We start from the raw sequence: 72,089 nt of genomic DNA, 5'->3' as shown, positions 1-72,089 counted from the left end.
CCTATTTTTAAACTCCATCTTAATTTTAGCCCACTCTCTAGCTATATTTTCAAAAGAAATTTATATCTTCTCGAATACCTCCTGAATAATCTCCACTACCCATTCCTTAAATTCCTCTCTATTCAGCAGATAGGTAAGAAAGCACCAGTGTCTCATTTGTATTTCATTACCTTGTGTTTTCATTTTAGTTATTATTAGTGCATGATATGAAATAGTTATTCAGTGTGTATCAAGACCTTCAATTAAATGCATGTTCCTGTGAAATGTAAATTCTGTCTAATGCAGCCCAGTTTTTATATCTTTGGGGAGTAATATCTAAATTTACTCCAAACTCCTATTATTGAATTCACATCTTCTATGCCAAATATTTTCATAAATTTCTTTAAAAATCTACCCTCCTTTGTCATACTTTCCCATCTGCCCCCCTGACACACATCTTCACTGCTGCAAATCAAATTCCAGTCCCCACCTATAAGTAATATTCCTTGCTGGAAACTGATTATTTCTCTCAGAATTTTCTTAAGCTCCATTATAGTAGTTTTAGGTGAAATATAAATACATGCCAGTGTAATCTTCCACCCTTGCCAGTAGCCCATTAGCACTGCAAATCTGTCATTATCTTTTTTTATCCTTGTCCATCACTATTGGAGCTCCTCTTGCAATTAATATGAGTAGTCCTATTTTCCTTTGTCTCAGGTATTCCGCTGAATAACCATTCTGAAAACCTTTTTTTATGAAATTCATATGTTCACTTCTTTCCAAGTGTGTCTCCTTTAACATAGCTATTTGCACTCTACAGTTTTTAATATATTTCACTACTTTTTATTTTTTGGATTTATCTGTGAGAATATTGACATTTAAATACATTACAGAAAGCATTATTGTATTAAAAATGTAATGTTCCCACCTTTTATGTATAACACCTTTTTGTTAAATGCCTAGTTCCAGCTTGTATGTTACCTGCATACACTGTTTGGAAGGTTGAACTTTTATACAGTTGTTTCTTGTCATATCTATTTGAGCCAATGTCACATCTTACAGAACCTTTTGTTTTATTGAAAGCCCTCAAAAAGAAAAAACAACCCCAATACCCCTAAAACCTATTAACTTAATACTAACACACAAAACTATGTGCATCTTCAAATATTGAAAATTTACCTTCCTAATAGGTTCATAGGTTCATAGGTTCATACTAGGCTATCTGCCCGAGGGCATTTACAAGCCTAGCCCATAGTTTTGTGGCTTACGCCACCCCTTTAGTATGGGGAACTATACCCATTATTTTGCTGTGCCTCTGTTGAGCAGTGACACTGAGGTAATCCCTGGGGTATATCTGCGATCTCCCATCCATTGGTCAAGATTTCTCTTGAACAAGGCCAGCGAGGTGCTCTGCCTCACATATACCGGGATTTTATTCCACAAATGTCCCAAACTGATAGCCACACTCACAGACTTGAGTTAAACTAAAAGAAAGGTTATCCTTGCTAATATGCATTGTGCAACCTGTGCTTCAATTAAGTGCTAACTGGTTTTGTCTTATCTTTATAGCTGCCTCAGCTGGGGAAACACTGAATGCTTTCATAGAACATTATCTCCTATCTAGTTATTCTTTTCTCTTCCCCCCAGCCAATCACTCTCCATCAGAATGTAACCAATTTCTCTTTATCAGATTGTCTCCATGGAGACATGAGTACCAGACATCCAATTTCCCATTATCAGATTGTCTCTATGAAGACATGTGAACCAGTCAGTCAGTTTCTCTTTATCAGATTGTTTTCATGGAGACATGAGGGCCAGATACGGAATTGCTACTAAGCATACATTCATTTGCTAGTACAAAGCCTGATAATATTCTATATTCATATTCATTTGCTTGCATTCTGTTAAAATGTGTTACTAAATCAATCTAAGGTCCTTAATCCAGTCATTCTTCCATGCAAAAATGAGAAAATGCACATTTATTTTTCTTGTGTCATGCTCTTTTAACCTGACCTTTTTTTTACATTGCAGTACCTGCATTTCTTAAAACTGAACAAGAAGAAAGAAAGAAGGGAGAAAGAAAAGAAAAAAAAGAACAGCAGCACCTGTTTACAATATCCATTGTACTTAAAAATAACTGAGAAAATGTTACTTTATAGCATACAGTGAAATCCATACACCACAGAAATAGTACTAAGAATAAAAAATGTTGTTACTTGTACTTAACTTTCTCCCCTATCTTCCCCTCCTCAAAATATTTTTCCAAACATTAATGACTTGAAGTAGGACATATGCTTTAGAGTCTCCCACAAGTCCAACAAATTCTGAAAAATCCAATATTTCTTGATTTTCTTGTTCTGTCAATTTTTACAAATATAATTATTGCATTGCAATACCACATTAAGTTACTAGTTTCTTGTACTGTTCATCTCCATCTCTCAAATCCTATCTCTACTTCATTTCCAATGTACTCTCAATTCTTCGAGTCAACTGTTTCACAGCTCACTTTTTGTTGGACAAACTTTTGTGTTTCCTCCATATCACATACTTCATCAAAAAATGATTTTGTCCCTCCAGGAAAGAATACCTTGAAGACAACTGGGTACAGCAGTTTGAATCTCACACCTGCATCTCGACATTCCATGAATAGTGGAATAAATTTACTCCTCTTCTGCCTGGTGTACAATGAGTAATCATTCTCCACAAACACTGCTGTCTCCCACGTTTAGTATTTTGTATTTCTGACACAGTTTTGTCAGAATTAACTCATTCTGCTGGTAGGATTGCATCTTTACTATTAAAGGTGTAGGTTGCTTTCTCACAGCCAGGTTTGGTGCATACACATAATATGCCCTTTCAACTAACAACTCCTGCTGTGAAATACCAGTCCAGTTGCTTATTTATGCTTTCATAAAATTAACATACTCTGTTCCTTCTAGCTTCTCTGGTATAGTTGAAAATCTCAGTTTTTCCCTATGAGATCTGTCCTCTAATTCTATTATTTTTTGAAACATCTCTTCCTGAGCAGTCTCATATTCAGCCAACCTTTTTTCATTTCAACCCCTGATGTTTCCAGTTTTATTACTTCATCTAAATATTTGTTGAAACCTTCTTTCAGGTTTTCCAAACTTTTTTTGTTTGTGTTGATATAGTCCATCAGTGTTTCATTATTTTAATCAGGTCTTTGTGCAGTTGTCTTGTATCTTCCTGTAGATTACTGGAAGTCATACCTGGAGGTTGCATTGATTTTTGCTGAACAGCTGCAAAACTTTCCCCAGTCAGTGTTTCTTCCTCATTTTTTGTAGCTGTTTTTTTTCCACAGGTGCTCTGTATTGCTTTTTTCCTGGCATCCAGGCAGTATACTTACTAGCCAGTTACTGAATTTATCCATAAATATAAAAGTCTACTAGCCTTCTGTGCTGAGTTTCTGTTTTCACACTGGGCGAGTTAGAGTTAAGCTGGTACTCAATGTGCAGCCATCTTGGAATTTCCTTTTATATGCAATTAAACAAAATCTTTCAGATCTTTATCACTTTCTTCCCTTCTAACCTTCAAATTTCCATCTATATATCATATTTTCCTGGAGACTTCCCTGCCAATTGATTATATATCAATGTTGTTATTTCATTTTCTTCTATTCTAATATTAGTTGACAAGCCTCACCTTCCTTTAACTTTGGCATAATTAAGTATTTCATAAATATTTCTATTTGACTTCTTTCATTGTTTCTACATTTTTCTGATTTATACACATTTTCATAGAATTTTTGAAATATCTCTAATATTAGTAAAGGATTTCTGGTTAGTTTTCTTGTTATATATCTCTAATTTTGGTGATAGCCATTTCAACTATCTGCTGTCTAAATTTTTTTGCTAAAATGTTTTCTGCTCCGGAGTTATCTAAAAAATGTTGCTTAACAGTAATCTTTTAATCACATGAATATTATCCAAATATTTCCTTATTTTCTCTTTAACACTCTACAGTTGCTCCTCTGCCTGTTCTGTGAGATTCCTCTTATTCTGCAATACTTTAACATTTGTCAGCCTGTCAAAATATTTTTATTGCTTCTTAATCACACATATTTCTCTTTTATTTCTACCCTATTTTTCACCTACATTTTTATTTTATCCCACTCACTGTTAATCCTGTCTGAAAAAAATTATACTTGGTATATTAACTCTCAAATAATTTCTACTACCTACTCATTGCATTCTTCCCTTTATAATGGGAAGGTGAGTGCCAGTGTCTCAGTTTTACTTCATTACCCTGCATTTTGTGTCTTGTTTTATTGGTGCATGATCTGAAATTATTATTGAATGTATGTCAGTTTTCAATTATTTGCCATTCTCCTGTGAAATATAAATTCTATTCAGTCTAACTCACTTACTGTACCTTGCAGAATATGTAAATTCTGCCGGAGATCGTACTACTAAATTCACATCTTTCATATCTAATATTTTCATAAATTTCTTCAAAAATCTACCCTCTTTTATTATATTTCCTTTTAGGTCCCACTGATGCATCCTAAATACTGCAAATTAAGTTCCAGTCCCCACCTATAAGTAATATTCCCTAACAGCCGATTCTTTTCTTACAAAATTTTCTCTTAAACTCTATAATAGCAGTTTTTGGTGGAATATAAATTATAATCCAGAGTAATCCTCCTTCCTTTCCAATTGCACCTTACTACCACAAATCTACCATTATTGTCTTTTCCTCATTTATCAGTATTGGAGCAATTGGCAATCAGTATTACTACCACCTTTATCTTTGTCCCTGATATTCTGCTTAATATCTACCATGAAATCCTCTCTTTTCAAATTCACATATTCATTTTGTTCAAGCTGTGTCTCCTGCAGCATTGCTATTTGTACTCTGCATTTCATAATGTAATTCAACACTCTTTCTTTTTTGTCTGTAGCTGTAAGGCCATTCACGTTCCAAAATAGTATGGATAGAGTAGCCATTATATTAAAAAGCTATTGTTCCCACCAATAATACTTGACAGTTTTAAATATGTATTTCCAAATTTTGTCTTACATGCATGCATTGTTCAGCAGGCTGATCTTTTATACAGTTGTTTCATCTCATTTTCATTTGAACCCATGTCATATTTTTCAAGATTTTTGCTTTAATGAAAATCCTCAAACAAGAACAAATGAAATACATTTTAAGAACAATCTCATCTGCTATTGACTTAAAAGAAACACACCAAATTATGTACATCTTTAACAAGTGAAGTTTAACCCTCCAGATAGCAACAATTTACCCAAATCAACAGCTGCAATGACAGGTATTACCTAATCTAAAATTAAAGTTACCCACGCTATAGCACGTTAGTCCATACCTCTCAACCTGGAAACATCAAAAATCTGGACAAAGGCCCATGAAAAGTACGTACAACTGGCCAAAAATTTGGATGCTGATAACATAAAATTTGCATAAATAATCATGTAACCCTGCCCCTTCCAATGGAATTGTGGGATATCAACATGAAAATTGAAGTCACTAAATAATAATAGCAGGCATTTGAATTTTGGACTTCATATCCCTCAGAAAATGAATAATAATACAAAACCTGCTATTCTAATAACTATCTGAGTTTACAATATTTAAAATCTGTCTCTATTTTTGGACCTTTGCCCTACCATTATTTTTTTGGCTTGTCTAGATTTCTTGCTGTGAGAGCTTGAGAGGTATGAGTATAAATTGTATACTTCATAACATAAGACTATTGAAAAGTGGTATAAACTCATAAGTTGGTATTAAAACTTTGCAGATGCATTATGCTAAAATATAACAGAAGACATCCTCTTTCTACAGGTTTTATTCATCCTTCTCTTAAAACTTCTAATAAGCAGATCATTCTTTTTTTTTGAAGGATGTTCTCCCCAACCCTGAAAAAAGCACAACCAGGTACATTGTTAGTGTAACTACTGTTTGGACTGCCTTTGTGTAATGTTCCATACATTAAATAACCAAATAGTCCAGTTCTGACTTTTCTGACTGAAAATAAGGAAAATGGACTGGAATGCAGAGTAAGCCACAGGGCTGTAGGAAACTCAAAATATCTTCATAACAGAGCATACCCTATTGCTCTTCCTTCTGTAGTTCAACAATGAGGTAAGAGTCGGGACTTACAGAAAACAACTGACTGAGCTGCAATTCCTAATAAATACATATGCAATTATAAAGCTTGAACCCAGCTGGACAGGGCTGGCTGACAAAGTTGTCACTGCTGCCTTACTAGCTACGAAGCAGGGCAAGTATCCAGGCTCAGAGAATAATAGGAACTAGTTAGTGAATGAAAGGCAGTAAAGGAAGTGCAATGGGCTGCACTGGAGGCAGTCATGATACATCTGTCATGTGATCGAACATTTGCCTAATGTGTAATAGGTGACCCCAATCGAGAAATTATGGAAGTGATGATTTATGTGCCCGGTCAAATGTGTAACCAGGCATACTTGAGTGATTACATATTTTTTCAGCAGCTCTCAGTGAAGCTATGGGTTATACATAGCTCTCAACCTTTTAAGAGACCAATGCGGAACACAAACCCTAGCAATGTGTGACAATCAGTCAAAATGTAGTAGACCCTATTTTTGAACTGAGTGAAACACGCCATTGCCATGGGGTCTAGAATATTTGTAAAATTCAATACAGGACACATGATTCAGATATTAAAACTGTATTTTACAGGGTGCAATACCATTACCACACCATAAGTAGATAAACAGCATTTATGTACAAATCAAAAATAAAATCACATTGTCATTAATCCATTTGCTACATTTAAATACTCTAAATAGACCTGTTAGGATGCTGCTCTTGCACTACACATCATCATAAATTAGATACACCAGATACACACTTGTTGTATGCTGTTGTGGCTTTCCTAGCAGCAGCTAACAAATGTTTTGGTAGATTAAGATCACAGCAGTCCAGTTCTTCATTGATTTTCACTGCTAATAATGAGTTCAATGTTTTTACACTGACAGACTGTTGCAATTCAGTTTTCACCTTCCGTACCATGCTAAATGCTGTCTCAGCTTGTGCATTTGAATGTGCCAAGCAAAGTAGAGTCATCATAAGCTGCTTAAAGAGTGGCAGTTTCCCATCAATGCAAAGGTCCCTCAGAAGGTGTCCCCGGTACTTTGACACATATGAATGGGGCCCATCCACTAGACCTGTCAGATTGCCTGTGTCCTCAAGCTGATACTGGGTAAACTCATCAATTAATTGTTCAGCCTCAGCATCATTTTCACAGACACTCAGACAGAAACCATCATCCCTGACAAATCCTGAAGAAATATCCAACTTTTTGGCAGGGTTAATAAGGAATGCAGCATCTTTCATTAAGTGGTCCTCCATGAGACACTTTTTAAGCATTTCCTGCAGCACTGCAGCATAGAATGTGGTAACTTTTATATAAAAGTTAAATTCAATGACTGTGCCAGCAATATCCTCCTCATGGCTACTCATGTACTGTTTAACTTCATAGCCAATATGCAGCTCACTCTTTGGCAGAAAAGATGTAGTGTCAGTCAACACTGAGACATCACCTTGTTTGATTAGTCTGACAGCAGTTGCAGGTCCGAGGAGTCTGCCAGTGTACTGCTGCAGGAGTTTATGCACAGTGGCATGCAGTGTCAGAAGCTGAGTTTCTCAGCTTTGAAGCTGAATGTTGAATTCCAATAAAGGTTCCAGTGCATACTTAAGAAACATAAAAATTATATGCACTTCATGACTCTGTAGGTGTTTAGAGATCAAGTGAATCTTAGTAGAACCTGACTCCACAGACAAAAGATACGAATTCAGAGCTGGCCACATGGCCAAGGTTCTATTAATTACTTTCCCCAGACTCAGCCATCTAGTAAGTGCATGTCTAATAATCTTGAGGGAGTCAGTGTCTGTGAATAAAGCAAATTTGTGCAGTTTTTGTTCTCTTTCTGCACTGGAACTGAAATGACAGTGCACATCAGATATATGTTCTTCAACTGGTGACTGTAATGTTTTTACACCAGCCTTACTACATAGATCTACCAGGTGCACAGACACCTCACATTTACCATGGTAGGCTTCACCTCCTTTAAACGAGATAACACAGAATTGTGTTTTCCAATCATTGAGGCAGCACTGTCTGAAGAAAAGGCCACAATGTTGGAAACTGGAATGTTAAATTGTGTCAGAGTGGACATTAAAGCATCAAACAATGCTTGTCCAGTTCCTGGCACACATTCTGTCATATTAAGGAACCATATAACATTTTTGCCTGCCTTTTCATCAATGTAACCAACAAGGATCACCAACAGTTTTTTCATCACCCATGTCTGTTCTTTGGTCCATATACTCACAGAATGGTGATTTCTGGAAGGCAGCAGCGTCATTCTAGTAATGAGGCCGTAAAACATCCCATGCAATACAGCCTGCCTTCGTTGCTTCACATGTCATTTTCCTGAGAACATCTTGATCCTCTCCACATTTCTCCATAAATTTCAGAATGTGTTCTACTGCAAATGACAAGTTGTGTTTTGCAAGGAGCGACACAAAGCCAACCTCTGCTTCAACCACCTTTGTACTTGTTAAACACTGAAGTCCAAAGAAGTCTGCCATAGTCCTTCAAGCTGAATGCTTGCAATTCTGTCTATGTTTCTCACTGCTGGTATGTTGTTGCAGATCATGTCAACCACCATGATTGAATATGAAGTCTGTGTTGCAGATCCTGCAGAAAACATATTTCACTCTGCCCCTACTCACAGGAAGCCAGTCAAAGGCACTTGCCCAACTTGGGTGAAAAAATGTGTATCTCCTCGTTTTTGGAGTGCTATCTATAGCCATATCCCTGTCCTCATCATAATCTGGGCAGTCTGTACCTAGATTTTTAAAACAGTGGTAGGGTTACTGAACACAGAAAGAAATGGGGCTATACTGCAGAAAAAAAAAGAACCATCTCCTGAACATCTAAGATATGGGGCAACAGGCCCACAACCTACCCACATCACCGGAAATTTCTGGTCTTTGTACCTTCTCCTGGTCATCTCTGCTCCTTTTGCCAACTATAAAGGCCTGCAGGATCACTGTACTCACTCCCTTGCTTCGATGATGACACTTGCAGTCATCTGGTGTTCGCTTGCCCAGCTAACCAGCGTTAAAGAAGGGAGGGATTCATTGCAAAATAACATCTTCAGTATCAAAGCACTCTTGCTCTCACAATTCACGTTAAGGATAAACAAACCTAGCTTAGTCTACTTGCAAAACACTTCAAACTGTACCATGACATACATACACTACATCAAGACAACACTACCTGCAGTGCTACATCATGACAATACTACCTGTAACACTACATCAGGACAATACTACACTACCTGTAACACTACATTAGGACAATACTACCTGCAGCACTACATCAGGACAATACTACACTACCTGTAACACTACATCAGGACAATACTACCTGCAGCACTACATCAGGACAATACTAACTGTAACACTACATCATGTCAACACTACCTGCAGCACTACATCAGGACTATACTACCTGTAACACTACATCAGGACAATACTACACTACCTGTAACACTACATTAGGAAAATACTACCTGCAGCACTACATCAGGACAATACTAACTGTAACACTACATCATGTCAACACTACCTGCAGCACTACATCAGGACTATACTACCTGTAACACTACATCAGGACAATACTACACTACCTGTAACACTACATCAGGACAATACTACCTGCAGCACTACATCAGGACAATACTAACTGTAACACTACATCATGTCAACACTACCTGCAGCACTACATCAGGACTATACTACCTGTAACACTACATCAGGACAATACTACACTACCTGTAACACTACATTAGGAAAATACTACCTGCAGCACTACATCAGGACAATACTACACTACCTGTAACACTACATCAGGACAATACTACCTGCAGCACTACATCAGGACAATACTAACTGTAACACTACATCATGTCAACACTACCTGCAGCACTACATCAGGACTATACTACCTGTAACACTACATCAGGACAATACTACACTACCTGTAACACTACATTAGGAAAATACTACCTGCAGCACTACATCAGGACAATACTACACTACCTGTAACACTACATCAGGACAATACTACCTGCAGCACTACATCAGGACAATACTACACTACCTGTAACACTACATCATGACAACACTACCTACAGTGCTACATCATGACAATACTACCTGTAACACTACATCATGACAACACTACCTACAGCACTACATCAGGACAATACTACCTGTAACACTACATCAGGGCAATACTATACTACCTGTAACACTACATCAGGACAATACTACCTGCAGCACTACATCAGGACAATGCTACCTGCAGCACTATATCATGACAATAATACCTATAACACTACATCAGGACAATACTACCTGCAGTGCTACATCATGACAATACTACCTGCAGCACTACATCAGGACAATACTACCTGTAACACTACATCAGGGCAATACTATACTACCTGTAACACTACATCAGGACAATACTACCTGCAGCACTACATCAGGACAATGCTACCTGCAGCACTATATCATGACAATAATACCTATAACACTACATCAGGACAATACTACCTGCAGTGCTACATCATGACAATACTACCTGTAACACTACATCATGACAATACTACCTGTAACACTACATCAGGACAATACTACCTGCAGCACTACATCAGGACAATACTACACTACCTGTAACACTACATCATGACAACACTACCTACAGTGCTACATCATGACAATACTACCTGTAACACTACATCATGACAACACTACCTACAGCACTACATCAGGACAATACTACCTGTAACACTACATCAGGGCAATACTATACTACCTGTAACACTACATCAGGACAATACTACCTGCAGCACTACATCAGGACAATGCTACCTGCAGCACTATATCATGACAATAATACCTATAACACTACATCAGGACAATACTACCTGCAGTGCTACATCATGACAATACTACCTGCAGCACTACATCAGGACAATACTACTTGTAACACTACATCAGGACAATACTACCTGCAGCACTACATTAGGACAATATTACCTGTAACACTACATCAGGACAATACTATCTGCAGTGCTACATCATGACAATACTACCTGTAACACTACATCATGACAACACTACCTACAGCACTACATCAGGACAATACTACCTGTAACACTACATCAGGACAATACTACCTGCAGCAATATATCAGGACAATACTACCTGTAACACTACATCATGACAACACTACCTGCAGTGCTACATCATGACAATACTACCTGTAACACTACATCATGACAACACTACCTACAGCACTACATCAGGACAATACTACCTGTAACACTACATCAGGACAATACTACCTGCAGCAATATATCAGGACAATACTACCTGTAACACTACATCATGACAACACTACCTGCAGTGCTACATCATGACAATACTACCTGTAACACTACATCAGGACAATACTACCTGCAGCACTACATCAGGACAATACTACCTGTAACACTACATCATGACAACACTACCTGCAGTTCTACATCATGACAATACTACCTGCCACACTACACAATGACAGTACTACCTTTAACACTACATCACGGCAATACTACCTGTAACACTACATCATGACAACACTACCTACAGCACTACATCAGGACAATACTACCTGTAACACTACATCATGACAACACTACCTACAGCACTACATCAGGACAATACTACCTGTAACACTACATCATGACAACACTACCTACAGCACTACATCAGGACAATACTACCTGTAACACTACATCAGGATAATACTACCTGCAGCACTACATCAGGACAATACTACACTACCTGTAACACTACATCAGGACAATACTACCTGCAGCACTACATCAGGACAATACTACCTGCAGCACTACATCAGGACAATACTACACTACCTGTAACACTACATCATGACAACACTACCTGCAGTGCTACATCATGACAATACTACCTGTAACACTACATCATGACAACACTACCTACAGCACTACATCAGGACAATACTACCTGTAACACTACATCAGGACAATACTACCTGTAACACTACATCATGACAACACTACCTGCAGTGCTACATCATGACAATACTACCTGTAACACTACATCAGGACAATACTACCTGTAACACTACATCATGACAACACTACCTACAGCACTACATCACGACAATACTACCTGTAACACTACATCAGGACAATACTACACTACCTGTAACACTACATCATGACAACACTACCTGCAGTGCTACATCATGACAATACTACCTGTAACACAACATCAGGACAATACTACCTGTAACACTACATCATGACAACACTACCTGTAACACTACATCAGGACAATACTACCTGTAACACTACATCAGGACAATACTACCTGCAGCAATATATCAGGACAATACTACCTGTAACACTACATCATGACAACACTACCTGCAGTGCTACATCATGACAATACTACCTGTAACACTACATCAGGACAATACTACCTGTAACACTACATCATGACAATACTACCTGCAGCACTACATTAGGACAATACTACCTGTAACACTACATCAGGACAATACTACCTGTAACACTACATCATGACAACACTACCTGCAGTGCTACATCATGACAATACTACCTGTAACACAACATCAGGACAATACTACCTGTAACACTACATCATGACAACACTACCTGCACCCCTTCAGAAGTGTTCTAGCCCTGTCCTACACCGTGGTGTGTACCTGGCAAAGGTGCCTTGAAAGGTTGAAGTACAGCACTCAGTACGTAGAAGGATGTGACATTTCAAACATGCGTGAACAGTTATGTCCAAAGAACTTTAAGCTCTCACATCTGTAACCACCAAAAAACAAATCACAAATCCCAAACAGTTGTACATCAAGAAATCCTATTATTGTACTTAAAATCCAAATAGCACACTAACTGCAAAAGTTATATACAATGGCTACAGGAATACTGGCATGAATGTGCTACAATATATTGTTACCATTACCCTGAGGCAGTGACAGAATGTGCTTTAAACATTTTCTAAAGTAGAACTGCATAACTGTGAAGTGACATGCATGACATTTTCTCCAAAAGACACCAGTAAAGTTCTAAAAATAGGGACAAACCTAGGTACACAAAGTATTAGTGAAAACTGAGACATTAACAGAATAGACAATTTTAATTGTCTAGTGCAGAGCTAACAAAACAAATCCGGAAAGTCTTGCATAAAAATATTTCCAGCACAAGCAGTAATGCACTTCTAGCCTGCCAATATATCAAAACACTTCCAGCCTCCCAATATAGCAAACACTTTTATCCATAATAAGTGCTCAGGCTGTTCTTAGAACTATCTAAAGTAGTTTTGGTAGTCTGTCTTCAGCACTTAAAATGAAGGCATAGTAGCTGCCCTTTTCTAACATGTAAGCGACCATATTGCATTCCTAGGTGAGAGAACACAAGATACACTGTATTACTTTTAGTTATATTGCAAAACAAACCCAGTTTTGTAACACTCTTCATAAAAATTAGCATGCCTGTATAATAAAATAGATGTACTCTGAGTACAAGGCAATAGTAACCCAAACAACTATCAGGAGAATTGTTACATCAGTTGCTGTGCAAACATCTGACAAGACAAAAAAGCATAGGGTCTTAGGCCTTGCTATTATGAGCATGCACTGTAAAACCAGTACAACAAGGAAAATAAACCCTACCTCAACCTGTTAGGAAAATAAATCTGTACAAAGCTTTATACTTTGGGGACAAAGGTACAAAGAGGGACACAAATATTGCTCTTATAAACCTGGAAAGCTGTTACAACAGGAAGTGTGTCTATGCATTTTCTAAAGGAAAGCTGAAACTCAAAGGCCTCTTAATATAGTGACTTTAAACTAGGCATCATAATTTCCCAGGCAAACAAAACTGTTATGAGCAGCAAACTAAAAATATAGAGCAAAAACCTGGCTAATAGGGATACATGTTAAGTATTGCTCTTAAACCTGGAAAGCTGTTAGATCAGGACTTTTTTACGTTTAAAGAATATGAAATCTGAAACCAAAATTCTTCTTAACATACAGTGATGTTAAACGAACACAGCATAATTACCCAGACAAACACATTTTATGAGCAACAAACCAAAAAATAGAGCAGAGACCTAGCTAACATGGATACATATTAAATATTACTCTTATAAACAGAACAGTGTGCTCATTAGGGGCTGAATGCAGCATGTTCTGCATAATCCAGAGCACTTGGCTGCCCAGGGTTTATAGGCATTAACAAGATCTACAGATGCCTAAGTTAGTGCATACAACAAAGATCTTGATTGCTTACCAAATACACCTACTAATTTGAAAATAACCTTTTTGATTATAGTAGGGGGTACCATTCAAAAAGATCCATTATTTCTTCCTAAGTGGAATGCCTTTGGATATGGGGGCTGACTGAGTGAAAAATGAAATTTTCTGGCTGCACTCCTGATTCGGTCAATACTTTTGGAACAACCTATCCATTTTCAACACTAGCCAAATAAAACAATAAAACAACTCCCCTATGATTTGCGATGGTGTTCGTAAAATAAAAGTAACAGTTTTTACAATAAACTCGCTAGACATCCCTGATGACTCCAGATTGAAGTGTCGGCACCCATAATTTTGAGTACACACACTGTTCACAAGTCGAAAACCCAGAGAAAGAGTGAATCACAAAGATCATTCTTCTCCTTTAAACTTACTCTTTTTTTTTTTTCAGGGGTGGCAGACACATCTAGGATCATGATTGTGTTTTATGTACTATGAACTATTCTTTCCTTGAGAATTTAGACCCACAAATCACCTATGTTGGTCTGGTTATATTTCCATAGTTGGCACAAGGATTTTTGATTGCGAAAGTCACTCTTCTGTATAAATACATAAACATTTTTACTTCTGATGTAATGCTAGTTCTATGAATAATAGTGTCACTGAACTTACCACAGCTGAATCGCTGTACGGATTATGGGATGGTGTAGTACTTACTGGTGTGGCTGACTTTAACAAGATTCTACGAGCTAAGCCTATGACATTGGTTCATTTACATATTGTTCATCATAGGTTAACATACTTTCTTAGCTACGATTTGAAAATGTTATTACTTTGTGTTGAAGTTAAATTTTTGTCACCTAAAAAATTATTTAACTGTACGTTGCTGTTATAATTCACTGCTTTATTGTTAATAATTTCTTGTTGCCATTGTGGCCTAGGCCATATTAACAAATGGCAAATCAGGTAACAAAATAAGTAAATGAATTGTCCCTGAAAATGAGAGAGATGGAGGGAGGGAAAGAGATGAGATATATGTTTTTTTCAACATCTTTATTAAAATTTCCACATATGACAAAGGCAATCTTACATTTACATAAATTAAAAACATACAAAATTATACCACTTTAGTTGCAAACAGTTTACATCACAGACACCATTGAAACAACCATAGTTGTAAACATTATAAATAAGTTATAAACCTTCTAGTCATTGTCAGTTAAGCATTATATAGCTCATTCAAATCCTGCCTTTTAAACCTCGTTCCTGCTGTGCATATACTGTTCCCACAATTCCCATTTTTATGTAGTTTGCTCCTTCCCTTTTCTAAAGATCCCAATTCCAATTGTTTTATCTCTGTTACTATATTCACTACTTCTAGTAAAATTGGTCTAGACTTTGATTTCCATTTTCTAGTAATTGCTTTTTTGGCAGCCACCATAATTAGACTCAGCAAGGCTTTGCTATGTCTAGGTAATTACGATTCTGTAGCATAACTCAAAAAATCATCTCCCCAGTTAGTCCAATCTGCTCACCCAGCATCTCTGACAGAGCAGTCCGCAGGGAATCCCAAAAGTCTACCACCTCATCACACCTCCACACCTCTTTCTTGCCTGTCACACCTCCAACATTTGCTATCCACCTGAGGAAAAAATTCTTTGGAGTCTACTTGGGGTATAAAAATACCTATGTAAATATTTCCAGGCAAAGATCATAAAGCTTCTATACTTTGTTGCATATTTGGGAGCTATACATATATCCCCCCATTGTCTCTTTGTAAACTGCTTATCTAATCTTTTTTCCCAATCCTTTCAAAGCTCCTCTGATTGATTCTTATAATTATCATGCAGTATTTTATATGCTTTACTAACTATTCCTTTTTTAATGGCAGCCTCTGTTCTAGATTATATTAAAAACTCTACCAGTGCTGGTCTTTCATTTAGGAGACCCCTATTTATTTTTCTTTGTCTATACTCTGATATCAATCCTTGATAGGGAAGGCAATCTCTAACCTGCAGTCCAAATACATTTTTGACCTCTTCCCAGTCTGTTACCTTTCCCCTTTCTAGTTATTTGCTCCTAATTCTTTGGTTCCTTTGCCAATTTTCTCCAATAAATTCTAGCCCCTTCTTGCCTATTATGAGATGAGATATATGGTTGGTATGGTTGGGATGTATTTGGCTGGCCTAGCTAAAATGTGTTACTTAGTTTGCAATTACAACGTTGCATTCATAGTAAATAATATTGGCAATTTGGCCTTCAAGACGGTCACAAACACAGTTCTATTAGGCAATAAATAAGGCCCATTTCTTTTTTTTTTTTTTTAACTTATCTGGGGCTGGAGGTGGTCAAGCAACCTTTCTGGCTGTGAGTCTGTGCAGAACATGGGTGGTTGCTGGGCAGATGATGACCGGACACACACTGCACAACAGGAAAACTTGGCAGAAGCAGAACTTAAGTAAAGTTACATTTTAAATGGCTCTGTAGCTCAGCTCCATTCACTGCTGTACCAAGTATGAGTGGTAAAGACAGGCAGTCTGTGTGTCCAATAGGCTGGCAGTTCATGCTTCTGCCTCAACTTTAACTTCTAAAAAAGTTAAAAGGGTCACACAGGAATTTGTGGCACCCCATTATTATTATTGCCCTCAAAACCGGTAAATACGGAGGAATTCTGTATGGTCGAGAGGTATGCAAGTTACAGCCTGTGTTCACACTTACACCGACTGCTTTCTGTTCTTTTCTTATATCTATTCCACTTTTAGATGTGAAAAACAGCTTGCATGCTTTCAGAAAACATTAAATTTTAGCCCTAAGAAGAAGTGCACTGTATGCCTCTAAATAAAGTAAACTGTGCACTGTTCTATTAAACAAATAAAAATATTAAGGCTACTGTGAGGATACTATCTTCACTTCCCATAGTTTCAGACTTTATATTTTTTACTGAATTACTTTCCATTTTACATTTAAATGTTGCATTTTCCTCATCAAAGAATGTTCAGAGCTCTCATGATCAATTGTTTGCATGCTCAGAATGCTCAATTTCATGTAAAATAGTCAGCAATGAGAAAAAGCAACTAACAACTCTGCACATGCATGAATGAATCTTTGTAAATTCTCCTCAGAACACGATGTACAAAATTCCCCTGGTCAACTACCCTCAGCTTCAGATGTCATGTCTCCCACTGAGAGCATTTGCTAATGGAAAATTAAAAAAAAACAAGCTAATATCCTTACAAATGCGAAAAACTTAATATTTGTCATACCTTTTATCATTTAATCTTATTTTGCAAGCCTGATTGCTTACACAATTAATTTAGACATCCACCCTTGTAAAAGCATATAATGCAATCAATGCACTTTTGTACCCCACCCCAGCAGCTCAAGATCACAGCATTATATTAACTTAAACTTGCTTCTGTACAGCCTTTCTTATGTTGTTAGAGTATAAAGCCTTTATTTCTTATAAATTAGAAAAAACACTTAAGTTTAATATCTTTAAAATATGCAACATCCACTGAAAAGACCCCCACATTTAAAATAACCATGTTATACCCATTACAAAAGTGCTTTACAATATAACATGCAGTTTATATATCATGAAATGATTTATGCAAATACTAATAAAAAGAAAAAAAATGTTTTACTGACAGTTACTTCTTTTTTCCTTTAGTTTCCTTCTAAACATTAATAACATAAAGTGGGGTATATGCTTTATAGTCCACCTACAATTTTAACAAAATCAACAAAATTTCAGTCAATCTTTCTTGCAAAGCCATATTTCAGAAATGTGATTGATGTTTTATAGTCACACATTTATTCACTAATTTTAGTGTTACTGGCCTTCTTCCTGAACGTTTTCATCTTTCAGCACCAGACTCTGGTTTTAGTCCAAGGTGCTCCTGATTCTTCTAGTTCACGCCTGTGTTTTTTTTTCTGGTTTTCAAGCATTTTCTTAAGGAGCAATGGAAAATAGTTCACTGGTATCTCTCAAAGAGCTTTATTGTGAAAAGAATGATAAGCAGAATTTATTTCTGCTCCCCGGCTCATTTTTTTGTATAAACTGTTTTGTTTCCTCTTTAACCTGTTCTGCATCCAAAAATGTCTTTGATCCTCAAGGAAAACATATTCTGTAGACAGATGGACACAGCAGCTTGAATCTTATGCCTCCTTCTTGACATTCCCGGATTGCTGGGATAAATTTGTTGCTCTTTTGCCTGGCATGCAGTGAATAATCATTTTTCACAAACACTATGTTGTCTCCATTTTTAAATACCTTTTTTAAATTATGACTTTAGACATTGGCAAACATACATTAATGCTAAAGAAAGCAAACCCTGTTTCATTTGCATACATTATATATATAATATATCTTCTCTTTGTAACTATTATCAGTCCAATGTTACATAAATTGCTGAATTCCTGCCTTCCCTTAAACCTCATTCCTCCTCCTCCTAAACATTATTCTGCATGTATTGTTGCCACAAATTAAATTTATTTCTATGTATTTTGTTCCTTCCCTCTTCTAAAGCTCCATCATCAAGTTTTTTTACTATTGCCTCCAGTTTTAATACTTTCCATTCTGCCACAGTTTTGCCAGTATCAATGCTTTCTACTGATAATATTGCATCTTTGCTAATATTGGTCTTGACTACTTTCTCATGGCCAGGTTTGAGGCGTATACTTGATATTCCCTTTCAATGAACAAATCCTGTAGTGGAATACCTGTCCAATTGCTTACTTGCATTTTTATAACATTAATACAATCTGTTCCTTCCAATTCATCTGGTACATCAGAAAATCTCATTTTTTCTGTGTACTATCTTCTAATTCAACCATTTAAATGAAACAGCTGTTCTTGAGAAGCCTCATATTCAGCCAACCTTTTGTTCATTTCAACCTCTATTTTTTTTGCAGTCTTATCAGTTTATCTGAATATCTAGTTAATGCTTCTTTTATTTTTTCCAGCCTTTTGTTATTTGAGTTGAAATGTTCCTTCAGTGTTTCATTTATTTTAATCACCTCTGAGTAAATTTGATTTATTTTTTCTTCTAAATTACTGGACACCATCTCTTGTACAAATACTACAGCCTGAACTGTCTTTTGCTGAACAGCTGCAGGATTCTTTACAGCCAGTGTTCCTGTTCTCCTTTTCTGGTTGATTTTCATTCTGGATCTCTATATTTCTTCTTTGCTGCCATTCAGGCAGTGTACCTACTAGCCAGTAACTGAATTTTACCCAAAATGACAAATTCACTGGCTCCCTTTTCTCACTTTTTGGTTTCACACTTGGATATCTGAATTTAAGTTTTTGATCAGTGTGCAGCCATCATGGAAGTCCTTATTTTTTGTTTTTGTTTCAGACCCTCACATTGACCATGAAGTTTTCCTTCAGTTTCAATATTGACCCATTCATTCCACTTAGGGGTGATAGCCTGCCAACTTATTTGTTCACTCAGGAAGCAAGAGACAGGCACTAAGAGTACAGCTGACATATAATGTGGGAGGTGGAATTTTTTATTGTGCTTCTAACTCTGTTCCTTTGCCATGGTTATGACTTGTCAAGGTTTGATTCCCTCAGCCTCCATTGTCTAACTGTGTGACTCTGAGCAAGTCAGTTAACCAAACACCACTCCTGGGCTGGGTTTGAAAAAGGTTCATGGAGATCAGTGCTCTACCATGGAAACAAATAAAATAAATAAAATATGCTTTGGGAGAGAGCATTTGTGCTTCCACACTAGCTAATTCCTGATATGTGGCACACTGCTGGTGCAGTCATGGTTGTCCTGGTCCTTTTCATGTACCTAAAGAGAGGCTGTCCTCTTATGATGGTTACCACAACTTCTGCTCCTGCCTCACATCCCAGTGCTAGTTCATCCAGCACCTGGACTACTAGCCAAACTTGGGTCATAAGGTGCAAATGTCAGGGCTTTATCTCTCTTGCCAACAGGCTTTGTATGCTTTGTTGTTCTTCTGTGCTGTCAATGAGCTGTGGAATGCAGCATGCATAAGAGCTCACAGCACACTTCCTTGCAGTATGAGCATAACAGCGCCTATCTCTTGTGAGTGTTATACCTGCTAGGCCCCCTTTGTGCACTTCCCTTAAGGCAGAAAAGTAGGCCAATAGCTGTACCACCCCCCACCAATCATACTAAATATCCATGTTAATTCCCAAACATGGGTCACTGGCACTAAGGAAACTTACCTGCCTCTGCATCAGCAAGCTAGTTATGGCTACCAATATAAGATGAAACTAGTATGCAGCTTTTTTCATGTAAAGTTTATAAACCTTTCAGCTAAACAGATCACTGAGGAAATCAAAGAAATGATGAGATACGGCTATTCACCTGTCTTGTGGTTCAAGGTGCACAAGCCCAAAGTGTTAACTCCAAGTCGAGTCCCTGGTGTAGACCGGGAATCAGTGGATGCCCTTTGCCTTTAAGTGGACAGGGCCATAGGAGGTAGTAGCACCTTTTGCAGTAGTGGTAGACATACCTATCATACTGCATACCATCCCTTGGAGCACAGTGATCATACAGAAGGAGACTGCTAGGGCTGTAAATAAAAACACAGTTCCCTAAAGGTGCATGGTAGTACCACTTCCAACACTTACCTCCTGCCTGTAAGGAGGATAAATTGGCCACAGGACTTTCACTTTGGGGCAGATGAGAGAGCAATTGGATGAGTGTGAAGTTCATTAGTTACCTGGGTTGTAAGCAGAAATAAATGAATGAATGAATGAATGAATAAACTAATTAAAAGTACTGCTAGTAATTTCAATAATTCCATTTTAGCTCACTTGCCAGGACAATGGACTTCACACATACACTCTCAAATAATGGCTTTACTTTAACAAGTATTCCGAAAAGCCATAGACTTAGGTTGTACTCAGGATTTCAGTCCATATATTGAAGAAACTTGATGGAAAAGTCAGCAAAGTGCTTTTTCTGAACTACTTCATAACTTCCAACATTACTGATTATGAGTCAATGAATATGTAGATAGTTTACCAGTTATTTTCAGGACAGAACGCAAAAAGTAAAAATTGTATCACTTCATACTAAATAAACTCATCTCATTGGTGGCTGCAAAAAGTTCATTTGTAGCCCTTAGGAGCTGTCTGTATATCTGTTTAGGGTAAACAAATATGGGAGACATGAGGTGATACCACATGAATCTGTATGCTGAAGACAGTATTCTGCTGAGCTGAAACAACTCCACAGATATTATCATCAAGACAAAATGGCTTTCAACCAGTGACATTTTGGAGAAATGGCTAACAGATACAAAGCAGATACCCTAAACCCAACAAAATAAAATGAATACCATCTAGTGGGAATTTATTTTATTTTATTTAGTTATTTTTAACAAGATAAGTACTTTAGTCTGAAAACTTTTTTCAGTAATGACCTTTACCAAATGGCATTAACATACAGTGACATAAAAACATAACAGTCATTGTTACAGTAGAATTTTCGCAACACTGTAGAATAGAAAACAACCATGGTATAAAGAAAATAATGATTACCATAACTCTTGAATGGAATATCATAATAAATCTATTTCTAAAAAAATAGATCAGATATCATAATTATGAAAAATTAAACAGCTCTATTCTAAGAAATTAAATAGTGTTTCTATAATCAAAGTAAATGCATTAAGTACTGTAATTTCTCAGCTCCAAGCTCAGAATTTAAATGTAATAATTACTACACCTTAATTAATTACCTGCATAAAAACTGAAGCCATGCCAAAGATAAAACCCATAAACATCATAACAGAATAAAAGATAATATTTTCTTAGAATGTAGAATATTTATCTTTTAAATCTATAAACAAAACAGTTATGCTATACTGATGCAAATGTTTTAACAACAGAAGCCAGATGAAGTTTCTGCCAAGAGTGTACAACCAGTACTGCCATACAGTAGCATAAGTCCCACCTCACAATATGCAAAGTGATCATGGAAACTATGTATTGTAAAGTGACCAGATATGTTGCTAAGATCCATGAATAACACATTACTAGACTGGATGTAGCACAATAAACTAGTTACAAAAGGTGGCAGTGGTTAAAGGGGAAAGGAAGGGAATTGAAGTGTTCAATGCGATAACTGCTGAATTATGATCTAGATAGATAGCACATAATAGAATGAAAGTGGTGAGAGGGAAACCATAGAAGGAGAAGGTTATTAGTGATTTGGGGCAGAAGTGATCTGTATAAAGTAAGGGTGGGGAGAATGTTAAAGAAAGATTCACAGGCCATCCACAGAATCAAATGTTTACCCATGCATGAAAACGGGGTTGTTTTGTAAATTAAGTTAACAGTGTAATATACTGAACTTGGTTAAAAGTGTTACTGTTGACATTGGGCCAAAATAGACTGCATCAATGCATGCTGGAGGAATACGAGAAAAGCATCATAGACTGTCTGCAGAAATTAAGTGAATGCATCATACATGAGGATTGTTTTGGTTGTAATGTGATGTATGGAATTAGAGAAGTTTTAGTTAAAAAAACATAAACTGATCACACAGTACCAACTGCTATGTTTTCAGCAAATTCTATTATAATGACTCATGTTTACATTTAGCAGAACATGGGACCAGATGTACACCAACCAGGCAGTTTAGAACCTCCAGCAATATAGTTCAGCTTACCAAAAGATTCAAGAGATTCAACACTTATAAGTGATAATTCAATAAAGATGCTTCTTGTTAAAAAAAAAAAACAGAGAGAGAGAGAGAGAGACAGATCCAACACTTCTCTGTGTCATAAAGCCTGTATAATAAATGAATTTCTAATCAATACGTAGAAATACCTAAAAATATCTTCATTCAAAAGGAGCCAAATAACCCACAACAGCCACACTAAGGAGGTGTGCAAAAGGATGACTTAAATAGAACACGAATGCTAAACTTATTGTGAACTATATGATATATAAATGTGATGATGGATGCAGTAACCCTTTATTTCCAATACTTTATAAAATGTGTTGGGGCTATCTATCTTTAGCTATCTATCTATATATATATATATATATATATATATATATATATATATATATATATATATATAGGTCCCCTTCATATGGTCAACATTTCATAATGTCAAAGACCATATAGCTGAGACCATATGATTGACATAAAATGTCGACCATGCGGAACTGGCATCTCCGTACAGTGCCGAATGGAAAGATTTCCATCCTCCGCACTGTAGTGCGATCTCGCAGTTAGTATATTTAAGTTATGGGGAATGTGGGGGGCATAGCCCCCCACAGGGGGCACAGGGGGGGCATAGCTCCCCTGCTAGTAGTGTGAAGGTAAGTTACTGTGTTTTTTTTTTTTTTTAATTACATGGTAGACATTTCAAATGTCGATCATATGGTTTCAGCCATATGGTCTTCAACATTCTGAAATGTCGACCATGTATAGTAGACCCATATACACATATATATATATATATATATATATATATATATATATATATTGTTAGATTTTATGAATATAAATCTGAAATTAATTATGTTGTAAATATGCTGAAAGAAAAGGCTTGCTTAAATGCAGAAACAAAGTTTAAGTAATATGTGATCAGCAGTCATACTAAATGACCATGGCTTGGAAAAGGAATCTGCTGAATGGACATTTTTCCCTTACAGACTCAAAATAGGATGTATGCAAGAACAAAAATGCAAAATCTGCTTTTAAAGAACAATGACATGTTATTCTGCATGGAAAAACAGGATAACAGATGTTTTTTATACAAAGATCCAAATAAAATACAGGATGTTCACACTGTCAGAAAAGCTGATCTCTGACAATGTGTTTTCTCAAAAATATGTTTTTCTTCATAAAAAACAGGATATGCTTATCAGCATTGACATAAGAACATGTGTTTTATACAAAGATCCAAATAAAATACAGGACAATGTGTTTCCTCAAAAATATGTTTTTCTACATGGACATCAGGACACTGTTACAGGATATTCACACTGTCAGAAAAGCTGGTCTCTTACAAGACATTGTTAAACAAGGAAGTTTAGTATTGTTTCTACAGGATAAGCAATTCTCCAAAATATGTTTATGCATGACTAAAACTGTATATAAAGAGCTGTATAAATCCAGCTATGTGAGAGAGAGGTTTGGTAGGGACACAAGTCCCAAGGTAAATGTTATATCTCTCACATCATCTGTACTATATGAGAAGTAAAGTTGGAACAGTACTTTTAAGCTGCAACGTTTGTCCAGTTTTATTTATTATAAAAGTTATTGGTTACTGCTCTTAAAGACAAGTGCTGCAAAGTATATTCTCTCATCAGTGTATATTCTGCAAGTTTCTGTATGCAACAGACTGTGAATGCAATTATAACCAGACTTTGATTCCAGCCAGCAAGACTGAGTGTCTTAAGAACACTGCAGATCCATCACACCAAGCAAGTAAGAGAGAAATTTCAAAATATTTTTTCAATGGCGAGGCAGCTGAGTGACTAGCTCCATGTAATTTTTTCAATGGCAAGCTAGTCTGCATTTGAACCTACAATCTGCATTCAAACACAGGAGGAGTGATGGTAAGCCCTGCAGAGGGTCACTTCAGTTAAATTGCAGTAACTAACATTTGTACGTATGTGTAAATCCTAAACAGAAGTATTCCAGTTTATGCAGCTTGCAGTAGTAAAGTTTTTTAGACGTCTACAATCCGGAGTGAGACTAGTTCAAGAAATTCGCAGTGCCATAAATTCTTCAAGAAAAGGGGGATATCCACTAGCCCATCAGTCCACTGCCTGTTGTGCTTTCCCAGCTTCTCAAGTGACTTTGAAAAATTTCCAGCCATCTGCAATAGCAGCCTGATCACCTGTTTTCTTGCTAACTGGTAAGACTTTTTTCTGTGTCACATATTTAGTGCGGATGATGTTAAAACAGTTTGTATATTCTTAAGAGAGTTTTATATTCTTAAGACAGTTTGTATATTCATATATAGTTTCTGTATTCCTAGACAGGTTGTATATTACTAGATAGTATGGATATTATTTATAATTCATGCAGGAGTAAACCAAACTTTAGTAAATTGCTATGTTAGTATACACAGCACATTAGTAAATGCAAAACCTTATTAGGGCAGGTTGATAGTAAGGCATTATGCAAATGTATTAAAATATTTGACTGGTATCTCAAAGAAAACCATGTGAAATATGACAAATGTTTATTGTGTGCTTCAACAAAAACTGCATTTTGTGTATTATGTCATAAAATAATATTGCATCATATTGCGAAAAAAATAGACTGTAAAGACAGATCTGAAGAATTAACTAAGGGTAAAGTGTTTCCATTACATTCTGATGTTGAACAGTTATGTCCTGTCACCACATGTGAGTCAAATCAGTTACTGATAGAACCCCTAGTACATTTTGTTACAAAGGAATGTAGTAAACTTCTAAAAGACAGACACAATGGGTTCAGGAAGCTTAGAGAAGTTATACATACATCTTTTCAAAAGTGCATAGGAGTTTCAAATTCAGCAGAACAACTTAATAAAGAATGTCAGAAAGAACATGCAACATCACAGGAAATTCAACAGAAGTTCCAGGATAAAGAAAATAAATTAGCTGAACTGACAGAGACTGGGAACTTCCTGCATACACAGCTAATCTGTGCAAAAGAAATATATTTTATAATATGTTTATGTTTTGAAAATGGTTAAACATACATGGTAGGATGGTAGGATCTGATGTCTGGACAAATCATTCTTATCAGTACTACAGTAAAGTAAAGCATATGAATGCCATTCATTAGCATAGTCAAAAGGTAAACAAAACTGTTCTAGTGTAGAATAACAGTCAGACAACAGCAAATATAAATAATATAAATATAAATGTGTTGGTTAAACTAATATCTATTTTGTTTTTTACAATTTGTTTATAATTATATAGTAACACCAAACAGTTAAAGTTCTGAATTTTAAAAAGAAAATCACAGATGATATTAGTCAAACAGTTTTTGTAAAATTAATGGCAGGACAGTTAAATAGTTAAATAAATTAAAAAAAAAAATACTGAAATCCATGTAAGGTAATTGTAAAATGATGTCTATTTATGTTGTATAAATGCATAGTTATGCAAATCACAATCACATTAAAGGAAAAATGCCAAAAGAATTAACTATAGTTTATAGAGTATAAAATGTGAGCTAAGACCTTCCTAGACTGAATGAATAGTTACAGGAAATGCTGGAAAGATAAGATAAACAACAAGACTGATTGCCAGATAAGTAGCTTGAGTTTTTCTAAAGCATCATTGTTATTAAAACATAATTGTTAAAATGTTTACAAGCAACACTATTTAGTAATTGTCATAAAATGCCACAATTGTGCATAGATGTCACTGATAATCTGTTTGCAAGTAAATGTTAAAAGGACAAAAAAACTCAGTTGCATCAAGTACAGCCAGCAAATAGGCTATAGTATATATACAGTTCAAATCAATTGTGCAGGAGGGTGTAGATGCCTACTAGTGGTAGTAAACAGCAAAAGCTTTAGAAAAAAATATCAAATCAGACAGGGTCTATAGTTTGGTAACCTAATAAAACAAATGTAGATGACATACATTCTATTCTTACAGCATAGGGCAGGAAAACAGTGCTGAAGTACTACAGGGGGAGGGGTACTTTCTCAGTTTTACACTGACTGTATAAGAGGGAGGGCACTTTCTCAGTTTTACACTGACTGTATAAACAGACTGTGACAAGGGTCTGAAATAAAGCTACATAAAAATAAATAATAAGGGTCTAAAATAAAGCTACAGGAAAAAATATCTCATTCCTTCTTGACAATACTCTTTTAGGGAGAGGAAAAACAGGTATTAGTGTATTAGAAATACTGGTAAACTGGATTAAACCTGACAGGATAAGATATTTTACAAGTTGTTAATAGCTATCATAATGGTTATTATTGTATTGTTTAGTATTAAATTGTATTTACAACCTGTTAAACGTAAAGCTATACAAGAGATGGTTTAAAAAAACAAGAGATGGCTTAAAACTGATTACAGCTATACAAGAGAGAATAAAGATATGCAAAAATGCATAAATGTTTCTAATAGCAAGAATGGTCACTATTTTTAATATGTTTTTGGCAAAACAATGTTGGTATAAAAAAGCATCAATGACAATGTTGGTATAAAAAGCATGAATATTTTTAATAATTGTTGAGTATGTAGTTTAAAATAACAGGACATATGGATTTGGTATCAGTTCCACTAGATATTTCTAAAGAGACAAACATTTTCCAAGATTTTGCTTAATATTAATGTTATTAAATTTGTAAGATTAGACTAAATGTACTTTATAGTCATTGTATGTACAAATGCAGAAGAATTCAGTACAAATTAAATAAATGTCTAGTAATGAATGTGTGTGAAAAAACATATTTAAAGAAAAAATGGGTCCAGGATACCTACTAGATTGAAATGCATGAATAGCAAACAGTCTGTGTAAATACATACTGTACAGGATACATTGTAATAAGTTCAAAAGTAATTTGTCAAGTTGTAATATCACTGGTTTACCCCAGTAAAATAATTGCTTTCAAATATTTATTATCTAAGCCCAGTTCAGTACTTTACCAAGATGTTAATGGGCAGTTCAAAGACATGACCACAATGTTATGGTTAAAATGACATTGAAATTGTGTGTTTTCAGTATTGTATAAATGCTTGCAGTAGCACATGGTTACTGTCTCTTATAGTTAATTCAACAGTTGCAAAGAGTTAATGAAACAGTTCTAAGTCATAAATTAAATTCTGTGATTGCAAAAGAATAAATTGATCAAGTTAAAAAAAAAATAATAACATTAAAGCAGACACAGCTCATAACTGATAAAATATTTTCACAGAATGGTCTGCAAAAGAAAAAGTTGTTAAATACATTCAGTTTTGGTAGTAATACTTTAATATCATTGTATTAACTATGTAAAATTGCATTTTGATTTGTTGTATCAAACTAAAGGTTTGTTTCTTGTGTTTTCTATATAAAATGTTTTGAGTATGTTTAAAAACAGAGGGAATTGTTAGATTTTATGAATATAAATCTGAAATTAATTATGTTGTAAATATGCTGAAAGAAAAGGCTTGCTTAAATGCAGAAACAAAGTTTAAGTAATATGTGATCAGCAGTCATACTAAATGACCATGGCTTGGAAAAGGAATCTGCTGAATGGACATTTTTCCCTTACAGACTCAAAATAGGATGTATGCAAGAACAAAAATGCAAAATCTGCTTTTAAAGAACAATGACATGTTATTCTGCATGGAAAAACAGGATAACAGATGTTTTTTATACAAAGATCCAAATAAAATACAGGATGTTCACACTGTCAGAAAAGCTGATCTCTGACAATGTGTTTTCTCAAAAATATGTTTTTCTTCATAAAAAACAGGATATGCTTATCAGCATTGACATAAGAACATGTGTTTTATACAAAGATCCAAATAAAATACAGGACAATGTGTTTCCTCAAAAATATGTTTTTCTACATGGACATCAGGACACTGTTACAGGATATTCACACTGTCAGAAAAGCTGGTCTCTTACAAGACATTGTTAAACAAGGAAGTTTAGTATTGTTTCTACAGGATAAGCAATTCTCCAAAATATGTTTATGCATGACTAAAACTGTATATAAAGAGCTGTATAAATCCAGCTATGTGAGAGAGAGGTTTGGTAGGGACACAAGTCCCAAGGTAAATGTTATATCTCTCACATCATCTGTACTATATGAGAAGTAAAGTTGGAACAGTACTTTTAAGCTGCAACGTTTGTCCAGTTTTATTTATTATAAAAGTTATTGGTTACTGCTCTTAAAGACAAGTGCTGCAAAGTATATTCTCTCATCAGTGTATATTCTGCAAGTTTCTGTATGCAACAGACTGTGAATGCAATTATAACCAGACTTTGATTCCAGCCAGCAAGACTGAGTGTCTTAAGAACACTGCAGATCCATCACACCAAGCAAGTAAGAGAGAAATTTCAAAATATTTTTTCAATGGCGAGGCAGCTGAGTGACTAGCTCCATGTAATTTTTTCAATGGCAAGCTAGTCTGCATTTGAACCTACAATCTGCATTCAAACACAGGAGGAGTGATGGTAAGCCCTGCAGAGGGTCACTTCAGTTAAATTGCAGTAACTAACATTTGTACGTATGTGTAAATCCTAAACAGAAGTATTCCAGTTTATGCAGCTTGCAGTAGTAAAGTTTTTTAGACGTCTACAATCCGGAGTGAGACTTGTTCAAGAAATTCGCAGTGCCATAAATTCTTCAAGAAAAGGGGGATATCCACTAGCCCATCAGTCCACTGCCTGTTGTGCTTTCCCAGCTTCTCAAGTGACTTTGAAAAATTTCCAGCCATCTGCAATAGCAGCCTGATCACCTGTTTTCTTGCTAACTGGTAAGACTTTTTTCTGTGTCACATATTTAGTGCGGATGATGTTAAAACAGTTTGTATATTCTTAAGAGAGTTTTATATTCTTAAGACAGTTTGTATATTCATATATAGTTTCTGTATTCCTAGACAGGTTGTATATTACTAGATAGTATGGATATTATTTATAATTCATGCAGGAGTAAACCAAACTTTAGTAAATTGCTATGTTGGTATACACAGCACATTAGTAAATGCAAAACCTTATTAGGGCAGGTTGATAGTAAGGCATTATGCAAATGTATTAAAATATTTGACTGGTATCTCAAAGAAAACCATGTGAAATATGACAAATGTTTATTGTGTGCTTCAACAAAACTGCATTTTGTGTATTATGTCATAAAATAATATTGCATCATATTGCGAAAAAAATAGACTGTAAAGACAGATCTGAAGAATTAACTAAGGGTAAAGTGTTTCCATTACATTCTGATGTTGAACAGTTATGTCCTGTCACCACATGTGAGTCAAATCAGTTACTGATAGAACCCTAGTACATTTTGTTACAAAGGAATGTAGTAAACTTCTAAAAGACAGACACAATGGGTTCAGGAAGCTTAGAGAAGTTATACATACATCTTTTCAAAAGTGCATAGGAGTTTCAAATTCAGCAGAACAACTTAATAAAGAATGTCAGAAAGAACATGCAACATCACAGGAAATTCAACAGAAGTTCCAGGATAAAGAAAATAAATTAGCTGAACTGACAGAGACTGGGAACTTCCTGCATACACAGCTAATCTGTGCAAAAGAAATATATTTTATAATATGTTTATGTTTTGAAAATGGTTAAACATACATGGTAGGATGGTAGGATCTGATGTCTGGACAAATCATTCTTATCAGTACTACAGTAAAGTAAAGCATATGAATGCCATTCATTAGCATAGTCAAAAGGTAAACAAAACTGTTCTAGTGTAGAATAACAGTCAGACAACAGCAAATATAAATAATATAAATATAAATGTGTTGGTTAAACTAATATCTATTTTGTTTTTTACAATTTGTTTATAATTATATAGTAACACCAAACAGTTAAAGTTCTGAATTTTAAAAGAAAATCACAGATGATATTAGTCAAACAGTTTTTGTAAAATTAATGGCAGGACAGTTAAATAGTTAAATAAATTAAAAAAAAAAATACTGAAATCCATGTAAGGTAATTGTAAAATGATGTCTATTTATGTTGTATAAATGCATAGTTATGCAAATCACAATCACATTAAAGGAAAAATGCCAAAAGAATTAACTATAGTTTATAGAGTATAAAATGTGAGCTAAGACCTTCCTAGACTGAATGAATAGTTACAGGAAATGCTGGAAAGATAAGATAAACAACAAGACTGATTGCCAGATAAGTAGCTTGAGTTTTTCTAAAGCATCATTGTTATTAAAACATAATTGTTAAAATGTTTACAAGCAACACTATTTAGTAATTGTCATAAAATGCCACAATTGTGCATAGATGTCACTGATAATCTGTTTGCAAGTAAATGTTAAAAGGACAAAAAAACTCAGTTGCATCAAGTACAGCCAGCAAATAGGCTATAGTATATATACAGTTCAAATCAATTGTGCAGGAGGGTGTAGATGCCTACTAGTGGTAGTAAACAGCAAAAGCTTTAGAAAAAAATATCAAATCAGACAGGGGTCTATAGTTTGGTAACCTAATAAAACAAATGTAGATGACATACATTCTATTCTTACAGCATAGGGCAGGAAAACAGTGCTGAAGTACTACAGGGGGAGGGGTACTTTCTCAGTTTTACACTGACTGTATAAGAGGGAGGGGCACTTTCTCAGTTTTACACTGACTGTATAAACAGACTGTGACAAGGGTCTGAAATAAAGCTACATAAAAATAAATAATAAGGGTCTAAAATAAAGCTACAGGAAAAAATATCTCATTCCTTCTTGACAATACTCTTTTAGGAGAGGAAAAACAGGTATTAGTGTATTAGAAATACTGGTAAACTGGATTAAACCTGACAGGATAAGATATTTTACAAGTTGTTAATAGCTATCATAATGGTTATTATTGTATTGTTTAGTATTAAATTGTATTTACAACCTGTTAAACGTAAAGCTATACAAGAGATGGTTTAAAAAACAAGAGATGGCTTAAAACTGATTACAGCTATACAAGAGAGAATAAAGATATGCAAAAATGCATAAATGTTTCTAATAGCAAGAATGGTCACTATTTTTAATATGTTTTTGGCAAAACAATGTTGGTATAAAAAAGCATCAATGACAATGTTGGTATAAAAAGCATGAATATTTTTAATAATTGTTGAGTATGTAGTTTAAAATAACAGGACATATGGATTTGGTATCAGTTCCACTAGATATTTCTAAAGAGACAAACATTTTCCAAGATTTTGCTTAATATTAATGTTATTAAATTTGTAAGATTAGACTAAATGTACTTTATAGTCATTGTATGTACAAATGCAGAAGAATTCAGTACAAATTAAATAAATGTCTAGTAATGAATATGTGTGAAAAAAACATATTTAAAGAAAAAATGGGTCCAGGATACCTACTAGATTGAAATGCATGAATAGCAAACAGTCTGTGTAAATACATACTGTACAGGATACATTGTAATAAGTTCAAAAGTAATTTGTCAAGTTGTAATATCACTGGTTTACCCCAGTAAAATAATTGCTTTCAAATATTTATTATCTAAGCCCAGTTCAGTACTTTACCAAGATGTTAATGGGCAGTTCAAAGACATGACCACAATGTTATGGTTAAAATGACATTGAAATTGTGTGTTTTCAGTATTGTATAAATGCTTGCAGTAGCACATGGTTACTGTCTCTTATAGTTAATTCAACAGTTGCAAAGAGTTAATGAAACAGTTCTAAGTCATAAATTAAATTCTGTGATTGCAAAAGAATAAATTGATCAAGTTAAAAAAAAAAATAATAACATTAAAGCAGACACAGCTCATAACTGATAAAATATTTTCACAGAATGGTCTGCAAAAGAAAAAGTTGTTAAATACATTCAGTTTTGGTAGTAATACTTTAATATCATTGTATTAACTATGTAAAATTGCATTTTGATTTGTTGTATCAAACTAAAGGTTTGTTTCTTGTGTTTTCTATATAAAATGTTTTGAGTATGTTTAAAAACAGAGGGAATTGTTAGATTTTATGAATATAAATCTGAAATTAATTATGTTGTAAATATGCTGAAAGAAAAGGCTTGCTTAAATGCAGAAACAAAGTTTAAGTAATATGTGATCAGCAGTCATACTAAATGACCATGGCTTGGAAAAGGAATCTGCTGAATGGACATTTTTCCCTTACAGACTCAAAATAGGATGTATGCAAGAACAAAAATGCAAAATCTGCTTTTAAAGAACAATGACATGTTATTCTGCATGGAAAAACAGGATAACAGATGTTTTTTATACAAAGATCCAAATAAAATACAGGATGTTCACACTGTCAGAAAAGCTGATCTCTGACAATGTGTTTTCTCAAAAATATGTTTTTCTTCATAAAACAGGATATGCTTATCAGCATTGACATAAGAACATGTGTTTTATACAAAGATCCAAATAAAATACAGGACAATGTGTTTCCTCAAAAATATGTTTTTCTACATGGACATCAGGACACTGTTACAGGATATTCACACTGTCAGAAAAGCTGGTCTCTTACAAGACATTGTTAAACAAGGAAGTTTAGTATTGTTTCTACAGGATAAGCAATTCTCCAAAATATGTTTATGCATGACTAAAACTGTATATAAAGAGCTGTATAAATCCAGCTATGTGAGAGAGAGGTTTGGTAGGGACACAAGTCCCAAGGTAAATGTTATATCTCTCACATCATCTGTACTATATGAGAAGTAAAGTTGGAACAGTACTTTTAAGCTGCAACGTTTGTCCAGTTTTATTTATTATAAAAGTTATTGGTTACTGCTCTTAAAGACAAGTGCTGCAAAGTATATTCTCTCATCAGTGTATATTCTGCAAGTTTCTGTATGCAACAGACTGTGAATGCAATTATAACCAGACTTTGATTCCAGCCAGCAAGACTGAGTGTCTTAAGAACACTGCAGATCCATCACACCAAGCAAGTAAGAGAGAAATTTCAAAATATTTTTTCAATGGCGAGGCAGCTGAGTGACTAGCTCCATGTAATTTTTTCAGTGGCAAGCTAGTCTGCATTTGAACCTACAATCTGCATTCAAACACAGGAGGAGTGATGGTAAGCCCTGCAGAGGGTCACTTCAGTTAAATTGCAGTAACTAACATTTGTACGTATGTGTAAATCCTAAACAGAAGTATTCCAGTTTATGCAGCTTGCAGTAGTAAAGTTTTTAGACGCCTACAATCCGGAGTGAGACTTGTTCAAGAAATTCGCAGTGCCATAAATTCTTCAAGAAAAGGGGGATATCCACTAGCCCATCAGTCCACTGCCTGTTGTGCTTTCCCAGCTTCTCAAGTGACTTTGAAAAATTTCCAGCCATCTGCAATAGCAGCCTGATCACCTGTTTTCTTGCTAACTGGTAAGACTTTTTTCTGTGTCACATATTTAGTGCGGATGATGTTAAAACAGTTTGTATATTCTTAAGAGAGTTTTTATATTCTTAAGACAGTTTGTATATTCATATATAGTTTCTGTATTCCTAGACAGGTTGTATATTACTAGATAGTATGGATATTATTTATAATTCATGCAGGAGTAAACCAAACTTTAGTAAATTGCTATGTTGGTATACACAGCACATTAGTAAATGCAAAACCTTATTAGGGCAGGTTGATAGTAAGGCATTATGCAAATGTATTAAAATATTTGACTGGTATCTCAAAGAAAACCATGTGAAATATGACAAATGTTTATTGTGTGCTTCAACAAAAACTGCATTTTGTGTATTATGTCATAAAATAATATTGCATCATATTGCGAAAAAAATAGACTGTAAAGACAGATCTGAAGAATTAACTAAGGGTAAAGTGTTTCCATTACATTCTGATGTTGAACAGTTATGTCCTGTCACCACATGTGAGTCAAATCAGTTACTGATAGAACCCCTAGTACATTTTGTTACAAAGGAATGTAGTAAACTTCTAAAAGACAGACACAATGGGTTCAGGAAGCTTAGAGAAGTTATACATACATCTTTTCAAAAGTGCATAGGAGTTTCAAATTCAGCAGAACAACTTAATAAAGAATGTCAGAAAGAACATGCAACATCACAGGAAATTCAACAGAAGTTCCAGGATAAAGAAAATAAATTAGCTGAACTGACAGAGACTGGGAACTTCCTGCATACACAGCTAATCTGTGCAAAAGAAATATATTTTATAATATGTTTATGTTTTGAAAATGGTTAAACATACATGGTAGGATGGTAGGATCTGATGTCTGGACAAATCATTCTTATCAGTACTACAGTAAAGTAAAGCATATGAATGCCATTCATTAGCATAGTCAAAAGGTAAACAAAACTGTTCTAGTGTAGAATAACAGTCAGACAACAGCAAATATAAATAATATAAATATAAATGTGTTGGTTAAACTAATATCTATTTTGTTTTTTACAATTTGTTTATAATTATATAGTAACACCAAACAGTTAAAGTTCTGAATTTTAAAAAGAAAATCACAGATGATATTAGTCAAACAGTTTTTGTAAAATTAATGGCAGGACAGTTAAATAGTTAAATAAATTAAAAAAAAAATACTGAAATCCATGTAAGGTAATTGTAAAATGATGTCTATTTATGTTGTATAAATGCATAGTTATGCAAATCACAATCACATTAAAGGAAAAATGCCAAAAGAATTAACTATAGTTTATAGAGTATAAAATGTGAGCTAAGACCTTCCTAGACTGAATGAATAGTTACAGGAAATGCTGGAAAGATAAGATAAACAACAAGACTGATTGCCAGATAAGTAGCTTGAGTTTTTCTAAAGCATCATTGTTATTAAAACATAATTGTTAAAATGTTTACAAGCAACACTATTTAGTAATTGTCATAAAATGCCACAATTGTGCATAGATGTCACTGATAATCTGTTTGCAAGTAAATGTTAAAAGGACAAAAAAAAACTCAGTTGCATCAAGTACAGCCAGCAAATAGGCTATAGTATATATACAGTTCAAATCAATTGTGCAGGAGGGTGTAGATGCCTACTAGTGGTAGTAAACAGCAAAAGCTTTAGAAAAAAATATCAAATCAGACAGGGGTCTATAGTTTGGTAACCTAATAAAACAAATGTAGATGACATACATTCTATTCTTACAGCATAGGGCAGGAAAACAGTGCTGAAGTACTACAGGGGGAGGGGTACTTTCTCAGTTTTACACTGACTGTATAAGAGGGAGGGGCACTTTCTCAGTTTTACACTGACTGTATAAACAGACTGTGACAAGGGTCTGAAATAAAGCTACATAAAAATAAATAATAAGGGTCTAAAATAAAGCTACAGGAAAAAATATCTCATTCCTTCTTGACAATACTCTTTTAGGGAGAGGAAAAACAGGTATTAGTGTATTAGAAATACTGGTAAACTGGATTAAACCTGACAGGATAAGATATTTTACAAGTTGTTAATAGCTATCATAATGGTTATTATTGTATTGTTTAGTATTAAATTGTATTTACAACCTGTTAAACGTAAAGCTATACAAGAGATGGTTTAAAAAAACAAGAGATGGCTTAAAACTGATTACAGCTATACAAGAGAGAATAAAGATATGCAAAAATGCATAAATGTTTCTAATAGCAAGAATGGTCACTATTTTTAATATGTTTTTGGCAAAACAATGTTGGTATAAAAAAGCATCAATGACAATGTTGGTATAAAAAGCATGAATATTTTTAATAATTGTTGAGTATGTAGTTTAAAATAACAGGACATATGGATTTGGTATCAGTTCCACTAGATATTTCTAAAGAGACAAACATTTTCCAAGATTTTGCTTAATATTAATGTTATTAAATTTGTAAGATTAGACTAAATGTACTTTATAGTCATTGTATGTACAAATGCAGAAGAATTCAGTACAAATTAAATAAATGTCTAGTAATGAATATGTGTGAAAAAAACATATTTAAAGAAAAAATGGGTCCAGGATACCTACTAGATTGAAATGCATGAATAGCAAACAGTCTGTGTAAATACATACTGTACAGGATACATTGTAATAAGTTCAAAAGTAATTTGTCAAGTTGTAATATCACTGGTTTACCCCAGTAAAATAATTGCTTTCAAATATTTATTATCTAAGCCCAGTTCAGTACTTTACCAAGATGTTAATGGGCAGTTCAAAGACATGACCACAATGTTATGGTTAAAATGACATTGAAATTGTGTGTTTTCAGTATTGTATAAATGCTTGCAGTAGCACATGGTTACTGTCTCTTATAGTTAATTCAACAGTTGCAAAGAGTTAATGAAACAGTTCTAAGTCATAAATTAAATTCTGTGATTGCAAAAGAATAAATTGATCAAGTTAAAAAAAATAATAACATTAAAGCAGACACAGCTCATAACTGATAAAATATTTTCACAGAATGGTCTGCAAAAGAAAAAGTTGTTAAATACATTCAGTTTTGGTAGTAATACTTTAATATCATTGTATTAACTATGTAAAATTGCATTTTGATTTGTTGTATCAAACTAAAGGTTTGTTTCTTGTGTTTTCTATATAAAATGTTTTGAGTATGTTTAAAAACAGAGGGAATTGTTAGATTTTATGAATATAAATCTGAAATTAATTATGTTGTAAATATGCTGAAAGAAAAGGCTTGCTTAAATGCAGAAACAAAGCTTAAGTAATATGTGATCAGCAGTCATACTAAATGACCATGGCTTGGAAAAGGAATCTGCTGAATGGACATTTTTCCCTTACAGACTCAAAATAGGATGTATGCAAGAACAAAAATGCAAAATCTGCTTTTAAAGAACAATGACATGTTATTCTGCATGGAAAAACAGGATAACAGATGTTTTTTATACAAAGATCCAAATAAAATACAGGATGTTCACACTGTCAGAAAAGCTGATCTCTGACAATGTGTTTTCTCAAAAATATGTTTTTCTTCATAAAAAACAGGATATGCTTATCAGCATTGACATAAGAACATGTGTTTTATACAAAGATCCAAATAAAATACAGGACAATGTGTTTCCTCAAAAATATGTTTTTCTACATGGACATCAGGACACTGTTACAGGATATTCACACTGTCAGAAAAGCTGGTCTCTTACAAGACATTGTTAAACAAGGAAGTTTAGTATTGTTTCTACAGGATAAGCAATTCTCCAAAATATGTTTATGCATGACTAAAACTGTATATAAAGAGCTGTATAAATCCAGCTATGTGAGAGAGAGGTTTGGTAGGGACACAAGTCCCAAGGTAAATGTTATATCTCTCACATCATCTGTACTATATGAGAAGTAAAGTTGGAACAGTACTTTTAAGCTGCAACGTTTGTCCAGTTTTATTTATTATAAAAGTTATTGGTTACTGCTCTTAAAGACAAGTACTGCAAAGTATATTCTCTCATCAGTGTATATTCTGCAAGTTTCTGTATGCAACAGACTGTGAATGCAATTATAACCAGACTTTGATTCCAGCCAGCAAGACTGAGTGTCTTAAGAACACTGCAGATCCATCACACCAAGCAAGTAAGAGAGAAATTTCAAAATATTTTTTCATATGGGTCTACTGCTTTACATCGAAAACACACTTCTCTGAAATAAAGCAGTAGACCCTACACTTCAGCGAAAGTCCACTTAAACAAAAATGCACTTTCACAGAAGTCTAGTTCCCCGAGCTACCCAAAACAAAAAAAAAGCACTAAAACATGTTTTTGCAGGGAGGCAAGCCCCCCTTGCACCCCCCCCATGTGGGGGGCTGTGCCCCCTCACCCCCCTACTTAAATATACCAACTCCGAGATTGCACTACAGCGGGGAAAAGGGAATATTCTCATTCTGCGCTGTAGTGTGACTGCCAAAGTCAATGTTTGAAGTTTCACTACTTCGAACAAGTAGACTTAGTAAAACTTAGTGAAACTTCGAACATATTGACAGGACCCATATCTATCTATCTATCTATCTATCTATCTATCTATCTATCTATCTATATACGTAAACACACACACACAAACACACGCACACACACACACACACACACACACACACACACACACACACACACACACACACACACACACACACACACACACACACACACAGGTTGGGTTCTGTCTCTCACATATGCTTATATATGTATATGTGTGTATATATATATATATATATATATATATATATATATATATATATGTGTGTGTGTGTGTGTGTGTGTGAGTGTGTGTTTGGGTTTATGCCAGATTACTGAGTTTTCGGAAACTCAAACTTCATATCGTCGAGACAATATGTTTGACTTTCCGAAAATATGAAACATTTATATGGAGATTATAGTGCAATGAGGATCGAGGAATTTACCCTTTTCCCTACTGCAGTGTGATCTTGGAGTTCATAGGATCATAGGAAGTTACTACGCTAATGGCCCTAGGGGCCTTACAAGCCTAGCCAATTTCTACCCTTATTTCCACAATCAGCACCTTTTGCGCCTGTCCAAGAGGGACACAGGTGGAACCCCCGAGGTGAACTTAGTTACATATTAAATTGTCCAGACTGCGTTTGAAGAGATCATTGAGGTGCTCTGTTTGACATGAAGTGTGAGTCTATTCCAAAGGTGTGGTAACCTCTGGGAGATAAATCAGTCCCTCCAGCAGGTTCTGTTAATGTCACATACCAGTTTAAGGTCTTTAGAGTGAGTAACCATGTACCATTTGACTTGCAGATATGCAGCATTTCTAATAAAGCAGGGTGAGAGATTGCCTTATATGCAAGGCAGAGATCACCTCTGAGTAGTCTGTATAAAACAGAATAAAGGGACAATCCACACAGGACAGATGCTGAAGACCTTGAATTTTCCTCGTGAGGAACCTTTATGGTCTCTCCAATTGCTGCAAGTGCTTGGAAAGTTACATACCAAAAGGGGCGTTGTACTCAATTATTGGCCTGACCAGAGAAGAGTACATGGAGGTTATAACTTCTTTTTTTCTAGAACCAAGCAACTTACTTCTGAGATAAGCAATATAGAATGCCCTTCTTACCAGTGCGGAGACATGGTGATCAAAGCTAAGGTTGCTGTCAACCTGTGTGCCCAGGTCTCTCACCACAGAGTGCGTACTTAGGGTGTTGATATTGATGTGGTAGTTAGTAGGAACATCACTCTTACTGAAAGGGATAATAACACATTTTTTTTGCATTGAGTTTAAGGCCATGACTTTGGCAGCAATCATTTGTTTGTGTAAGACCCACTTGTATTATGTTGATATAATTTGGAGATTTTATGACCACTCCCACTTTGCAGTCATCACCCAACATTGTCAGCCACAGACCTTTAGATTTTGCTTGTACTTTGGATAAATAGATTCCAGACAGTAGAGGTTCCAGAACTGGTCCTTGCACAACTCCACTGGTTACAGGTCTGGTGTTTGAGGTGGATTCCCCTATTTTGACTATATGGTTTCTATCACTGAGCCAGTTAGTGACCCATCTAATGATATAAGGGTTGACACCTAGCTGGGTGAGTTTGTCAATGATGCCTGAGTGGAGGATCATGTCAAAAGCCTTGGGTAAGTCTAGGTAGGCTGTATGCACAGATTTCCCCTCGTCCAGGTCCTTGGTGACTGTCTTGAAGAAATCCACCAGGTTTAACAGGCATGATCTCCCTTTGACAAATCCAAAATGAGTAGGGTCAAATGTATGGAGATTACCTATATCTTTGTTGATAAGGTCCATGATAATTTGCTCCATGGCCTTGCAGATAAGGCTAATCAGGCCAATAAGTCTGTAGTTCCCGGGGTCAGTGGAAGCGCCATGGTTGTGCAAGGGGGTACAGGAAGCCATTTTCCATTCAGCTGAGATGAAGCCGGTGCTTAGAGTATGATTGAAAAGAGTACCCAATGGTGTTGCTAATTCTTGTTGGAGCCCATGTAGGATACAGCCTGGGATGTTATCAGGTTCCATAGATGCTGTGTTTTTGGCCTTAGAGAAGGCATTTACAACCTGCTTTTTAGAGATACAAGGTAGAGGACAGGTTGTAGGGATGTCATGGGGTACATGTGTCGGGGATAAGGGAGTGAAGTTTTCACAGAACCTGTCAGATAAAGGTTAGCTATGTCCACCAGCTCAGTATATGTGGTATTATTAACTACCAGTTTGGCACAAATATGGGCCTTTCCTTTTAGGTTACAGATGTAACTAAATAATGTCTTATGGCTGTCCTTAGTTGAGGAAGCTAATTTGCATTCATAGTTTGATTTGGAGGACTTCACAAGAAGTCTTATTTGCTTGTTTAAGCTGAGGAGGGAGTGTTTCCAGTTTAAGGTTCGCTCCCTCTTAGTCTTAGATGGCAATTTCTTCCTCTTATTGTAAAGCCTGTTGATGGAAGTTGTCCACCAGGCAGGTTTGCTCTTCCTTGAGGAGCTTTTTTTGGTCCTATCAGATACAGCTGAATCAATGCAGTTATACAGGTGTTTGTATAAAGCATTGGTGTAGAACTCTGCATAGTTGCCAGTTCCATCTGAGGGGTGAGGTGCCATGAAGCTATTTATACCATCCTGTAAGAGGTTATAATCTGCTCTGGAGAAGTTTTTTAGTTTAGTTGCTGCTGGGGGGGGTCAGGTGTGATAGTTATTTCGAATGAGATTGATTTGTGTTCAGATCTCACCAGGGAAGACCTCACAGTGGGGGTGCTACAGTGGTTCCCCCATATTGGTAAGCACCAGATCCAGGATGTTGGTACCCCTTGTGGGGGTGTCATCTAGCTGGTCCAGGGTATTGGAGTTAATAAAGTCAGGGAGGCTTTGGGCAAGTGAGTTTGAGCATGAATAATTTATCCAGTCAATGGATGGGTAGTTAAAGTCACCCAAAACCATGGTGTTCGGATGTATCTTGATTGACCCAAGTAGATGTAAATAGGCAGAGTGGGTGTCCTGATTCATGGAGAGGGTTCTGTAGCTGGCAATGACTTGAATAGGTGTCCTACCAACAGTTAATTGCACCTGACGTGTCTCCAGGGAATCATACTGTTTATCCAATCTAGAGGTGTATTTATCTTTAATGAATATTAGTACACCACCTCCTTTAGTTTTCATGCCTTCAGTTTGTGGTCTGAACATGTGGAAGTAGGTGTAAGCTGGTATGGCTGGGGTGGTCTCCACAGCCTTGAACCAGGTCTCTGTAACTGCACAAATATCTGCATCTTCCAAGGTGAGGGCTGCTTCCAGTAAGTGCAGTTTCATGTTAAGACTCCTAGTGTTTAGCAGTATAACCTTGAGGTTGTTTTTAGATGGAGGTTTTAGGTCAGGAATTTTGTCCTTGAGGCATTGCCTAAAAAAGACACTATGGGCTGGCAAGAGCCTTAGCCAGTAGCCAAAATCCCATGGGTGACTGATGAAGACCATCTCTGTCAAAGCATCAAGATCTCAGGCTGACAGATACTGGATCCCCTTAGAATGGCACAGAACCTAAGACAATTATTGAAGTCAATCATTTTCTGTTTGTATTGATGCATCATTTTAAGTTAAGGTAAAATGTTGCTTAAGGCTAGGGTCATACCTGCCTGAGACACATAGTCTGAGAACTCAATCATGTCTCTCTTTATATAGTCCAGAGAGGTACATCTCATGTCATTCACACCAACATGGACTATGATGGAGTCATAACAGTACCTGTTATTGAGAGACTTGACTGCATGTGTAATATGGTGGAACCTGACAGACAGCTGACTGTGACCTTTTTCTATCCAGCCTGATGAGAAGGACATTTGTGTGTCTCATGATGGAATCACCTATGACTAATATATTTGGTTTTGTGTTTTGCCTTAAGGGCTTGACAGGTGAGACTGGTGCTTGAGCTATAATAAGTATTGTGTTCTGCAGAGGAAGTATTATGTGTGAAGTGCTTGTGTTTGTGTTTTGGAGGTCTCTGGTGTTTCGGTATGTTTCTGGTGAGGACCTCTGCATATGTAGGTGTGTGTGATGTGGATTTTGGTGGAGTAGGAGGTGAGGTGTGCATGCTGACAAACCACTCATTGTCATATGTACTGAGTGGTGTGTGAGAGAGCATGGATTCAAGGTTCTTAATACAGTTGCTTCTCTCACATGTTGATTTTGTATGGACTATGAATAGAGGGTTATTGGTGAACATAAAGCAGTTGATACACTGCCTCAAGATGCCTATGTTGACCAAGCTGGCTGGAGAAACTGTGGGAAATTGTCCATCCATAGTGTTAGGTAAATTTATATGGCCAGAAAAAGAGGTCACACTTAGGAATGGCTAGTGGTTGAGAGGTCTCTGAGGCTAGGCTTAGTGTTCCACCAGACAATAGAGTAGGGCTGTGAAACATCTTTGTAGGACCTCAAGTAAAGTGCTAAGGGAAAATGTAACAAGCAAAATGTTTGCATCTATAACCACCAGTAGTAATCACTGCTACGTGGCAGTGCATGATGGTGTGCTACATGCAAACAAGAGCAAACGCGGGGCTTAAATAAAACAGGAAATAACCCTTTTAACTCAAATTAGCCAGTAAGGATGCACTCTCTCTAGTCCAATCACCCTCAATTAGATGGGACCCAGACAGCACTCTCCTCCCACAAGGGGGCAGAATGACCTTCTCCAACAAAGATGGCTTTGATTTGATGCTCAGAAGTTACAAAACAGACCCAGAAACAGCAAACCTGGAACTGCAGAACTGGGCTATGCTACAGCTGAAGTAGTACAGTATAGAGTAAAATGTGGCAAAAACTGTTCAGGCAATTCAAACAGACAGTAGAATGCAAATACAAATTAAAAGTGCAATATAAGAGCAAAAACAGGTATTTATATTTAGTTGGAAGCAACAGATTGTTGAGATCTTTCAGTATCTCAGTGAAGAGCTGGTTTTAGTGCTCAAGTGATACCAAACAGTCTAGAGTCAGCAAGTCTGAATCAAGCCTATGCTATAAAATGCAGAAGTACTAGAAATTTAAAGTCCAGAAAATCACAGCCACAACAACAAAAATAGTTTAAAGTGGCAATTGGCAATTCAGTAGTATACTCCCACAAGAGTGTAGACCACAAACCTTCCTAGTGTGAAATAAGTGATCCAGAACCCAAGAGCTTAAACCAGAACCAAGTCACTTATAATGACAGGCAAAATAAGCATTCACCAGCAATTCCCCACTTAGAAGGTGTAGGCCGCACTCTATCGGCACAAGAGTCTAGACCACACACCTTCATAATGTAAAATAACTGGTTTAGAACCCAATTGTTTAAACCAAACTAAAACACTTTCAGAACAACAGACACAATAAGCCTTCATCCAGCAATTGCCAGCTTAGAAGGGTGTAGGCTATCATGTCTTGCTACAAAACTTTAGACCACAGATCTTCCTAAAATAAAATAACTGGTTTGGAACCCAAGTGCTTAAACTGAAACAAAGACACTTAGTACAACAGGCACAATAATCCTTCACCCAGCAATTCCCAGATCAGTAGGGCAGAGGCTACCTCTCCTCCCACAAGAGTGTAGACCACAAAACTTATTAATGTAAAATAACTGACCTGCAGCCCAAGTCCTTAAACCAAAACTAAGAGGCTTAAAATAATTAAAATGTAATCGGGCTACTAACAAGCAGTAATAAATGCAGAAGAATAAATGCAATTGAACACTTTTAAGAACAAGCAACAAAAGCAAAATAAAGTAATAAAGAACACAAGTGCTTAAACCTGGAACAAAGATACTTAGAACAGCAGGCACAATAAGCCTTCACCAAGCAATTCCCAGCTCAGAAGGACAGAGGCTACCCTCTCCTCCCACAAGAGTGTAGACCACAAATCTTCTTAATGTAAAAATAACTGGCCTGAAGCCAAAGTCCTTAAACCAAAACTAAGAGGCTTAGAATAACAATTGCAATTTAATCACGCTACTAACAAGCAGTAATAAATGCAGCAGAATAATTGCAATTGAACAATTTAAGAACAAGCAGCAAAAACAAAAGTAATAAAGTAGGAAGAGACGTAAACACAGTAAAAACAGCTGAATAATGTGTATTTTTTAGTTAAGTAGAAAGGGAGGAAACAGGAGATAATTCAAGGTTAATAAACTAAGGGGGTGAGCCTTCCCTAATGATCTCACTGTACTCAGTAGAATGAGCTGATGCAATGGGACTGGGAGGAGTGTCCAAAATCAAATTTATAGAAGAGGCGGACAACTCAAAAGCCACCACAAAATGTAATTCTTTTATACCAGCAAGATGAAAAACTTTTCTAAAGTTAAACCCTCAGGCCAATCAGATAAAAACATAAAAAGCTATTGACCAGTAGTTCTCACCTAAATAAAATGGAGACAGAGATCAGAACTGGATTCCTGCAATATCAAGAATCCTTGGAAATAAGTTCACTAACCCTGGGAAATGTTCACAACACACAAAAACTTTTCAAAACTTAGAAATATTTTGGCAAACTCAGAACAGCTTTTGCAGAAAACTGTTAAAACAACAACCTAAGAGCAGTACAGTAGATGGAATTTATTTAACAAATGAAAGCTGAAAAACAGTGATAAATTCAACAAAATATATACATGCAGCATAAAATTGTTAAACTTCAGTCAAACAGAGCAAGTGCAAAAAAATCAGCTTTGTATTTCCATATGTATTTAGAAGTAATCCAAATCTTGCAGCCACAGGTGAACATTCAGGCACAAGGAGCTCTGAATAAAAGAGTTGGAATATATAAGTTGCAGAAGGTGTGGAAGTGCTGGGGGGATTGGTTAGATTCATCAATATTTTGTGTTTAGATGTATTTGTGTCAATGTTTTTGCTATTCATAGCATGTTTAGATCATTTTAAAAACACACACACACAAATATATATATATATATGTTTTCACTTCAGAATCTTGAGCTACTGAAATATCGAACTTCAGTAGCTCGAGACCGAAGTGTCAAAACTGCACTTGCGCAAAAGTGCAGAATACTGAGTGTGGAAATGAATGTAGAAATGTAGAATCCATGTTGTGGATGTAGCTGGAAATTCAGGTAAGTGATGTTTTATTACAGTTTTTGGGTAGGGATTTTAGTGTGTGTGAGTGTGTTTGAAGTTTTGAGGTGTGGGTTAGGGTAGGTATGTAAAATTGTGAGTAAGTGTTGTGAATTGTGGTATTTGTACATATGTTATGTATGTTTGTGCAAGGGGAGTGTAGAATGTGTAGTGGTGGTTTTTGTGTGTGTGTGTGTGTGTTTTTAGTGCAACTTCAGAGTTTATATATATATATAAGTAGCGGGGTGTGAGGGGTGCAGGGGGCCTTGTCCCCCCCTGCTTATATGTACGGTCAGTGCTTGTGTTTGTTTTGTTGTGTTTGTCTGTGTTTTGTTGGTTTATAGTGCAGGGAGGAAGGTGTATGGGTGCTTGTTTGTGTGAGGTGTGTGTATGTGGGTAGTCATGAATTTGAATTTCACGCTTTTGGCTTTCGGCTTTTTCATTTTTTAGCTTCACAGTCCTGAGATACTGAATTTCAATATTTATATATATATATATATATATATATATATATATATACTCATATATGGTTACAGCTCAAAATATAATTTGAAAAGTTTTTGAATGGGTGTAAAATACTGAAATTTGACTGAATGGTCATTTTTATAGTGTTTGTAGGTAGGAGTGTGCAGGAATATGAATGTTTACCTGCAAAGTTTATAGTGGTTGTGTATGTATAAGTATTCACTGGTTAGGGTAAGGGCAAGGTAAGGGGATAGATTTGCTGTTTTTGCATGATTGGTGTTGCATGTGTTCTTTGTGCAGTTGTCTTGTGTAGTGGTATGTTTAGGAAAAAAGGTTTTAAAGGTTTTAGTAACATAATGTGTAGAATTAGGGTTACGGTTAGGGTTAGTACACATGAGTAAGGTGGTGCAGGGGGCAACAATTAATTTCCCTAACAGTTCCACTAACAAGATGGCACTTGGTCTCAGTTTTGTAATTGGGTTGTATGATATAGGGTATTTTAGTTGGACATAATTTTTAGATATTTTGTGATTTGATATTATGAGTTTTCAGTGCTTTGTACTTTTAGTATTTCTTTTATGTTTTTAGAGGTTCAGTACCAGTATTTTAGATTTTAGATATTTTGTAACATTATATATATATATATATATATATATATATATATATATATATATATATGTATGTATATACACGCACACACATATCAAACTACCATAATAGCAAATGGCCGAACATCACATCAGAGAATATCAGGAAAAAATAGTAAAACAAAAAGCTGTGCCCCCCACACTCTTTGCATATTATATATATCTACTCCTAGATCTCTTCACACTGGGGAAAGGACAAACATCCAATCCCAATAAACCAATAAATACTAGCATTATGATGAAAAGCCGGTTCAATGTTCTGTGTTGTGATGTTCTCCTATTCGATATTATGGCAGTTCAATGTCATAACTGGGACTTATATATATATATATATATATATATATATATATATATATATATATATATATAATATGTGTGTGTGTGTGTATATATATATATATATATATATATATATATATATATATATATTCCAGAAAAAAGCCAAGGTGTATCACCGTTGTTTGGAATTGTGAGTCTGCTGAGACAATTTTAGTGGTCAACCATGTATGAATAAAGATATTAATGTTTTTATTTTATTGATTTGTTATTTGACCTAACACTCGCTGGTGAGGCATCTATGGTGACAGACCTTGGCTTTTTTCTGGAATTTGCTTTGTTTACCAGGGCTATCTTAGGTTAGTGCTCTCTTTTGTTTCTGTGTGTGTGTGTGTATATATATATATATATATATATATATATACACACACACACACACACACACACACACACACACACACACACATATACAGTGGATATAAAAAGTGTATACACCCCTGTTAAAATGCCAGGTTTTATGATATAAACAAATGAGACCACAATGAATCATTTCAAAACTTTTCCTACCTTTAATGTGACCTCTAACCTGTACAATTCAATTGAAAAACAAACAAATCTTTTAGGGGAAAAAATATAAAAAATAAAAAACGTACAATACATTGGTTGCATAAGTGTGTACACCATTAAACTAATACTTTGCTGAAGCACCTTTTGATTTAATTACAGCATTCAGTCTTCTTGGGTACACACCTGCCATCAATTAAAGAGAGTCTGATTAACCGCAAATAAAGTTCAGCTGTCCTAGTAGGATTTTCCTGACATTTACTCCATTGACTGCTACAGCAAAAGCCATGGTTTGCAGAGAGCTTACAAAGCATCAAAGGGATCTCATTGTTGAAAGGTATCAGTCAGGAGAAGGGTACAAAAACATTTCCATAGCATTGGCTATACCATTGGACAGTGAATAAAGTCATCAAAAAGTGGAGAAAATTTGGAGGGGGCGTGCCTAAGATGTTCACTGTGTAGCAGCATTTTTTATCAGCTCTGTCTTTCAGACCTTTTTTTGACAGGATTTTAAAAATATATCTATCCTAATTTTGGATTTTTTGTCTTAAACAATTTTTTTAGACTATATATTAGGATAATATATAAACTTTTTTTATAAATATTAAAATTTCCTGTCAAATTCTACTAAGGAATCTTTATCATCAGAACAACATGAGCTCCAATAAATCTTCACATCAAGAATCAACTTTTAAAAAAGAACTTCAATCCTTAATAACTAATCTACAAGAACTTTCAACAAAACTAGATAAAATGGATATGAAATTAGACAACTTTAAGGAGAAATGTACTCAACAAATGGATCTTATACATGATGACCTTACTCAACAGAAAAAGCAGATATCCGGAATAGAAACAGCACTGAATGACATAGACAGCAGAACTCAAGCAAATGAGCATAACATTGAGTTTCTATTAAAACAGAACACTCCCTTTAAATCAAAAGTGGATGATCTTGAAAATAGATCATGAAGAAACAACATAAAAATATTTGGCTTACCTGACAACATAGAAGGAACTGATATGGTGAAATTCCTCTCTTCATGGATACCTGAAATTTTGGAACTCCCAGAAGCTTTTTCATATGGTATCGAAAGAGCACATAGATCCTTGGTAACAGCTAAAAATAACAAAAATAGTTTCACTAAATCTGTCATTGTGAAATTTCTCTCTTCTCATGACAAAGAGATGGTATTAAAGACAGCATGGGCAAAATCACCAATTAAAATAAAAGATAAAGTCATTCGATTTGATAATGATTATTCTCCAGCTGTGATTTCAAAAAGAAAAATATTTCTGCCTTTAATCAAAGAGCTCAAGAAAAATCAAATAAAAACACAATTGCTAGTCCCTGCCAGACTAAAAATCTTTCATCAAAGTGGATATAAAATATTTGAAGATCTAGACTCTGCCATCTCATTCATTAAAAATAACAAAATAATAGAAAGAACTGAAGACATGGAATGGGCAAATACTAGCCTTGAAAGAATTGCAGACAACACCTGGAAAACCTTTGATCCTAAAAAGAAACTTAAAAATGAATAACAATCAATCATTCAACAAGTACTCACTAGAATATATCATTCTTCAAATCCTTTTAACATTAAAAGAGTCTTATATATAGATAAAAACCTTTAACGGAATCTACAAATATTCAGTTATTATGACCCTATAAGTCAGGGAAAGGAAACCGGATATCCAGGTGAGATTTTTATTTTGTTACTATATAGATAGTTGTGTTATTTTACTACTACTATTAGAGTTGTGCGTAGTGATGGTTGCAGTGTTCTGTAGTAATATATTTTTATTTTTAAATCTAGATTAATGTTCATTGCTAATTGTTCTTCTTGTTTGTCTTCCTGTTATTTGTGTATTTTATTATCTCACTTGAAGCAATTTACTAATAACTTGATGCTGCTTACTTGATAAATGGAATGGTTATGGCAGCAACTTATTCTGAGTATCTCTTTGACTGGCTATATAACAGCTTACCTGGAATTAATGAATGTTGCATTGTGGTTGCTCCGGATTTGTGGAGATTAATAGTTATAAATATTTGGGTGATGAAAGTTGTGCGAGAGCTTATTTTGTGTTTCCGTTGCATGGTTCTCATCTGGTTGACTGTGGGTGTCATGTAGAGGCTCACTGTGTCCCTCTTTCTGTGAATTTGAGAAGGCTATTTGACATGCAGTAAGTGATTTTCAGGGTTGTTTATTATGTTTGCTTGCTCCGTGAGTTGGTGTTGCTGTGGTGAAGCTGATTGGGGCTTGAGAAGGGAAGCAGATGCATATGGTTTGTTTTAAAGTCTGTCGCTGCAGTGTTGTCTGTTTTTGAAATGCCCTTCTATTTAATGGTATAGATTTACCTTGGAATAAATATGGGTTCGGTTGATTGCTAAGGACACGGGTGAGATTGTGATGTGATATTGATGGAGACTAGAAAGATTTGCTGGTTTAATGGTGTAAAATGTTTATTGAAATGCTTTGATGTTGAGTATGGATTAATGGTCATTGGGATGATTGGTTACGTTTTGATGAGGAGGTTTTTGAGCTTAGAAGTGTCATTGATGGTGTATGAACTTTTTGTGTTTGTTGAGTGGCTGGATTTTTCATTTTTTTTTTTTTTTTTTTTTGAAGCATCGCAAATTAAGCTTTGGGACGCTGGCAGAGTCTTGAGCTGAAGAAATTGTTTGCAAGAACAAATGTCAATTTAGACTCACCGTTAGTTTCCCGCTGGAACCTGCTCTAGTGTTTCATTTGAAAAAACAGCACGAGAAACTGTTTAAAACTTCTAATAGATCCAGTGTATGCGAAACAGTCATGGCTCTTCAAGTGATGACGTAAAATGACATTTGACCTTGGTCTTCAGTAAATAGCGTAGCTTTGGAATGTTGAAACTCTACTTTATAAGTCCTTATTATTGACATTAATTTGAAACATTTGAACATATTATTGTATAAATATGATGCTTACACATATTCTTTCGTTCAGTTCTGTTATGCTGTCTAGTAGACGCTATACATTTATTTCCCAGAATTAGTTTATGCGGCATGATATAAAACATATTGCTGGAGCATGATATAGCTGAAATGATACAGGGATAGTAATGGTTCTTTACTTTGTTTTAAAATATTTTATTTCTTTATGCTGAAGAGATCTTGCTTCATTTTTAGCGTGGTTTCTTTGTTGACACTAATGATTACCATGAGTTACCCATTTAAATGACAAGCTGTAGATATTCATACTCTCATCATAACTCAGAGATCAACAAATAGATGGATAGATCCTATCCAATATATCTTCATTTATTTACATAACAGTATTTTCTACAAAATGTAAGAGAGTATGGGAGTTATATAAATAAACACACTTTATGGTGCTTACATTAAGATAAGTTAGATAGATGCTGTATTTGATACATAACAACTTCAAGAAGACTTATAGGTCATAGTGATGAAACTCAATCATACTAGTAAAGGAAAGGACTTTGAGATGATAGTGACGACATTACTAGGTTATTAAGTACTGATTGCTGAACCTTTGGCCAAAGCCAACGTAAGGTTTAGATGCATCTTTCAAGTAATATACCGAAGGGATAGGGAGGTTATTCTCCTAGTTAATTGGGCATTAGTCAGTCACAGGTGAAAAAAAGAAAGAGATAAAGCAATATCATAAAAAATATAAGGAAATAAACACCTTTAATTAAGGGAATGAGGGTTTTACATTATTGGAAAATAGAATAGTTAAGGGATATGTTGTAAGTAGAGGGAACAATCTTTTAATGGTTTCAGAAGAAGTTCTACTTCATAGAATAAGTGGTGGATGCCTGGAAAGGACTGACAATGTCAAGACAAGCTCTGACCCCAAAACTCATTAGAGTTTGCAGAATTTACTTGTAGAAAAAGAATTGTTCTGTAGCATAGTTTTGTATAATTGTGTTTATTCTTAAATAAATCCAATACAATGATAAGGGTAAGCAGCTATACAATCTGGGGACAAGGAGATCCAATTTCCTATAATTATTATAATTAATATAATTAAGAAAGCATATGACAGGGTGCCTAGAAAGGAGTTGTGGCATTGTATGAGGAAGTTGGGAGTGTCAGAGAAGTATGTAAGAGTGGTACAGGATATGTACGAGGGTAGTGTGACAGCCGTGAGGTCTGTGGTGGGAGTGACAGATGCGTTTAAGGTGGAGGTGGGATTACATCAAGGATCAGCTCTGAGCCCTTTCTTATTTGTGATGGTGATGGACAGGTTGATAGACGAGATCAGACAGGAGTCCCCGTGGACTATGATGTTTGCAGATGACATCGTGATCTGTAGTGAGAGTAGGGAACAGGTGGACGAGACCCAGGAGAGGTGGAGATTTGTTCTAGAGAGAAGAGGAGTGAAGGTCAGCAGGACTAAGACAGAGTATATGTGTGTGAATGAGAGGGAGGATAGAGGAATGGTGAGGATGCAGGGAGTAGAGTTGGTGAAGGTGGATGAGTTTAAATACTTGGGATCAACAGATCAGAATAATGGTGAGTGTGGAAGAGAGGTGAAGAAGAGAGTACATGCAGGATGGAGTGGGTGGAGAAGAGTGTCAGAAGTGATTTGTGACAGACAAGTACCAGTAAGAGTGAAAGGGAAGGTCTACAAGAGGGTAGTGAGACCAGCTATGTTATATGGGTTGGAGACAGTGGCATTGACAAAAAGGCAGGAGTCAGAGCTGGATGTGGCAGAATTAAAGATGTTAAGATTTGCACTGGTTGTGACAAGGGTGGACAGGATTAGGAATAAGTATATTAGAGGGTCAGCCCAGGTTGGAAGGTTTGGAGACAAAGCCAGAGAGGCAAGATTACATTGGTTTGGACATGTGCTGAGGAGGGATACAGAGTATATTCAGAAAAAAGATGCTAAGGATGAAGCTGCCAGGTAACAAGAAAAGAAGAAGGCCTAAGATAAGGTTTAAGGATGTGGTGAGAGAGGACATGCAGGTGGTTGGTGTGACAGAGCAAGATGCAGAAGACAGGAAGAAATGTAAACAGATGATCCGCTGTGGTGACCTCTAACGGGAGCAGCCGAAAGAAGAAGAAGATTATATAATTATAATTATCCTACCCGGTGGTAAATTATACTTTCTCAAATAGTTGGTATATCCTACCCTGTGGTAAAATATACTTCCTCAGACAGATAGTATAACCTATTTTAAGGTAAATTATACTTCCTCAGACATTGGGTTTAGAGTAGACATACTTTGGTAATACTTTTGGGTCCCACCTAAATACAATTACTTCTAACTAGTAAGTATGTAAATCTACTACAGTTACTTTTATGTATTATTTGTCTCCACAGATTAATAAACTTTAGCATTTTGATTAAATAGTAATGTCAATAAAAATGTTGAAGTAAGTATATCCTTTTACTAACATTGGATCTGAAGAAAGACCCACGCAATGAATAAATACAGAGACATTTAATTAATATCTTTGCATCTGGATTCTTGCAACATCAGATTACTGTAGCAATAAATGAAGATTCTTCAGATGGAACTATACAGAACCTTTTGGGACTATAAACTTAAAAGATACATAGCTTGGCATATGGTATGTAAATATTTTATTTTTTGAAGATTATTTTAATTTCATCTCTTTACATTCAACTATAGTCAACTGTTATGATTAAATATTCATTGCATTATTTAGAATATATATGGCAGCTTTACATATTATTAAAAATGTCTTTTCTCATATACTTTCTTAATTAGATACAACTTAGAAAGAATAGGAAAGCTGTGTAATGTCATATACTTCAATAATTTGATATAATAATTAGAAATTGAATAAGAACAAAGTAGAGGATGGTTAAAATTATAAATATGTTTAGTCTAATGGAATGCTTATTTATATTTAATTGTTTAAAATGTATTTATTATGCAGTTAGTAGTTAGATTTTCTAGAAGATCTTCTTTTCATTGATAATTAGAGTTTTTCAAATATAATAGATGTATTAGTATTTATTTATTTATTTATTTTTACATTTGTTAACTGGGTTAGTCTGTCTGGGTTCTTAGAAGCCCTTTTTCAGCAGACACCTGAGGAGAAAAGCTCCCTCAAAAAAAAAAAATAAGTAAACTAATAGTAAGAACAAAGATAAACACAGATTGCATTTTAAGTACACATACTTCTGAAGTAATTGCATAACATGCAATAAAGGAATATACAGAATGGATGGAAATACAATACAATACATATATGGAAATGTTCACGTAGTATGGCAAGAAACTAAGCAGAAATATGGTAAGACTAAGGTCAATACATTGCTGAACCAAGGTACTAGGCATGAAGTAAGTAAAAATACAGATTGAGTTGTGTAAACTTTGGAAGTTAATAAATTAAAGAACAGTAATAAGGGATTATGGGAACTGAGTGTAACATGAGCTAACTAGTATGGAATATGACAGAAAAAAAATGGGTAGGCAGTAGTAAGAGAGAGAGCTAGAAGTGATACAGTTAAGTTAGGTTATCCCTGAATGTTTCATGGGTATTAGTTTAGAGCATGAACGTATCCAATTTGATAGGAAAAAAGATTTAAGCTGTTTCTTGAAGGCATTTTTGTCTTTAAGTAGTCTAAGGACTAAAGGGAGAGTGTTCCAATTTTTTGCAACTGAGTGACAATAAAGTATTTTCCCAAAGGTTTTGTTTGGCTTATGAACTTCAAGAAAGTATTGATTAGTAATTCTTAGTGGGCGTCAAGGAGTATAAAGTGCCAGAGAATTTGCAAGGGATGGGCAGGATTTAGGATTGTTTAGTATATTGTGGGCTATAAGGAGTTCAGATTGAGGCAGTAAGTTGGAAAATTCAGGCCAGTGTAAAGCCTTTAATGAGAGACAGTGATGGGATTTGTAAGGTTAATTCGCAGCAAATCTGGCTACTTTGTTATATGTGGTTTCTAGTTTGGATATTAGGTTACTCTGTATATGGGTAAGAATAGGTGAAGCATAGAGTAGGGATGGTAGAAGGGGGGATTGGGCAAGGGATGGCCTGGATGCACAGGGAAGAAAGTTTTTGTGACGGTAAAGCAGACCTAGTTTTTGGTGTTGTTTTTTATTGAGCTATGAATGTGATGGTTGAATTTAAGTTCATCATCAATTATTGCTCCAAGGAGTTTTGTTTGGGTGTCAACAGAAATTTTAGTTCCATTAAGGGATGTTCAGAAAAGTTCTGATGTTCTTCGTGTTTCACTGTTGCAGTCATCACATTTGGGTTATCTGCCTACAGGTAGCCCTCAGCCGGCCTGAATTCCAGAGTCTTCGGATTTCTGCGTCAGATGCTGTCTCTTCTTCCATGATGTCAGGTTGTCAGGGGTATAAAACATGCAGTCTTTCTTGCTGTGTGGTGCTAAAGCAGAAGCAGTTCGCAAGTGCCGGTCGGCTGACTCCTGAAATTTTTATTTTTGAGTTTCAGACCCAAAGTCTTCAAAAAAGATAAGTACCCTGTTGGGGATCCTTTTTCTTGCTCTAACCGATGTCAGTAAAAGTTAACAATTGTCTTACCTGTGGAAAGCAAATACTTCATAGAGATTTTCATTCGTACTGCATCCCCTGTTTAGGCCCAAACCACGACAACCCTCGCTGTCGGTATTGTGCCTTGTTCAACCCCCGAACTATTCGTCGTTGGGCTATTTTTGCAGCCAATTACTTTTATACTCGATCTCAGTTAAGCCATCCGACTACTGATCTTCAGAAAAAACATAAGGATAAAGACAGAGACAGACCGTATAGGTCCAAAACCGTTGACAACGCTTCCGTTAAGCTAGTCGCCAGTCCGCCGGTACTCAGTGAGGTGCTTTCGCAGCCCCTGATACCCGCTACTTCAGATTCACCAGCCTCTACTGAGACCCATTCGGAGTCCAGTATGCCGTGAGATGGGTCCGGAGCCGCTGTGCAGGCACCAGCTTCTGAGGGTGTATTGAGGCCTGCAGACATTCATATTAAACGCATGCCTTCATTTCCATCCAAAAGTTCCGAATCTCTCAGGTCTAAAACTCGCACGATGCCTAGAAAACCGACGACAAAACCACATGCTCAGGCCCATAGGCCTCAAAAACAAATGCTTAGAATGGCTGAAGACCTTATTACCTTAATTAGGGGAAGCCAGCCTTCCCCCTCTAAGAGACCTAGAACTGAATTTCTTTCTGATTCTTCTGATCGGGAATCTGATATTTCTGCTCCTTCTGATTATCAGGATTTGCCCTTATCTACTTATGAGGATTCTGATGCAGAGGATTCCTTTCCCTCTGCTTCCCCTCCAGAAGATCTTTGGTGAAACCTTGCATACTCTTAGGGAGCATTTCTGCTGGGAAAGCCAGGATTACTCTGAGTCCAAAAAGAGACTTAGGGAGTTTCTGCTCCTGCCTCAACACAGGCCTTTTAGCTATCCCTCCTGTTCTGGACATTGTAGATGATGCTTTCTTGGAATCTAGCCTTACCCCAGACACTTTATCTCCAGCTCCCAGAAAACCTGACAGGTACTACAGAGTACCTGACTCTCACAAGTTCAAGAATCCTTCTGTGGATCCAGAGACCATTTCCCAAGGACCTAAGGCATTAAGGCTACTGCTGCCAAAAATCCTACCCCTTCTGATAGAGATTCTAGAGCCTTAGACATACGGGGTAAGAAGGTATACACTTCTGCTACTTTGGCCATTAGGGTTTTAAATTGCCAGTTTCATATGTTAAAGTATCAGCAGCATGTTATGGGACTGCTTAAACAGCAAATTATGTTGATTCCTGACTGTGCTGAACACAAAGAATTACAAGATTTAATGCGTTCTGCAGGACAAGTTGGTAAACATACTTTGCAATGTGGTTTTGATGTTTTAGAAGCATCTTGCAGGGCTGCTGTCACTGGGTCTGTACTTAGAAGGTACACTTGGCTTAAGGAACAAAACTTGCCAGATCATGTTAAAGCTAAATTACTGGATGCTCCCTTAAACCAAGACCGCCTTTTTGGCAACAAAGCAGAGGAAGTTCTCAAAAGGATGGAGGAAAAAGCTAAATCTATGCAAACTGTTAAAGACTTCCTACAAGTACAGCCTCCAAGATTCAGTAGGCAGTGGCCTTCAAAGAACTGGTCCTTTCCAGTCCCTTCCAGGTCTTGTCAGTCCAAACCCAGAAACAGCAGACCACCTAGGCTGCAGTCTCAGGCTACATACAGACCTAAGCAGTGGGGGGCTCCCAGTTCCAAAGCAGGGAGTAGTAAGCCACCCCCCTATGGTAAAATGGCACAATGACTTAACTTTAACCTTTCCAAGCCCTGCTCTACTACCTGCTCCCTTAGGAGGAAAGCTCTCCCTGCATGCAAAAAACTTGGAACTCATTACCCAGGACAAATAGGTTTTGAACATAGTTTCCCAAGGATGCAGATTCCACTTCCACACACTACCAACCCCAAATGGTTGGCCAGACCTACCCCCAAATCAATGGATGGAGGCCCAACAGCAGGATCTTTCTCTTCAGTATCAGGAATATTCAACCTGTCCCAGCAGAACAAAGGGGACAAGGTTTTTATTCAAGACTTTTTCTGGTGCTCAGAAAAGACAACTCCTGGCATCCTATCCTGGACCTCTCTATTCTCAACACCTTTCTGGTAGTTCCAAAATTCAAAATGCTAACTCTTCAACAGCTTCTTCCTATGCTAGCCAAGGATGCCTGGCTGGCAACCTTAGACTTAAAGGAAGCTTACCTGCACATCCCAGGAAGAGAATCTTGCAGGAAATACCTGCACTTCAGGGCAGGCTCCATGCACTATCAGTTCTCTGCACTTCCCTTTGGCTTATCTACTGTACCCAGGGTATTACCAAAGTGTCTAGCTCCAGCCATTGCATTTTGCAGGCAGAAAAATATTCAAATTTACCCATACTTGGACGATTGTCTGACTCATGCAGAAAGCCAGGACTTGCTATTACAACACCTGTCATTCGTAAAGAAACTTCTAACCTCACTGGGGTACACCATAAATGAAAAGAAATCTCACCTAGTACCCTGCCAACAGATTGTATTCCTGGGAGCAAGCTTGAACACAACTTCCCAGATGGCATTCCTCACTCCAGAGAAACAAGTTTGACAACCTTCTTCAAACTACTGGCCACAAAACCCCAGCTATCTACAAGGAAAATACTGCAAACCCTGGGGTTCATGGCCTCTTGCATTCTACTAATTCCATATGCAAGACTGCATATGAGAAAACTCCAATGGTATCTAAAAAGCCTATGGTGTCAACATTCTCAGGACCTGGAATCAATGATTTCTGTCATTCCTTGTATGAAGACAGTTCCTTTGGTGGGTAGAGGCCTGCTACCACAACAAGGGGCTCCCTGTCACTCTACCCCCTTCCGCCCAAACCCTAACAACAGACGCATCAGACTATGCATGGGGGGCTCACATGGCAGGGCAGTGCATTCAGGGCAAATGGATCCTGAGACAGATGCACCTGCATATCAATCAAAAAGAAATGTTAGCTGTACAGAATGCTCTGACAGCCTTCAAAGACCGTATTCTTCCAGGACAACTATTGGTAAAGACAGAAAACACCACAGTTATGTGGTACATAAACAAGCAGAGGGCAACCCACTCGTACCCTCTCTGCAGACTAGCCATGGTTCTGTGGAACACAGCCTTGAGCTACCAAGTACACATACAAGCTCAATTCCTGTCAGGCAAACTAAATTCACTGGCAGACGACTTAAGCAGAAATCTCATGGACCCGCATGAATGGAAACTAGAACCAAAAATATTCAACCTCTTGAGGAACAAATGGGGGACTCCAGAGGTAGACCTGCTTGCCTCCCCTCAGAGCTACCAGTTGGAGAAATTCTGCACAAGAACTCCCCACAGTCAAGCTTGGAAAGTGGATGCCCTGTCCTTTACCTGGGAATGCCTTTCGGTTTATGCCTTTCCCCCTCTGCCTCTCCTCTCGAAGGTTCTACTAAAGATCAAACAGGACAAGCCAAGGACAACACTGATTGCACCAGACTGGCCACGCCAGCACTGGTACCCCCTCTTGCGCAGTATGACACTGCTGCAACCATGGCACCTGTGTCAGACCCCTTCCATGCTGTCCCATCAGGCGGGCCAGATTCTGCACCCTCAGCTTTAAACCATGAACCTTGCAGCCTGGCTAATTCCTTGAGCTCTCCTCCAGCATCCCTCAGTAAGCAGGTGCTGGATGTCATTCTGGAGGCAAGAAGGCCTAGTACTAGAAAATCCTATGCTGAAAAGTGGAAAAAATACTGTTCCTGGAGCCAGGCTCGGGGGACGGGCACAACGGTGCCCAGCTTACCTCATATTCTTCAGTACTTAACAGAAATGCTCCACAAGGGCCTATCCTTCTTATCAATTAAAATTCATGCCTCTGCCATTTCAGCACATTATAATACTGAGCCACCCCTCTTCTCTCACCCCCTGCTAAAACAATTCCTTAGAGGGGCCAACAATTTAAGACCCCCCAGGAGAGCTCCCACTCCAGCCTGGGACCTTAACTTTGTGTTGGAAAAGCTCACTCCCCCCCCTTTGAGCCAGCTGCAACAGCAGAGTTGAAATTCCGTTCTTGGAAAACAGCCTTCCTTCTAGCCATCACTTCAGCAAGAAGAATGTCTGAATTACAGGCCCTCATGGCAGTGGAACCCTTCATTATCTTCCATGTGGACAGGGTTTCCCTCAAGACCAGTCCTTCCTTTATGCCCAGGGTGGTGTCTAATGTGGCTCTAAATCAGTCCATTAATTTGCCTACTTTTTTCCCTAATCTACAAAACAAAGAGAAACAAATACTGCACTCTCTGGATATGCGCAGGCAACTTAGATTTTATTTGGACAGGACTAAGCCTCTTAGAAAATCTGAACAGCTGCTTATATGGCTTTGCTGCAGGGGCAGAGGGGAAGGCCATTTCAAAGCAAACCCTTTCCAAATGGATAGCCCATTGCATTCATTTCTGCTACAAGCACCATGGAAAACCTACCCCACAGGAGATAAGATCACATTCCACCAGGGCTACATCTACCTCTGCAGCCTTTCTCAGAGGAGTCCCTACCACGGACATCCTAGAAGCTGCTACCTGGAGCTCTGTACATACCTTCACCAAGCATTACCACATGCCTATTTTTTCTAAATCCAGAGCTGGTTTTGCCACTGCAGTCTTGCAGGGCTTAATAGCTGGCCCTAATGCTCTTTAACACCCTCCTCCCTTCCTTAGCTTTGGAAATCTACCCAAATATGATGACTGCAACAGTGAAACATGAAGAACATAGTGCAGTTGTGTACACTTACCATAAATGTAGATGTTTGAGTGTATTCACTGTTGCAGCCCTGGTTACCCTCCCTCCAGCCCCCTGACCTTTCTTGGCTCTACATTTCCTTCTTGTTTGGTATATTTATTTTTTCTGGTGTATTTGCTTTTTGATGGGAGTGTACCATAACATATAATTGCTTCCCATTGTGGGGGCACCTGACATCTGGGGCAAGAAAAACTGATGTAATGGCATCGACTGCATGTTTTATACCCCTGATGACCTGACGTCATGGAAGAAGAGACAGCATCCGATGCAGAAATCCAAAGACTCTGGTATTCAGGCCAGCTGAGGGATACCTGCAGGCTGATAACCCAAATGTGATTACTGCAACAGTGAATACACTTGAACATCTACATTTATGGTAAGTGTACACAACTGTACTTTTTGCATGTTTCAGATTTTTAGGTAGGAAAAGTAGTAGCTTAGTTTGTCTCGCATTTAGCAGGAGTTGGTTGGATTGTAGCCAGTTTTCAACAGAGTGGAGTGAGTTTTGTGTAAGGGATTGAAGGCTTTCTATATTATCAGCAGAGTTGATGATGGTTGAGTCATCAGCATACTGAATAAAATTGGATTGGAGGCAGGATGAGAAAAGGTCATTGGTAAATACATTGAAGAGGAGTGGGCCCAATATTGATCCTTGCGAGACCCCTGTCCTAACTGCTAGAAAGGGGGAGTAGGAAATGTTCCATCTAACAGCCTGGTGTCTATTAGTGAGGTAATCACAGAACCAGGAGGTGGTGGAGTTTGAGAAGCCTAGGTTGGAGAGTTTATGGTGAAGTAAGGTGTGAGATATGGTATTGAATGTTTTTGACAGGTCCAGAAAAAGGGCTGATGCTATTTTGCTGTTATCCCTGACTTGAGCAATGTTATTAGTAAAGGATACAAGAGCGGTAGCTGTGCTATGTGTGGGGTGGAAGCCATGTTGAGTTTGTGTGAGTAGGTTTTCTTGTAGCAGATGATTAAGTACTTGCTTATGGATACACTTTTCTGGTATTTTGGAGAGAGGAGTCAGTATGGCAATTGGTCTGAAATTGGTTGGCTCATTGAAGTTTCTTCCTTTATGAAGAGGTACTACAAAAAAATTCTTCCAAATTTCAGGGACTTTGCCTTCTTTTATAGATCTATTAATCAGGATAGATATGGGGTAAGCTAGAGATGTAGCTGCATGTTTAAGGAATAATGGAGGAAGATTATCAGCTGAGGGTGAACCAGGTTTTAGTTTAGTTAAGAGCAACTTGATATAAGAGATGGGAACAGGTGACAGTGAGAATGAAAGTGAAGGTATGAGAGGTGAATCATAGGTGGATGAAGATGTAGATGGATTGAAAGAGGTGCGGGTGGCGAATTTAGTTACAGTTAAATTTTCAATGATTTCAATGAAGAACTTATTAAGGAGGGTTGCTATTTCCAGAGGAGTCTTGTCAGAATAAGGTGTGAGTGGGGTAGGACTACCAGGTGAGAGAAGTTTATTGATAGAGTTCCAGAATTATTTAGGATTACAGTTGGGATTGTTAAGTCAGGATTGGTAATAGGTCTTTTTATCAAGATTTATTTGTTTCTTAGCTTTGTTTCTAAGTTCCCTGTAAGAGGTAAAGTTGGAAGAAGTATTATTGCCTTTCCAAGTTTTCCAAGCTTTATCTCTGGTCTTCATGAGTGTAAGGGTAGTTTTAGTTAGTCATGGGGCATATCTGAATTTGATGCGAGTTTTCCTAGTGGGGGCAAGGGAGTTGAAGATGGATAGAAAGGTGTTGTTAAAGTGTAGGACTGCTTCATCAAGAGTGAAATTAGAGAGAAAGGACCAGTTTATAGTAGAGAGGAGGTGATTTAGTGAGTCAGGAGAATAGCTAGATCAATCATGGGTCACCTTATATTGTTGTGCTTTATGCAGGTGTTCAGAGGTTCTGTGAACTAGTAAAGGTAGCTGGTCACCTAATGTGTCTAGTAGAGTGGTTAGATTATGGTAATGTTGGGGGTGAGATACTAGTATCCAGTCAATACGTGAACCAGTAGAGGAAAATTTGTGAAGGTGGGTAGGGGAAGAGATGAGCTGTGTGAATCCATACAGGTTGAGAGATGTAGAAGGTGATTCTTTATTGATCTGCAGCCAGTCAGTATTGACATCTCCTAGTATGATGGTTTCAAAAGGGATAGTTTTAGATATGTAGTGTATAGGAGCTAGCAAGTTAGGCTGGTGCACGGCAAGAGCACTTGTTAGATCCAAAATCAGAAAAAAAGGCCAGCACCAAGGAAGGTTCAAAAGTAGTTTAATAAAACTGAAACTAGACCGGTTTCAGCAGCAAGGCTTTCCTCAGTAGTATAGTCAGCAAAAAGCACTTAGTCATCATCTTATATAATGTTCTTTAAGGCATCTATATGACATCACTTCCTGATAAGTCAAAAATGCAAACAAGGCAAAAGTAATTGAAAAATACAATCAGGCAAAAGTAATTGAAAAATACAATCAGGCAAAAGTAATTGAAAAATACATAGTTCAGTAAACAAAAAAGTTTGCCTGAGTTGCATGCATATCTCCAGATTATAATGAAAAAATCCAAAGAGACACAGTATACTGGTATATCAATGATAATAAACAAACTTAATAAAAAACATACAATAAAGGGTAAATGCCCAAAAATAAACCCGAAACAAAAGTCAGGTTATAAGAATTCTGGTGTTGAATACCAGCCACAGTATCCTAAAATGAGCTGAAATGCAAAAACCTAAGCAATGCAACCTGATAAGAAATAAGTACATATACATAATGCAAGTATTGGTTAATTACAAATTATAATTTATCATTTAATCCAGGAGGAAAAGCCCCCCAAGTTTAATGATCCACCTTTTTTCTTTGGTATTTAGGATATCATGCCAACCTGTTTTAAAAGAACGATTCCCTATGATATGATCAATGATGGTGAATGTAAATTTGGCAGTGGGATGTTTGATAACATGTCTATATAGTGCATTAGTTAATCTTCTGTTTCTAATGTCACCAAGGTGTTCAGAGATCCTGACACGAAACTGTCTAGACGTTTGGCCAATATAAAATGCATGACATGTACATGTGGCAAGATAAATAATCCAGTCTGAACTGCAGTTACCAAAAAACTGTATGTCGTATATTTGTCCAGTGTTCCTACTAGTGAAAGAAGTAGTTTTGAAAATATAGTTACAAAAGCAGCAATGTCCACATGGATAAATGCCTGAAAGTTTATCTCCAGTAAGTGTTCTTTGAGTTGGAGTGTGATCCATGACCCTGGTTTTTATAGTGTGAAAATAAATTCCTAAAGTTTTGCCTTTCCTATAGGAAAAATAACATCGTTCTCCAAGATAATCTTCCAACAATGGATGAGAATTCAATATATTCCAATGAGTATTAATAATATTTACTAAATTGGCACTATTTCTGCCATAAGTGGTGACAAATCTACATACATCTGATTCCTCATTATGAGTTTTAGTATTGTATTGGAGAAGAGAATCCTGGATTTAGCATTACTAAATTGGACTGCTGACTCAATAGTGCAGTGGAATAACCTCTGGACAAAAATCTCTTGGTTAGATCCATTTGATGACTCTGAAGATCATCCACTGAGGAACAAATCCTTTTCATCCGCACAAACTGTGATTTCGGTATGTTCGAATAATATGTTTCGGATGAAAACTATCAGCATGTAGAAGGGTATTATATTGTGAGAATTTTCTGTGTACGGACGTTCTAAGAGTGTTATCCTCCTGTCGAATTAAATTGACATCCAAATAACTGATTGCACTCCTATTATATTCCACAGTGAATTTGATACCCCAGATGTTCCCATTCAAATGTTGAATAAATTCCTGGAGGTATTCCTCACCTCCTTTCCATATAAGCCAACAGTCGTCCAGGTATCTTCTCCATATATCAATCTCAGGTAGATATATGTTGTGCAAAGGGTCATATAAAATCATATCTTCCATGTAGCCCATAAAAGATCAGCATAAATGGGTGCAAAGGATGCACCCATAGCGTACCCTGTAGTTGCCAATAGCAGTTTTGTTGGAAATAAAAAACATTTTTAGTTAGAATGTGTTCAGCCATACACAACAATAAGGTGTTCATCCCTGGGGGGTATAAATTGGTTTTATTTAGCCAGTATTCCAAGGCATTAATACCCACCCAATGAGGGATGCTGGTATAAAGCGAGGATACATCAAGGGTACACATAAGCCATTCAGGGTCCAATTGGGACTCGGAGACTATCTGCAAAAATTCAGTCGTGTCCTTGATTCTTGCTCTAACACATGTTAACAGTGGTTTCAATTTTTCAGTTAGAAAAACAGACAAGGGTTCAGTGAGTGACCCAATGCCAGATACAATCGGTCTGCCTGGTGGCTGATCAATGGACTTATGAATCTTAGGAAGTAGATAAAGTTGTTGTTTCGTAGGATTCTTAACTGTCAAATGAGTTTTGGTTTTATCAGAGATAATTCCAGATTCTACAGCCTTTTCCAAAAATTCATTAATTTCCAAGGCAAAACCTGGAGTAGGATCAATCTACATCTTCATGTAATGATGATGGTTGGAAAGTTGTCTAAGACCTTCATTCACATAATACTCAGTATCCATCACCACCACCGCACCCCCTTTGTCGGCAGAAATAATAACAATATCCGTATTATTTCTGAGTTGTGTGAGTGCTATTTGTTCCTTCCTAGACATGTTATGCTTTATAGTGTCAACAGAACCCAAATTGAAGTGTATATCCTTTATAACCGCCTGCTGGAAAACAGCAACATGTTTATCCATGGGAGGGTTAAATGTAGATTTGTGAAATCTAAAATCAGATGATCTTTGAGCATTGTCAGTTTGATCTTGTTGTTGAAAAAATAATTTCAAGTTAATTTTCCTACAAAAATCCATTGTATCAGAAACCAAAATACTTTCATCAGTGAAACAACCAGGTATGAAACCAAGGCCTTTATTAAGAAGGGAATATTGATCATCAGTCAAAATATGACTTGAAATATTTAAAACATTAGTACATGAATGATTTACTTCACTATCGACATGAAGAGCTCTTCTAAGTTTTTGACCTCTGTGTTTCCTTCCTGCCCTGTGTTTTTTCCCCCTAAAGGGACCTCAGTCCTTTGACCCCTTTTAGCATTTGGAGAATCACCAATATTAGGTGTCTCAGTATCAGTAGTCGAAGAATCCTCACCAGAGGTAATAAAGCTAGGCCCAGTCTTTTAAAATAGACCTTGGTCTTTTTATGTATAAATGAAGCATTCTTGGTACCATGAGCAAACCTCACACCCTTTGTGAATCAAATTGTTTGCCCCTATCATAGTCTTCCTTATCCCGGCAAATTTATGCAATTTCTTTTTCTTAAGGTTATTTTCCAAAATAGAGATTTCTTTAGATAATTTGCCAAGACAACCCTGAAAACTAGCCTCATGTTCAAACCGTTTCAGGTTGTTACATGTTTTCTACTTCAATAATATTACTCTGTATTGTTCTCTCATAGAAAGAGGCCAAAATATTAACTCTAATCATGGCAGCCTCCTGTTGTGCTTGTTGCCAATCTTTCAACAGAGTTTCATCCGGTGTGCCCACTAGTGGTTGGATTTTACATCTCAATCCTCTAGGGGATATATTCTGTATTTGGTAAGCTTTAAACAATTTACTGTGCCAAATGTTTGTTCTAAGCATCTTAATTTGTTTACCTAATTGAAAGAATAAGTTTTCGCAACCGTCAACTGGATCCATGATTACCAAATCCATCTTTTCTGTATGTTCAGTTCCTATGCCAAAAATTTTTAAGTCATCCTTGTCGGAGCATAAACCAGATAACAATTTACTGAGATCCATGACAATAAGTTGCAATGAACCGGAGGAAGAAGATATAAAAAATAAAAATGAACCCTGAAAGGATTCTTTTATTCTTAAGGGTTGAATGGCAAATCACGAATAAGTCCAAAACAGAAAATCACAATCAGAGTCACAAAGAAGTTGAAGCCAGAATAAATGGCAAATGTAACCCTATATATAGGGGAATAATTAACCCTAGCACCTAGGCAAAAATGCTATACAGACCAAAAAGTCAAAGGCCTGTAATGTCTAAAATGCAATGTTCTGAGTAATGCACAACCTACAGTTGTTCAGAGGTGGCTAAATCCATATGGAGTATACCAATATGTAATGAATTTAAGCCAGACACACTTATGCACCTTATTTAAATCAGATAATATTAAGAAATCAATAATTGTTCAATACAGTCCTCAGATGAAATTGTTATCAAAGGTATAAATGTACAGATGATTATTGTCAGCACTGTATACCCAGCAATTATTCTAAAAGAAGACCTGAGTGCAACACTGGGCAAACAAAACAAAAGCCCTCAAAATATGTGACCAATATTGACTCAAATGTGAAACAAAACATGAACCAGTAGGAACATAGGAATGAACAGATATAAGCAATAATATTGTATCAACCTAGTGTATATAACAATGGCTAGTTCATCATAATCAAATGAAATAGAATAAAATTATGCACATATTACAAACTGAGCACCCATACATGAAATGTCCTTGAAAAAATAGCAATGTTGTATTGTGCTACAACAGTACTCAGAAATCCAGTATAAAAAAGAAAACAACTAGGCAAAATGATATGAAATATACACGTGTTATAAACTAAGAACACATACATGAAAAGTCCTGAAAAAATGGCACTGTTATATTGTGCTTCAACAGTTCTCTAAAGTCCAGTATTCAAGAAAAAACGACTTAACAGCACCATCCAGACAGTTAAATGATTGTCACAGAAAAATTCTTCATTATGGTAAAACAATTACCAATGAAAATTGATCCAAAAATAGATGTCAAGAACAGTACCTGGAAAGATGAAGTTTGAAATGTATTAGGACCCTTAAAAAGTTGTTCCAAACAATGTCCCAAAAGGCCAAATCGATCCTCGAAGTCCTGATATGTCCAAAAACAGTATGGAAACCACAACGACCTTGAAAAACAAATCCCAATCCGAAAGATGGTGGAAAAACACTTGCAACCACGTGTAAGCATAAGCGATAAACTCAACAGCGTTAATGCATCCAATATACTCACTTGTTAACTTAGATAAACATGATAATCCAACAAAAGCAAAAAGGATGACCAAAAGTCAATCCTTTAAAAAGAAAGCGATGTAGATGCCATGCATCCGAAAATAACGATGTCCAGGATGAAAAATCCTAAGCAATCCACAAAAAAGATGACTACCTGAATGGTAGAACTCCCAAACGCCAACAGCCAGCACAAACGAAAATCAATGTAGTGTATAGGAGCTAGCAAGTTAGGCTGGTGCACGGCAAGAGCACTTGTTAGATCCAAAATCAGAAAAAAGGCCAGCACCAAGGAAGGTTCAAAAGTAGTTTAATAAAACTGAAACTAGACCGGTTTCAGCAGCAAGGCTTTCCTCAGTAGTATAGTCAGCAAAAAGCACTTAGTCATCATCTTATATAATGTTCTTTAAGGCATCTATATGACATCACTTCCTGATAAGTCAAAAATGCAAACAAGGCAAAAGTAATTGAAAAATACATAGTTCAGTAAACAAAAAAGTTTGCCTGACTTGCATGCATATCTCCAGATTATAAATTGTTTAAAGCTTACCAAATACAGAATATATCCCCTAGTGGATTGAGATGTAAAATCCAACCACTAGTGGGCACACCGGATGAAACTCTGTTGAAAGATTGGCAACAAGCACAACAGGAGGCTGCCATGATTAGAGTTAATATTTTGGCCTCTTTCTATGAGAGAACAATACAGAGTAATATTATTGAAGTAGAAAAAACATGTAACAACCTGAAACGGTTTGAACATGAGGCTAGTTTTCAGGGTTGTCTTGGCAAATTATCTAAAGAAATCTCTATTTTGGAAAATAACCTTAAGAAAAAGAAATTGCATAAATTTGCCGGGATAAGGAAGACTATGATAGGGGCAAACAATTTGATTCACAAAGGGGTGTGAGGTTTGCTCATGGTACCAAGAATGCTTCATTTATACGCAAAAAGACCAAGGTCTATTTTAAAAAGACTGGGCCTAGCTTTATTACCTCTGGTGAGGATTCTTCGACTACTGATACTGAGACACCTAATATTGGTGATTCTCCAAATGCTAAAAGGGGTGAAGGACTGAGGTCCCTTTAGGGAAAAACACAGGGCAGGAAGGAAACACAGAGGTCAAAAACTTAGAAGAGCTCTTCATGTCGATAGTGAAGTAAATCATTCATGTACTAATGTTTTAAATATTTCAAGTCATATTTTGACTGATGATCAATATTCCTTCTTAATAAAGGCCTTGGTTTCATACCTGGTTTTCACTGATGAAAGTATTTTGGTTTCTGATACAATGGATTTTTGTAGGAAAATTAACTTGAAATTATTTTTTCAACAACAAGATCAAACTGACAATGCTCAAAGATCATCTGATTTTAGATTTCACAAATCTACATTTAACCCTCCATGGATAAACATGTTGCTGTTTTCCAGCAGGCGGTTATAAAGGATATACACTTCAATTTGGGTTCTGTTGACACTATAAAGCATAACATGTCTAGGAAGGAACAAATAGCACTCACACAACTCAGAAATAATACGGATATTGTTATTATTTCTGCCGACAAAGGGGGTGCGGTGGTGGTGATGGATACTGAGTATTATGTGAATGAAGGTCTTAGACAACTTTCCAACCATCATCATTACATGAAGATGTAGATTGATCCTACTCCAGGTTTTGCCTTGGAAATTAATGAATTTTTGGAAAAGGCTGTAGAATCTGGAATTATCTCTGATAAAACCAAAACTCATTTGACAGTTAAGAATCCTACGAAACAACAACTTTATCTACTTCCTAAGATTCATAAGTCCATTGATCAGCCACCAGGCAGACCGATTGTATCTGGCATTGGGTCACTCTCTGAACCCTTGTCTGTTTTTCTAACTGAAAAATTGAAACCACTGTTAACATGTGTTAGAGCAAGAATCAAGGACACGACTGAATTTTTGCAGATAGTCTCCGAGTCCCAATTGGACCCTGAATGGCTTATGTGTACCCTTGATGTATCCTCGCTTTATACCAGCATCCCTCATTGGGTGGGTATTAATGCCTTGGAATACTGGCTAAATAAAACCAATTTATACCCCCCAGGGATGAACACCTTATTGTTGTGTATGGCTGAACACATTCTAACTAAAAATGTTTTTTATTTCCAACAAAACTGCTATTGGCAACTACAGGGTACGGCTATGGGTGCATCCTTTGCACCCATTTATGCTGATCTTTTTATGGGCTACATGGAAGATATGATTTTATATGACCCTTTGCACAACATATATCTACCTGAGATTGATATATGGAGAAGATACCTGGACGACTGTTGGCTTATATGGAAAGGAGGTGAGGAATACCTCCAGGAATTTATTCAACATTTGAATGGGAACATCTGGGGTATCAATTCACTGTGGAATATAATAGGAGTGCAATCAGTTATTTGGATGTCAATTTAATTCGACAGGAGGATAACACTCTTAGAACGTCCGTACACAGAAAATTCTCACAATATAATACCCTTCTACATGCTGATAGTTTTCATCCGAAACATATTATTCGAACATACCAAGTCACAGTTTGTGCGGATGAAAAGGATTTGTTCCTCAGTGGATGATCTTCAGAGTCATCAAATGGATCTAACCAAGAGATTTTTGTCCAGAGGTTATTCCACTGTACTATTGAGTCAGCAGTCCAATTTAGTAATGCTAAATCCAGGATTCTCTTCTCCAATACAATACTAAAACTCATAATGAGGAATCAGATGTATGTAGATTTGTCACCACTTATGGCAGAAATAGTGCCAATTTAGTAAATATTATTAATACTCATTGGAATATATTGAATTCTCATCCATTGTTGGAAGATTATCTCGGAGAACGATGTTATTTTTCCTATAGGAAAGGCAAAACTTTAGGAATTTATTTTCACACTATAAAAAACCAGGGTCATGGATCACACTCCAACTCAAAGAACACTTACTGGAGATAAACTTTCAGGCATTTATCCATGTGGACATTGCTGTTTTTGTAACTATATTTTCAAAACTACTTCTTTCACTAGTAGGAACACTGGACAAATATCGACATACAGTTTTTGGTAACTGCAGTTCAGACTGGATTATTTATCTTGCCACATGTACATGTCATGCATTTTATATTGGCCAAACGTCTAGACAGTTTCGTGTCAGGATCTCTGAACACCTTGGTGACATTAGAAACAGAAGATTAACTAATGCACTATATAGACATGCTATCAAACATCCCACTGCCAAATTTACATTCACCATCATTGATCATATCATAGGGAATCGTTCTTTTAAAACAGGTTGGCATGATATCCTAAATACCAAAGAAAAAGGTGGATCATTAAACTTGGGGGGCTTTTCCCTCCTGGATTAAATGATAAATTATAATTTGTAATTAACCAATACTTGCATTACGTATATGTACTTATTTCTTATCAGGTTGCATTGCTTAGGTTTTTGCATTTCAGCTCATTTTAGGATACTGTGGCTGGTATTCAACACCAGAATTCTTATAACCTGACTTTTGTTTCGGGTTTATTTTTGGGCATTTACCCTTTATTGTATGTTTTTTATTAAGTTTGTTTATTATCATTGATATACCAGTATACTGTGTCTCTTTGGATTTTTTCATTATAATCTGGAGATATGCATGCAACTCAGGCAAACTTTTTTGTTTACTGAACTATGTATTTTTCAATTACTTTTGCCTGATTGTATTTTTCAATTACTTTTGCCTGATTGTAGAGAGAGGGGAGACAGACAGGCAGTTAGAATACATTATTGAGACCCCCCACCTCTTTTTGAAAGTCTGTCATGCCTGAGGATATTGTAGCTAGGGGGAAGAATTTCATAATTAGAAATACTTGGTTTTAGCCAGTTTCACACAAGGCAAGTATGTTTGGGTTATGTTGGGTGATCCAAGCATGAAGTGTGTTGTTTTTTTAACTATACTTTGAATATTTATAGATGGGAGGGTGAGTCTTTTTTGAGGAATAGTATTAGTAATGTATGATGGAGAGGTGGAAGAGAGCACAAAGGTAGTAGTGGTATTGAAAGTATTTTGTCGAGAATTGTTAGGTCCTGTGTTGGGGTGGACGTCTCCTGATAGTAACAGGTTGGATAATATGAAATTGATTACTGGAGAGAATGGGTGCATGTGTGGATATTTGTTTTTCTGGTCGACATGCTGTTTAGGTGTAAGGAAGTATTTGAATCTATGTGTGGCAATAATGGGTAATGTTAGATAGGGGGGGGAATGTGAGTAAAGCTAGATGTGTTGTGGTTTGGAGATAGTGCGTGTGTGGGTGATTTGGTGTGTATAACAGTAGTGATTTGATAGCATGTGAGAACTGAGAGAAAGAGTAATGAAGTTGAAAGGAGAAGGAGAAATAGTATATTAAGAATAGAAAGCATATTAGTAATTTGAGTAGTGTGAGATAGATGAGATTGTTAGTTCAGAGGGTGATGAAAGACTATAGGAATGGTGTAAGAGTTTGAGTACTAAGGGGGTGGGGATGTAAAGAGGTGTGAGTGTGTTGTGTTGTATGATTGGCTAGTGAAGTGGGTGGATGAGGTGCGGATAACTATAAAGGAAATTGAGTCAGGGGGTGTGTGGGAATAGGGGCAGGGTAGGGGAGCGAACAGAGCTGGCTGCACAAAACCAGATGGAACTAACCCAGGAAAATCAATC

This window comes from Protopterus annectens, chromosome 8.part1 (genome assembly GCF_019279795.1).
Source record: "Protopterus annectens isolate FY-2018-M chromosome 8.part1, PAN1.0, whole genome shotgun sequence".
Lineage (NCBI taxonomy): Eukaryota > Metazoa > Chordata > Ceratodontiformes > Protopteridae > Protopterus > Protopterus annectens.
This window is presented reverse-complemented; position numbering follows the sequence as displayed.